At 44.1% G+C, this 62,159-nt stretch overlaps 1 protein-coding gene across 1 annotated transcript; it reads left to right on the forward strand.

The window, feature by feature from the left end:
• The first annotated feature begins 10,840 nt into the window (after positions 1-10,840).
• On the forward strand, positions 10,841-58,974 carry HOMER2 (homer scaffold protein 2). Its single transcript, XM_042824723.1, has 9 exons — positions 10,841-10,916; positions 29,968-30,124; positions 45,013-45,144; positions 50,642-50,734; positions 52,079-52,218; positions 53,382-53,538; positions 54,837-54,947; positions 57,325-57,405; positions 58,689-58,974. Exons 1-9 carry the CDS (start codon positions 10,912-10,914, stop codon positions 58,875-58,877), a joined length of 1,065 nt encoding a protein of 354 aa, XP_042680657.1. The 5' UTR covers positions 10,841-10,911; the 3' UTR covers positions 58,878-58,974.
• The last annotated feature ends 3,185 nt before the right edge of the window (positions 58,975-62,159 follow it).

Here is a 62,159-nt window from a genome sequence, read left to right on the forward strand (position 1 = left end):
GATTATTTAGTCTTAATAACTCATATTGTTCCATCACAAAACTTCGTGTTTGATGTTTTCCATAAACTCCCAGCTTCTGACCCTGCGTGTTTTCATTATACTCAGCTGTCATTTAAGAAATGTATTTCTAGCCCTTGTTATTACGGTGACTTTTTGGGGAAAATAAATAAATCTTCTGTACAGAATAATCAGCCCATGCTAAGAAGGAAATAGGAAAGCATTATTAAAGTTGTATTTGTTTAAAGTCTTACATTTTATACATTTTGTCATTCCTTTATGCTTGGGTTCATTGCTGTATCTCAGTACAACAGTGACAGCTGTGGCATTTTAATGAAAAGTCAGCATGTACCTTGGTAGCAGAAAAGAAAGGAGAACTGGGGTACATCTCTGCGTCTTTAAACAGAAGGAATCCTTTTAATTCAATGTTAATATCTACCAGGATATATCCACAAAGAAGCTAACGTCCCTTGTAATCAAGGCCTGTCTGATCAAAGTGATATTTGCCCATGAACAAACAAGATGATAAAATTCCATACGTTGTTATGGATCCTGCTGTTTTGTTTGCTTTTGTTCTTAAACAACAGAATATATATATATGTGCATATATATATATATATATAATTGTTTTTTTTCCCTTCTGTTTATTTATTTTCCCAGTTACAGTGTAACTGAAAGCCTGGGCTGTTTTTACAATAAAACACCTCTTCCCTAGATAATTTATTCTGGGAAATGGTGATGGCTGGCCCTGCTAGAGAGTGAGACTGTGTTGTGGCTGCAGGCAGGTACAAAGGGCACTTGTGGTGGCCTCGTTATTGATTACACACGAAAGTAAAGCTGTGTTGCTGTGTATATAAGAGGCCATAAGGCCACCAGGGACATCTGAGTAACTAATGACCGTGAAGTATTAGCTGGATCGTTCACTGCACTGATGGGAAAGCAGAGGTACTCCTCAGCCAGTCTGTGGAAATACTTGGAACTGGACTCTTTCTCTGGAACCTCCTGTGCTTGGAAGATCAATTCTCATCATGGGGAGGTGTTGCTTCAGCTGGAAAGGATTATTGCCTAGATGAATCTCACTTAATAACAAGAGTGAGATACAGCAGTTGCTGCTGAGTGCCTCTGAAGCCCATGCAGTAATTCCATCAGATCTCTGCCTTTGCTATTGCACTGTGTAATGTCACTGAGCTTCAGTGTGCCTTCCACGTGCCTCCATATGCTATTGTAAAGTGAAGTCCATAAAGGAACAGACTGCACCATTTGTACCAACTACACGGAACTTAATGCAAGAGATGTTTCTTCCCCATTACAATGACCTTTAAATGTTAACTGCCTAAAAAAATAACAGGGTCCTTTTTTTAAAGGAGGATAAAATGCAATTCCTGGTGTTTGATTGTGTTACAGAACACCCATTTTGGTGCTGTGGGGGCAAATTCGTTTGCACTAAACTTACAACAGAGTAACTCTTGATTAGAAGGAATTTGTTTCTAATTTAAGGCAGTATGAAAGAAGGCCTTTAATTTTCCTAAGAGCTATTTCTGTTGTATCAGCCTTTTAAAACTTGCAGCCACATTAAATTTTATTTCTAGCATATTGTTCTTAAAATGAGCGCAGAGGCGGTGTTATCAGACTGTCATTTACCCATATGTATATACAAATTAAAAATCACTACATTCTGGCTGCCTCCTTTTATCTTCACCTTTTAAACTGCCCAAGCCAGCCGTGCCCTTTGGGATCTGTAAGAATGAATCGTTTTTATTATTTTTGCTCTCTTAGACAGTAATTACAGAGTAGCATGCTGTCTGTTTTTTAATATTATGGTGCTGTTTTAATCCATGGTGCAACACCATTAACTTCAGCAGAGTTACACTAGAAGTGAATTTGTCCCCAGGAGGCTTTTTGAAATGCTCAGTTCTTTCCTTATGATTACCCAGAGGAACAGAGGAGAAGGCAAGACAGAGGGCCCTTTGATAGGAGGAATGTGGTTCAAAGCAAAGTCTTGTTCCTGCCGTTCGTGGTGCTCCATCTGTTCCTCATTTGGGCTGGAGGTGGGTCAGGCCCTGCAGAGGCACACGTGCTGCGGATGAGGGGCAAGCAGGGGCTTTGCACAGCACATCTGGTGCACAGGTTATGTTCCTTCCACGGCTGAAAAACAGTGGGAGGAATGTTCAGATACTTCACGCATACTTCTGCGGAGCTGTTTGAAAGTCAGAAAATGGAGTAGCCAAATGTTAAGATATCAAACTCATCTTAATCGTCAAGCTGTCTAAGCTCCAACCCAGCCACTTTTTAGATGTCAACCAATCCTGTGAATGGGGATGTATGAATCAGTGCTGCCATGGATTTGCCTATTGTAAAGATACTTGCAGAATATAAAAGACGTACTTGCAGAAGTTTCTAGATGTAGTTTTATTCATACTCAATTTTCTGATATTTTTTGGTATTTAATTTTAGTTTGGACTCATTTCTAGCATTCCTCTCCAGGCTAATAAATTCAAATCTGCTGCATTGTAGAAACATCAGAAACATCAGTGTGCAAGTCTGACACAAATTTGTAGCACCTCGCTGAGTCTGAGGGGGAATGCAGAGAATTCCTTCGTTGCTCTCAGGAGCAAGAAGGGCTGGGACTGGGAGTAAGATGTGACAGCAGAGCTGGCAGAGTAGGGGCCCACCACATAGACCCCGACAGCCCAGAGGAACGGGCAGGTTGGAGGACCTGATGCTGTGCAGGGAGCAGAGCCCAGGCTGGGCCCAGGGCAGGGCTGTGGGGAGACCCAGGGGCTGCCCAGTATGGGTAGGGCCCGATGGTGTGCTCAGTACCCCAACATGCACATCTGGGAACAATTTGTGTTTAAAGCAGGGACTCGGATCCCTGCAAAACCTAGGGTTTGGCAGAAGGAAACAGTTATGCCTCTTTAGGAAACATCTAACGTTTCTCCTGGGTTGGATGCTCTGTGTAGTTTGCCTATTGCATGGCAATCACTTGCCTCAGATACAAAGCCACGAATTCAGCCTACAAAGGGGATAACCAAGTCCCTCACTGTCCCCCCAAGGTTACCATGAAACTGTTAGTTAATGCAGACTGTCTCTCTTCTTTCTCATCTTCTCCTTATATATAAGAAGACTTCTTGCATGTTCTCTGCAGTTCCTCTTAGAATTAGGGGCCATTAGAGAAAGCCAAGGCTACTTCAAGTTTGGAGTGTCTTCTCAGTCTGAAGTAATCCAAAAAACCTTCTGGAGCAGTGTTTCTCTGAGATACCGATTTGCAGTGACACCATGTTGGAGCAATGCACAATTGTACACAAATGGACTGAGCTGAAGAGAAAGAAGCCTGCAGGGTCTGCAGGGTGGGCTCCTTGCTGGCATGGGCTCCCTACTGCATCCCTCATCCCACCTGTCACCTGGAAACTTGCTGGGCAGAGACCATCACTTTGTTTTGTTTCATTGTATGTCTGTGCAGTGCTGGGGCTGAGCCCTGATGGAGGGTCCAGTCAGCACCACTACCAGCAGCAGTAACTCCTTTCAGTTTCTAAATTAGAGCTGGTGATCATTCTTTCCAGCAGACAAGGGTTCCTAATCTTTCAGAAGCCTTTGCCATGTCTACCACCCCCAGTTCTCCTCTGCCCCCCAAAGACCTCAGATGGCGAGGCACATTGTCTTCACTTCACCCAGCGTAGCAATAATTCCTTCTCCATCTTTGACCCTGAATTCCTGTGGCAGTTTTCTTTCCTGGAGCCTTTCCACAGTACGGCTCTTTTCTTCTCCTTCCAATTTCAGGTCTCTCTCTTCACTTTTCCCATGTGTTGTTGCCATTTCTTTCCCATCCCTCTGCTACAGGGTGGTGACAACCCAGCTAGTGCTCAGCTGAACACTGCTTTCTAGTGTTTGCTGGGATCTAATGCACAAGGCTGTGCTTACTACTGATCAGTGTAAACATAAAAACTATAAAGATGATATCTTGGGAAATGCAAAATTATGATAGAGCTCCTAATAGAGGCTCATTTAAAAGAAATGCCCAGAAGAGCTCACACTTATGTGAAACCACATGGTAATTTCTGGTGATGCTTGGAATGTGACTGTTTCACGATGCGCTATGGCTGCTCAATTTAAGAATAACACACTGTTATTTTCTTGGTCTTAAGTGGTGCTGTGGGGATATCACAAACTTCCTGAGTAAAAACTTTAATTAAAAAGCAAGCGTTAATCTCCAAGCAGTAGCATCTGCAGCAAATTGCCAGATAAGACTTTGCCAACCTGAAAATCTAAGCAAGATTCTAATTAAATCAGAGGGAAAAAAAAAGATGAACTAGATATACGTTTTATTTAAGGATGGCAGTTACATAAGATACCCGAGATCTCATGGTTGCTATCTGATGGGAAACGCTTCTGCTAGATCTCAGGGGCTATTTGCTGGATGAGAAACCCGTGTCTCACCGGTTCTGAGTACTCTCATGCTGCACTCAGCAGGGCAGGGACATCACTGCTGCCCTCTGCTCAGCTCTGAAGCCACGTCAGTCCTGTTGAAAGCCACAGCTGATCCAGCAGTGAAGCAGTACGACAGCATGGTGTGAGGAGATGCCATTATCACAAGCAGGGCCATCTTTCCAGTGAGACATAAAAACACAGTCCTGACTATGTATGGTTATTAAAGGTCCCAGCACACCTTTTTAAAAGCAGGGCTCTTAATCCCGGTGTGCTGGCCAAAATCTATTTTTGGGGATTCCACTCTGGTTATCAGCATTTCTCGTATTGTTCCAGTTGGATCTGCTCTTGGCCTTTGCATCCTGTTCCAAACTGGGCTTCTCTGTTTTGGAACAGCTGATATTTTCCAGAGACAGCCGCACTGCAGTGGTGTGTGAAGTGCTCTCTTCATATCCCTCACTTGCCTCATAGCAATGGAATGAGGATTAATCAATTATGTCCAATTCGTGACACCCATGAAGTCAAAAAGCATTTTTCCTTTGGCATCATGTGGACCAGGTTTACCTCTGCATGCCTGTTTTGATTTTGAGATTCCTGCATGTAAAAACAAATAGAAATGCAAAGCGTTGCCTTGTTGAAGGTGTCTGCAGTGAGAATTGCCTTAGCTAGTGACTGCAAGCATTGTAAAGGCTGTTTCCTCAAGAGCGTAGTTACTTGTTGCAGCAGGCGTTGTTGTGCAGGAGGAAATTCCAGTTTGTTGAGTATGGCTTTGAGCACACGGTGCTGCTTGGCCAGCATTTGTGGCTTTGCATGTCCCATACATTCAAAATACGCTTTGTTACGCTTTCAGAGCTGGCTCTGCTCTATTCCCAGTTCAGTTAATGTTATGGAATCCTATCAGAGAAACCACGTTCTGAAAACCACGAAGAATTCAACTTCAAATATGGGAAGAAAGCTGACACCAAATAAAAATGGCTGCTGCTTATTCTCTCTGACCAAATGTTAATTCTTCTGGGCAAGAAACAGCGCACTTAAATTACAGCTAGCCTTCTAGAGACTGCAGAGAACTTTCTGCTTCGATCTCCCACTGCATACCACTCAAGATGTCACATTTCAAATTGTAAATCAGCTTACAGTGTGGGCAAATGATATCACTGAAAAACGTTGGTGCAGGATCACCTAACCTCTTCCATGCAAACGGAATAATAGGAAAGAGCGGTCATGGGCTATTCTGGGAGAAGTGTACTCACAGATGGACACACAGAGAATATTCAGTCAGCCACTGAGGAGCAGAGCAACAGTAATAAATATTATTAAAGGCAGGTGTGGATGAAATTAGCCTAGCCCTGTAGGGGAACTATCAAATTAAACCTAGAAAAATGTTAGTCCATACACAACATCAATCTTGTGCTCTTCTGCAAATGAACAGTAAATGAAAAATAGTGGATGTGTGTCATCCAGACCTCACAGTATTGACTAGATTTCATTTTCTCATGTATGCAGAAACAGTTTTGATGTGTGTGTATTAACACTTCTCCACTGGCTATGGATGAATTTAGAACACCACATCTGAAGTGCCCAGCTCCAAGCTTTTCTGGAGCTGTTCTGATCTGCCTTCCACCAGCCCTGTGGAGTGAGGCTGAATTCCATAACTGTGTGCCTGCTGTCATCTCCTTGGCTCCAGAACCCAAACATACAGCCCAGGTTACCACCTAATGGACTATTTTAAATGGCATTTCCTCATCAAAATGTACCTGGTGTCTTTGTTTGCGGGAGCTGTGTGCCCAAATATCTCATGTCTTTCATCTCTCTGAACCAGGTTTGGCTTCCCTGAAGTCAAGATGGTTTCCCCAGCTGGAAGAGGGGAATCTTATGTGGAAGTACTGTGTGTGTCCTAATGAGCTTCTGGGAGAGGTGGGGGTTCACACCAATAGTCCTCAACCATCAGTTTTTGTAAATAAGATTGAAAGCCCACGTGGCTTCATTCCACATGGCCTTTGTGCTGCTCAGCCCTTTGGGTAACTCATACAGGAGAGAGATCTGGCTATTCCTGCCCACCAGGAAATGTATCAGCCTTTATCAAGGCATGGGGCTTTTGTGGAAATGGATCAGATACGCAGTGTACCCGTGGAAAAGTCTAGCTTTCTTGGTAAGACAAGCAAGGAGATAGCTAAGGGGCAAAACCATTTAATGAATGAGTTCTAAAGAAATACAAAGAGTGAGGTATTTCAGACCAAACTAAGTATGAACTCCTGCAAGCAGCTAAGGCTTCTCCAATGGTTCTGGAGAATTAAAATGCTCTGAAAGGTCTGGTCCAGCCCCAGCCTCTCTTCCTCTGTCCTTTCTGACACAGAACAGGAGACAGGAACAGCGGTTTTCTGAGACAGAGAAGACGGTGGATCCTTTTGGGTGAAGGGCAGAGGGAAGGACAGGCAGTGGGAAACCACATGGATCAGTGCATCCCCCGGCCTCTTGTCCCCCTTCTCGCCCCAATCACCAGCCACAACTCTGTGCTCCGCAGAGCCCAGCGCAGCCAAGGAGGTGGAACGGGCTAATTAAAAAGGCAGCTTTAGAATGCCAGCCCCTGGTTGCTTGGAAATGGAATCTAACCATGGTATTATTTTTGAGCTTAGATTTTTTAATCTAAAATTCCATGTGATGGAAGAGATGGGTATTTAAACAGATGTCTGCAATTTCTTTAAAAAACAGAGATTGAGTTACAGATGGTGAAAAAGGGCCTGAGAATTAAAAACTCCTGAGCTACAAGGAAATTTACATGTGAGCAAAATGACTTGCTGAGATGAATGGTCCTGCAAGTCTGCACGTTTGAAAAATAAGCTTATTTCACCAAAAATATGAATATATTTTCCTTTCTGCATTGTCTGCTTCTCTACTGGCAGCCTTAGCCATCACCATCATCAATCAGCCAAGCTGATCGGGAAGGTCCTGTTTCTAACAGGCAATACATGCAGGTTTTTCCTTCTCTTATCTCTCACACAGACTTTTGGCCTTCCATGACCAAAACTCTGGATCTGAATTAATTTAAGAGGAAAATGAATTTACTCCATCTGTATATTTGGTTCCTGATTTCTCTCACTTCCATTTTATAAATTACAAATGAGTGGACTTTCATTACGTTGGTCTGAAAGGAAACCAAAGTCCTCATCTCTGCTTCCAAATGAAATTGGTTTTTTTTTTCCTTCTCTTCTGGTTTTGAAAAGAAAATAACCGAAATAAACATCAAGGGAAAAAAACAAATAACTTCTAACGCAACTTTTGAAGTGCAAAGAGCTGCATGTTGGGAGGAAAAACTGAACACATTTGGGAAGTGCTGGGGAGCAATTCAGGATCCAACATATCAGCTGGGAGCGTTGCGTGTTACTGCGAGGGGCTGATATTTGCGTGTTCTACAGGACAACCTTTTGAATGTTAGATAGAAACCACTTGTACTCTCTCTATTACTAAGCTTAGGTACAAGCTTCCTGGCACCAACTTCTTATAGATGTAAGAATCAATTGCAAAGAATAATAAGAGAATGTTCAGCCTATTCTTTTATAGATGATTGACAAAATGGTTTTAAAAGCGGCCTCTTGTCACTTTTAAAGACACAGAAGAGAGTCCTCACTGACTGCTCTGGGATCATTTAGGTTCGTTTTGGAGAGTGGAGAGGAAAGCAGATTTTGCCTTAGGAATCAGATGGGTGTCAGCTGTGGGGCTTTTCTGCCCTGCCGTGGGACTGGTTGAAGGTTTCACATTCATTGCAACTGAAAGGACAAGAGCATTGGGTTGGGTTCTTTTTAAACCAGATAGATTATTTGTCCAAATTGTTTATTAGATATTCGATAAAGTGGAGTTTAACAACAAAAATCATAAATCTGAGCATTTTCAGCAGTCTGTCTTAAAATGCTTTCCCTTCACAGTTGCTTGTCTTTGAAATTTTATATCCAGTGATATTATAATTACATTAATTTTCCAGCTGTCAGGGGATTTTCAAAGCTGATTCTCTACTTGAAATGTAAAAATCAAGAATTCCTGGCAGCTTTTTTTGGTTAAACTTCTGGATAACGTTTCAAGCTGGTTATTTGTCAAAGGGGAAGAAGGAAAAAAAGAAAGGAAAACGGCATGGCTCTGTTATGGTAAAAAAAGAAATATAGATTTCATTGGTCTCGTTGGAAATTAAACGGGGGGGGGGGGGAAGAATCACAGTATTGAGTATTTTATTTAATACTGCCATGGGAAATAAGGAGAATGCCTTGGAGTATAATCGTTCAAAACGGCTGCTGCTCTGAAATACGGTGATATATGAAATAAAGGAGGGTGGCAAAAGATGACAGCAGTGAGAGTGAGACTGAAGGAGAGCACAGAAATGCTGAAAGAGAGGAAGAGAGTGGTGAGCTGTGTGCTCCACAGGCTGCATTGTATGCACATGGAGTGGCTTTCTGAAGGGGCTGTTCCTTCTGCATCCTGCAGACAGACATGGTGCCTTTAGGAGGCCCATGGGAAGAGGAGGAATGTCTCATCTGAAGGACTTACATCCACTTGCAGAATGGGGCTGCGCTTGGTGCTCAGCGTGAGCTGTGCAGGGGATCTGCGCCCTCTGTACTTCGGGTCTCCCCATACCACAGCCCTGTAATATTCACACACGTGAATACCAAAGGAGGGAATCACCACCATCCTCTGCTGGAGCTGGGTCAGAAGTGACAGATTCTGTCACAGACGGAAGCTGAAGAACTGATTCACTTTAAAAGCATATTTATAGTTCTCATTTGCAGAGATCTCAGAATACCTCAAGGAAATGGCAAACTATATTATACCAAACAGTGTGAATCAATGGGAATGATGCACAACTTAGGACTCCTTATAGCAGCAGAGGAGTTAAGATGGAGTCGTCCATAGGGCGTTGGCTTCATGCAGTGCTGATGGCAACAAGTGGTTTGCACAATCCTCAGCCTTTCCCCATCCCTGGGGCTTTGCTACTGACTTCAGCTAGGGACAGAACTTCAGCCTGTTTGGCACTGGCCAGGAGACCACAGTGTGCCACACTTCATAAAGGAGAATATCTCATCCTTATGGAGCAATGGAAGGAATTTCTGAAGAAATGTGGTTGTGTTTTTTGTTTGTTTTTGTGTTTTTGTTTGTTTATTTTTTTAGTATGTGGGATTGCAATTCCATTTTGGCTTTCCAGACATCAAGAAAAAGCTGTCTGTTAGGGTGATGGTCTGCGTTGGTGTCACTGCAGAAGGGGTTAAGCAAGCAGCCATAAAGCCTTTCCAACAACTTCAAAACTTTCCATGAAGGAACGGATGAATTGACAAGAGATAATAAGAAAAGACAAAAATAATCATCTTGCTGGCAAGGTATTAATTATAGCTTTGTGTGGGAGAAGCTAAAATCCTCTCTGTGGACTGGGTGCCTTCTCCCAGGGAACAACCGTGCCCGCTCTGCCAGCAGCAGGGCCACGGCTTTGTATGGATCCTCGTCCTGGGACTGGGAGGGCAGCAGCACTGCCACGGCAGCGCAACGCGGCTCTTCCACCTCAGGGCGATTTTGCCTTCAGCAGTAAGGAAACATCCCTCTTTATTTTCACGGAACCTAGAGGGAAGTAACGCGTGGCCACCGTGTGTGGCACTGCTTTGCAGGGCTGCTGCGAGGGCTCAAAGCTGCCGCTCGTCCCTCTGCTGCAGGCTGTGCCCGGGGCTGGCGGGTACAGTGCTGGCGGGGCCGGGGGGTTTCGGCCTGCCAGGGGCTGAAGCTGCCCGATGGTTCCAGAGCTCCCTGGGACCCATGGCAGAATGCCGGGATTTGGTCGTTTCCCTGGGAAAACAGAAGCGCGAAAAGACGCGGGCAGAGCCGGCTCCCTTCTGAGCCAGGAAATCTCCGGCTTGCGTTTCACGGGACACCCTTGGGGTCGGGGCCGGAGGGCTCTCCGGGCTCTCGGATCGCAGCCGGATCCGGTCGGCTCACGGCCCCACGCCGTTCTCAGTCTCGCGGTGACGGAGCAGCGGTCCCGGTGCGCGGGGCCGCTCGGCAGCCACCCACACAACTTCCCCCGAAGTTTTGGCCCCGGCAGCTCCGAGGCGCGCGGCAGGAGCCGGAGATACGGGCCGCCCCATCCCTCCGGGCTTTCCACCTCTGCCGGACACCCCCACCCGGCAGCTCGGTTCCTGCCCGAGCCGGGGGCGGGGAGCGGAGGGACCCCGGGGGCGCGCCCGCCGCTCCGCCCCGCTCCGCCCCACCGCCCCCGCGCTGCCGCCTGGCGGGGCGGCGGGTGCCGCGGGAGGCTGCTCGGTGCCGCCGCCGCCCGGGAGGGAGGTTATGTAAGGGGGAAGGGAGGCGGCAGCGGGAGGAGGAGCAGGACGCCTCGCCGTGCCGCCGGGCAGCCGCAGCCGGGAGCCGAGCGGCCGCATGTGCGAAGTGGGAACCCGGCCGCCGCTGGCCGCCGAACGCGGGGAGCCGCCCGGGGGGGCCGCCGCCTCCGAGAGGTGCCGAGACATGGGGTGAGTCCGCCGAGCCCCGGCCCGGCCCCGCCGCAGGTGCCGGAGTGCCCTGCGGTCGCTCCCGGTGCCGCCGTTTTGTAGCGCAATTAATTATTTACCCGCGGCGGGAGCTCCCAGCCGAGCCGCGCCGGCGGAGCGAGCTGGAGCAAAACCCCCGGCGTGAGGGGCCGGCGGTGCGGACCCACCGGGACGGCGGGCAGCGCCGGGAATTCCCGGCGGGGAGCGGGCGGGGGTCCGTTGGGCAGCGCTCAGCCCCGGGCTGCGCTGTGCCGCCGGCAGCTGCCCGTGCCCTGCTCCGGTTGCGGGAGACGTGGCCGAAACTTGCCCGAACTGTGTCGGGCGTTCGGGAATCCGTGCAGATGTCCTCCGTCCTTTTATTTCTAATCTCTGCTCGCGTGTGGTGATCTCTCGCAGAATTCATCTTGAGTTTCCCCCAAAGCATTCGTACCTTTCTCCTATCCTCTAACTTTAACGCGAGGACAAAAGCCGAGTGCTGGCGTTCGAGCGGTGTGTGAGCTGAACATCGGAGCGGAGGTGAACGTGGTTCCTTAGGTTTCAGCCTAATGCTTGGAGAGCCTCAGGATCAAAACCGTTTCGGGGGATTCCAAGCTTCCATGCGCAGTTTGCTTTAGTTTGGTGCCATTAGGCTCTCGTACACCTTTTTCTCCCCCCCCACCCCGTGGCTGGGTGCTGCTCCCCAGGCTCTGGGCATCCTTGTGCTGCTTCCAGTTGTGCAAGCTCCCCCTCTGGATTGGTGTATTGCCATCAGAGTGCTATAATTTGAGACAATATGGATAAATAATGAATTAAAATGCCATGCGTATGCCTGAATTTGATACTCGGCAGCACTGAATACAAACCCAGAGGCAGAGGGGAGAAATAAGATCCAAGTGGATGTCTCCTGATGTTTCATTGCAGGATGACAAGGGGCTCATCTGCTTCTTCAGCGTGTAAAGTTCCACTAGAATTAAATAAAATACCCTTGGGGTCCTAGAAAGCAGCATCACAACATGCTTGCTGCTGGAGCAGTGCAGCCCTGCTGAATTCAGGCTGGGCTGCAACACCTGGCTGAGGGAAGCCCACCAGTGCCCCTGCACCTGTGTTTCTCTAAGGGCAGGTGTCTGCTGTGCTGTTTTTATCTGCTCTCTGTGCTGCTGGGTGAGCTCAGCTGGGAAGTGCAGCCAGGGGATGAAGGCAGCGCTCCCAGCCCTGCTTGGTGCTGTGCTGCCCCAAGAAGGGCCCTGCGGTGCCCAGGGTGCAGGTTGGGCTGCGCTCTCCAGTCCAGTTTGGTACCTGATTCAATGTGTGTGGCTTCAGTTGGTTCCTGTTGGTCTGATAGGGAGCTCATGCTCCTGACACCATTCCCAGGGCTGCAGCATGGGCTGCGCGCACCAGTACGCTCTGTACTGAGTGGTTTTTGCATGGATGTGTTGGAGGTGTCTCACGTCATTACCTTGCTATTCACCTTTCTGGCACAGAGAACTTCAAGTCTTGGTAGGAGAGCTTGGTACACCTGGCCAGGAGCCATCTCCATCTCTGCCTGTGTGTGTCGCAGCCTTGTCTTCTGTGGAATGGGCTCCTCTGTGCTCATCCAGCCCCATACTGTGCTGTGTGGGGCAGTGCAAAGTTCAGCCTGATTTGGAAGAGCAGATTTTTGTCCCAGCGATTCCACAGGATTTGCTTCCTGGGCTCAATTTGGTGTCACACGTGGGGCAGATTCCCATGGGAATTGTGGCAACAACTTGACTCCCAGCACTGAAAATATGTTATTATTATTTATTTTCTATTTCTGTTTTCTTCCTTTGGGGGTGACTGTTGCTAATGATTCATTTAAGTGCTTCCTATGGATTTGGCAGTGATGGATGGTGCTATGAAACCCGATAGAGCCACTCGAGCTCAGCAAAGCTATTTAAATTGCTTATTAGCTGTGAGCTGAGCTATTTAAACTGTTGTTTTAGTTCAGCTTAGTAGGCAGCAAGGTAGTGTCAAGTTTTACAAAAGTCATTCACGTGCTCAAAACCAATGAAGGCTGGAAGCCAACAGATGTTGAAACAAAAAGTGTATGAGCAAAACCAGGCACAACAGTGCCTGTTGTGTCCATGCAAACCATATCTCTGGGCCAAACTGTTGTTTGAGGTCGCACTATGCACTTGTTTACTTTGTAGGGAAAAACCTTCATGTAAGTCACAGCTTTCTTGTACCCAACTTGTCTGACAGCTGTCGCCAGCTCAATAATGCAAGGAACTAAGCTTAAAAATAATGCACTGTACCAAATTTCCAGTTGTAGAGGCTTTTGTCTGCAAATCTCTTGAATTGTGTGTTGGTGGTGCAAGCCAAGTGCAACTGAAGCCCAGAAGATGGGCAGCTACTCTGGGGCTCCAGTGTCCATGGGCTCTGCCCACTGATCTAACAGCCATGGTCTGATGTAGTTACCCTCAATCCGAGCAGTATAAGTTAACTTTCCAGTTATGAAGCTGCTTCACTTACAAGGTGATTTATGGAGGTATGGGCACGCTGCATCCTTTGTGCTTATGCTCTTTTACTGTTTTCATTTCTTTAGTATCTTTGCATTTCCTTATCTGTCAGTTACAAAATGCTTCTTGTTATGAGGCACGTTACAAGTTTGGATTAGATGTGGAAATCACTGCTGCTGAAGCTGGTATTTATATTATCTGTTGGATTAAAATTCAACGAATTTAAATATCCTCTGGCAATAAATTCGTTTCAAATCTGTTTTTATAAAACCGTATCAAGTGAAAATCAGGCCTCTGAGTGTCAGAGATGACTGCAGAAAGCTGCCTACCAATATGAGAGCAATGTGAGTGTGGCTGTGTGTGTGCGCTTTATAGGTTAATGATGAATTAGCAGATGTTTCTGCTGGCTGGTGTGAGGTGCTCCTCCGTGCTGCTGCCATGGGCACCCAGTGGGTGTCCCTGCCTTCTCTGCAGGGAGATGGAGAAGATGAGGTCCCAAGCCTGGGTCAGGCACTTCATGGAGAAATCTCATTGCACAGAGCCTGGGTCCTGAGCAGATCTGTGCCCTTCCTGCGGTGTTTATTATGAGAAGGGGCACTTGGGGGCCAGTGTTTCTGAGAGCAGTGCTTTTATTATGCAGCGACATCTAAGAGCACTTTCCCTTCTGCTGGTAGCTGTGTCCATCAGATGGATGGCTGCAACGATTTGGGAGGTAAAAGACTAAAGGGAGAAGGGAAGAAAAAGGTGAAGGATACAAAAAAGACATGATGAAAATAGTGTTATGGGAGGATATTAATTTTGGATGCTGTGCAAGCTGGCCTTTCCCAGTACCCACAGTACTTCAGATACCATGGTGATAAGATGCTGAAGAAGCTCTGTGATGGGTAGTAGCATCCTGGTGCAGGGGATGTTCCCTGGGGCCTCCATCCAGTGCCTGCTGGGATCAGCAGAGCCTCATGCCACCAGCTGCTGTGGGGCTGGTGTCCTTCAGCTGGAGCTGGGAGGAGGAGTTCTACTGCTCAGCTTCCAACTGGTGGTCGTGTTGGAGCTCAAGAGGCTGAGATCTGACAGACGCCACAGCTCTTCTTGTGATTCTTGAGGCAGCTGGCTGAGTGATGCTTGGTTTTTCATTGCCTTGCTTCCTTACGTAGCTATTCCTATTTCTGCAGAGTGGGGACGAATAGCTGCTGTTCCACTTTGCAGAATTCAGTGTCTGTGTGCAGACAGAGGTGTCTGCACACAATCCAGTAGAAAAGTCAGGTCCAGAGAGCTTCAAGTTCTGCATCAGCATCTTGAATTCACTGAAATGGATGGGAGAACTCAGTTGACCTCAACAGAATGTATAAAACCTGTTCTTTGTAGCTCCTTTCACATGTCTAATACAACTTTAATCAGGGTAGAGAGGCACAGAGCTCAGGGAGGTGGGGGCAGAGACGTGTGGCTGCCGTAAGGACGTGTGTGTGCTCGGCACTGCTGTGTCGTGGGGTGAGCCAGCAAACTAGGCTGTCCCAATGTTGGGGCATTCCCTCACACCTGCTGCTGGCTGGGAGCTCTTGTCCCTTCTTACACAGCGATGTGAGAGGTTTGTAACGCTGCAGATAAATGTGTGCAACCAAATTAGTGCAAAAATTCCCAGTGTGAATAAACCCACAGGAAAATAAGAGAATGGAAGAAATTGTGGAGCAGGCTAAGAGAAGAGGAACAGGAAGACAGGGTGAGTGAATGAATGACATGAGAGAGAGACTTGGGGGTTCAGGAGCCTGTTCAGGAGACTGTAAAGTCTGCTAGAGAGAATGTCAGCAGAATACACCAGCACAAATCCACAACTGGCAGGAGTGCCCTGGCACACTCAAAGCCCAAGTTACTCATGCAGGAGGTGCTGAAGACAGCAAGCAAAAAGAAAACTTCAATGCTGAGAAAGTGATCGCAGCCAAGTTTCTTTCAGCTGCTAGCCTAATTAATCACTTAATTTGATTGCCACTTGAGGACAGGCTCATAAATAAAATATCCTCCCGAAGTTGGGATGTCCCTCTTCTATCTGAAAAGAGGAGGGTAGTAGGTCTCCTGGTAACAAAAGCATCATTTGAAATGTTAAGAAGAGTTATTTGATGTTCAGCTCCTTTAACCGAAAGTAGTTTTAACTGGTTTGGGATGTGACGAAGTGTCTGAAACTGTATGAGTGGGTTTCCTGTATGGCTGGAAGGGACAGAGAGGAGCAGTCAGCTTGCTGGGAACCCGAAGTTTCCCAGCAAGGACCAATGCAGAAACAGCTGGTTTCGCAGCTTGATTTTCTGCATTGCTCTTTATTCACTCATTTGGTTGCATTAATGCAGTGCCTACAATAAATAGCCTCACCCATGAAAATATATTTAAGGAAGCATAAGCATTTTGAGTCAGCCATTTGTTTTCCTGTTGACTTTTTGATAGGGCAGTTGCTGAGTGGGGAGGCCTGCAGGGTGTCCCACGGTCAGCTCCGTTCCTGCTTTCACCTTGAACGCCGTCCATCACCTCCGTGCACCTTGTGTGCTGCAAGTACAGTGTGTGGCTTATTGATGTTGTGCTCTGGTGGTGGCTCTTTAGGATGTAAATGTGCTTAGGGGAACATATTTCAGCAAAGTTTCTCCCAATAATTCAGCTCTGCACTGTAAATAGCTGACAATCCTGTTATTAAATCTCAGAATGTGGCAAGGCAAGGGCACTGCCTTCAAACAAAGGCAGGAAGCATTTAAGCTTGAGCTATAAAGGAGCACTTTTAATGGCAAGAGCAATTAGGCAGGGAATAGGCCATTAACATCAAGGAAGGTTACTGCTGCACCGCAACCACACATCACTCCGCACGGGTTGCGGACGGTGAGGAGGGCTTTGTAATAGCTGCTCCTGCAAAATGTACGAGATGAGATGGGATGTTGCAGTTGATCTTTGATTATATTTTTGATGACACATCCTAGCTGCTCTCTGCCTGTTGTAGGAGAGGAATCTGCCCAGCACTGCTGGCTCAGATGTTCAGAGCTTACCTCCTGCGTGGCATGAGGAGTTGGCTGCTCGCTCCCCGTCGATGCAGTGACCATTAAAGGCGATGGGGCCCTCTTGCATTGCTTGGAAATGCTTCATAATGATAGTTTTGCCACTGGGGTCACGATTCAAATGAAGAAAATATTTTAAATAATTGATGCTGTAGGCATTTTCGGATTTGTTTTAAAAAATCAGTGTTGCTGGATGACATCACTAAGCGGGACAGCCTGCTTAATGACTCATATGGGAGCAGTAGGCTCTGCTGTGTAGGTGTTGTAGAATTTGTGGGCTTCATGTTGAAGGCTGGCAAGGCTGGGAGCGTTAGCTGCAAAACAACTGTGGCTTTATTATGGGGAAGAGGGAGCAGATTTGACACAGGGGAAGGAGGGCCTGGCAGTGGAGGTGTGAGCAGAACTGGCTGCTGGTTGTTGTGCAGAGCTGGTTCCCTTCTGTGGCAGCTCATCCTCCCCCCCACATGCCAGCCTGATCTTATTTATCCAACGGGGTTTATTAAAATGTGAGATTGTAGGGATTGCTGAAGTGACAAACTGCCTTATTTCCGTCTGGAATTCTCACTGCAGCCTACAGGATTTAGAAACTTCAAATTTTCTGTAGGAGTTGCATTCCTCTGCCTACACGTGGGGGCACAGAATGAGCCCTCTGGAGCTGCAAGGTACTGCTCCCCACTGGCATTTGCTTTGTAACAATAAGAGAAACCCTGCCACTGCGTTCTTACCAGCCCAGTTTAGTACATTGATGCAGCAAGGCAGCAGAGACCTCTCTGGAATACATTCAGGACTACATAGCCAGCTTGTACAATATATATTTTTTTCCTGGAGCTAGTCCTAGCTGTGCTGAAGATCCTTCCTTCTGTAGACTGTGAAGTGGTGTGTTCAAGTGCCCTGTGTAATTACTTCTTGTTTGCCTCTGCTTAATCCTTTGCAGTAGATTCTCAATACAAAGGGAACACTGTGTTTTGAGGAAAAAAATATGAAGCTTCAATCTTGAAAAACCTGGGAAGGAAACATGAATTTTATCATGTGGAGGTCTGAGCATCTTATTTTCAGTATTTATCACTGCTTGTTCTTGCTTTGGAGGAAGAACGGTAGTGGAGCCAGTGCTGGGAGCAGTAAGCAAGGCTCTCCCTTGTGCAGACACAGTGCTTCAACAGAGATGCTCGCTGTCTCTACTTCATATTAATTGCATTGCAGGGACTGACTCAGGTTCTGTGCTTTGGTGAGTTGTCCTACAATTTGCAGCAGCAACACTCGCTTGTTGCCTTTGTTTCATTCCCAGTGTTATTGGGCTTTTGTGTTCAGGCTTCCCACTATGAATCTGTTGCGCACATCTAAAATGTCTTCCTGCAGTAGCTTAAGTGGGAGCATGTGATCTGTTTTGTGATATTGGAAACTGTCAATGAGAGCATTTCAGTAAAGGGGAGAGATGCTCTGAGTGGAGCACATCTCAGTGGCCAGAGCCTGGGGCCACACAGTGTCCGCTGCACTGCTTGCAGGACACGTAGGGTGTAACAGCAGTTTACTGGCTGTGTCAGTGATGCCCAGGGATGCGGCAGAAGCCCAGTTCTGGGAGGCAGCTCAGACACCAGTGCAAAGCTGTCTCCAGTGACCTATTATTTGTGACACCTCCAGGATTTACATCTTCCTACCCTGGTATTCCCCTGCTGGCATCATCCTATGTCTAACCAGGCTATACCTGCACGCGTCCAGGAGAGAGGTAAGCCTCCAACTCTTCCACCTCCGTGTACCCCAAGATGCTGGCAGCCAGAAAGCCAAATGCTGCCACACCTGCCAGGAAGCTTCTGTGTAGGTGGATCAGCCCCAGGTGCTGCAGGTAAAGCAGCAACTGCCCTGGGGTGTATGGGAAGAGATAATGCCTCTTTGGACACTGTGTGTGTATGCGTGTAATCCAGTGATTGTCACAGTAATCTCCACTCCTCCAGCTGGAAGAGGGAGAAGCTTGTTCTTTCATGAGACAATAAAGGAGATTTAGCTGCCTCAAATTCACACAAAGGTGAATGAGAGCTCTCTTCCTGATGATTTTATCTTGTGTGGATGACAGCTGTCTGTCACTTATATGTACTCCACTACAGGAGAGAGCCTGGTTTTTTTTGTTGCTTGCTTACAGAAGTTGTCTTACGAGCTTTTATTTCAGGGATCATATAAATAAATAATAAAACATCCCAAATGCATAGCAACACTCTGATTTTTTTTGTGGTCTTTTTCAAGACAAACGGAAACTGGCTTGGCTGAGAACTTTGCTACACCCAGATCCAAGGCAATTCAGTCAAAAGCTTCCACCTCTTTCGTTGTCACAGGGGAGCACTACAGCTGTGGAGCCAGGGTCTCGCTGCTACTTTCCTAAAGTGGCCTGGGGATGAGGAGGCCAACCTCCTGCACAGCTCCATAGGTCTGCATGGACCTGTGCTTCCTCTATGAGCTCTCTCCATGCTTCTTTCACCTCCTTCTGTGCTTCAGAGCAGGAGAATGGGCTTTCTGCATAATGTTAAACTCTGCTCTGTCTTTGGAGAGGTCCAAAGGACAAATAATGTCTTCAAAGTTTCCTCACAGCCCCCTTGGTGTTGCTCTTCTCAAAGTAATTTCCAAGGCACAGATAGTTCTGAGCATCATGACCTCCAGAACTGCATACAGTGGGAGATGCTTTAGCTCTGGAGGACTTAATTTGCAGTACTCAGCCCAGCGCTCCCACCAGTTTCACCTGGCTTGGCCTGCAGAGAGCAGGCTGGGTTTGCAGAGCACTGCTGCCTCCAGCTTGCGGTGCCTGGGGCAAGGGCCTTCCTGTGCTCACGGTCACCTCTTTTCCCTCTGCAGAGTCTGCTCTGAGTTGTGTGCTTTCAAAGCAGTAACCCTGTGTGCCCGTTGTTTAGATTCCTTTACAGGAATGTCTCTCCATTGACTTAGAAATTAGTGTTCCAAATTCTGTGTGGGAGGAATTGCCAAAATCCTTATATTTTAAGCTTTAAATGAAGTCTTGGAGTTTGGAGAGGAATCAAAATATCTAATCCCTGTTTGATCTTTCCTTTTCTGCCTTATGAATTGGCATCGTTGTCTTCAGGAGATGCAGCAAGCTCTGGGAGGTCTTTCCCATGAAATGTGGAAATGTAACATTGCACTGATTTATAGTGTGCTTTCACATAACTGTTACATCCATACAAGTGACACAGGGCTGTACTGAAAAGAGTTTATGCTCGTCAGCTCCATTATTGGATGTCCCTCTGAATTATTGGCCAGAGGAGAGGCCAGGCACGTGGCTGCGGGTGGTTTGGACATTTCAGTGTTGCCTGTCATTCCTTACAACAGTGGCTGGTTTTTGTAAGGCTAGTAGGTCTGTCCACACCTAGCACTTCAGATCTCAGCTTCTTGTCCTGTCTTTTGTCTTCTCAGTCTTCTGCCACCTGTCCTTGCTCCTGGAGCTGGCTCCTGTGTTTCACTGGTGACTATGTAGTGATACAGCCGGTCAGTCTGCTTGTCTATGGAGAAATGGGCCATTGAAATGTTTTGTTGTTTTTTTTTCCCCCTGCTATTTAAGAGTAGCAAATCTTAAAAGATCTCTGAATGCTGGTTTCTGTAGCAGACCCTGTTGAGTCCAATCAGTTTAACTTCTAGGGTGCTAAAGTGTAAACCTGCAAAAAGCATACTAAGAACTTCTCACCAATTGGCACCTTGTCTGCAGCAGCTGGGTGAGCAGTTGATCCATCCTGCACGTTAACACCAGGCACTAATTTTAGACCATGGGATCTAAAGCTCAGTTCCCAGCTCTTGACTTGCTATAATTTACTCATGGCAGTGGGGGAAAATGGTGCCTCCTTTGCTGGTCTAAAAAGTGTATGCATCCACTAGCAAAGTGTCTACTGCCATGAGAGTGCGCTTGAATCAAATTGCTACATAACACAAGACATGATTTTTAATCCTTTCTTAAAACCGATGTTTAGAGTTATATTCTGTAAACGAAGCAAAAAGTCATTGAGTTGTGTAACATGGCTTATGCTAGCATGAAAAGCCTAGCTAGAATATACTGAACTGATTTTGGTTGTGTTTGTTTGGTGTAAAGAAGCAGTAACCTAGGGCAGGGAGGATCAGCTCTCCTGCATGTGCTCTTTGGTGATTTTGAAGGGTGAATTCAATGCTGCTCCATAGATCACACTAAAAGTTTGAAGTTCTACAGCAGAGTATTAATGAAGGACGTGGCCACAAGAAGGCTGTGTCACTGGGGATGTGTGTTGGCCTGATGTATCACCCACCAGTGCTTTGTCTGCATTTGGTAAATGGATGAGCTCCAGGCATTGCACTGAAGTAGCGCTGCCCAACGTAGTCGTGTTGATCCAGAGCTGAGTGGGATGAGACCATGGTTGTAGTCCAGCTGGTGGGGGCTTAAAGCACAGCTCCAACAGAAAGGGATTTGATACATCAGGAACAGTATATATGTACCTGAGCACAGCCAGCTCACAGAGTGGCTGGAATATCAAACCGCTGATAGCAGCAGCTAAACAAGGGCAATCAGAACAGCTACGGTGATGTGAGCTCTCCTCTGGCTATGACAGCAGTGCTGTGCCCAGCTGGGGACTCATCCGCTCCCATCGATAACTGTGTGATGTCTGTCGGCATCGAGCCTGAGCCCAGTGGGAATTCTGGGAGAGAGCCTGGCCCTTCTGAGCTGGTTCTATCCCAGTCTGTGGAAAAAAAGTATTTTAGATTATCTCATTGCTTTAAACGTTTCTGGTAAGTGTTAATATACTTTTGGTGCGGTGGAAATAATTGACATATGGCTGTAAGATTTGCCATCTGTCCAGAGAGGATGAAATGCAATTAGTCCATGTAGTCCATTTATCAATCCATAAGTGGCAGTATTCACAGTCCTGGCAACTTCAGTTGCTGACAGAATCAGCCCACCTGTCTGGCTATGCTGTAGTCAATAAATAAATGAGATGGGGGAAAGCGCCATTCAGCTGCGTCCTTCACCCTTGACAGACGTTATTTAAGAAAGCAAAGTCTGCACTGATGTGAAGGAGAAATGTTATGCCTTAATTTTGGGGGATACTTTAGTTCTGGAGCCCTGACAGTGGCTGTTCAGAACTTGGGTGAATTCTGCAATGCACATCTAAAAAACCCGGGAGCTCCTCATCTGGTTTTAAGTCTTACCCAGCCATATCTTGGATAGGAAGTTCATAGCAAGAATGTGTGCTACCTTTTGTATATCTTGTGTATTTCCAGCCAGCCCATGCTATTTTCTGAGTCTGCTGATACAAGAATGCCATTTTTCACGTTATTTGCATTATAACTCCTAGTTATGTAACCTGCATCACATGAAAAATGCTGATGCTCGAAGTGAAATCCTCACAGAGCCCACACCTCACATAACCCTCACAGCCTGGGCAGCAGTGCTGCAGTTGGGGACGTTGAGGCCTTGGGAGTGGAGGGCTTTGCCAACAGGTGGCTGTCGGCTTCAGGAATTGCTGGGGGAATCTTATCTCTGTACTGCCCACAGATACGAGCAGTTTGCTTTACTGCGGAGTTGAAGACTGTAAGGGTTTAGTTTTGTGGGAGTTTTGCTGATGTGCTTTTCCCTTTTCTTTGTGGGAGGAGGAGTACTGGTGTTTTGTGTGTTTCTGTATACACTGTGTTTCTTTGCATATAACCTGCAAATTGTTTCTCAGGTTGAGTTGTGCCTCCTCTCTGAGGCTTAGGAGATTTTCAGAGAATCCTCACTTCTGTGCTGGGCTTTTTTATTCCAATGAGTAAGTGCATTCCTGAGATCTGTTCTGTAAATCTGATGGCAGCAGATGGTGTTATATTGGCAGAGATTAAAATTATCAGTGAATAACATTAGCCTCTAAGTGTTTGAAATTTCCTTTGTATTTTTAAATTGAAGTAGATAAAACATGCCATTAAGTGCTCTCGATGGCTGCTGGTATGTAGGTCACTCCAAAAGTAATGCCTCCTATTTATTTCCACGGAAACTGCAACAGATACAAAGAGCACAATAACACTGGTAGAACAAATTCTCGGTTAACACTGTTTTTCAGCTTAGTCACCACCATTAGCTATGTGTTTTCATCAGCAATGAACCAGAGCCTGCGTGCCATGCTCGTAACAATCTGCACCAGTGGAGGTGACCTGCTGTCACTGTCGTCACTGCTGAAACACACCAACACCACCTCACTGTGCTTACATCCTCTGGTTGGTCCCCATAAACGTTTAGCAAGTGTCAGTGGATGTCAATGGGTGCATTTTTATTCTGCATTTTTATTATTTAGTGGCACTCTTTTGCTCCATCCACACTTCCATGCCAGACACGTTCTGTCAGACTGTCCCTCTGCTGCCATCTGTCCCACAGCAACAACTTGGAATGGGATATTGGTCGGAAGGTTCTACCTCTGCTACCAGCCCACCAAATCTCTGCCTCTGAGCATCATAGAATAGGAGCCATTACTTTCAGAGCAGCCTTTGTAAATGCAGTAGCTCTAAGAGCTGTTCTCCCATTCCTCAGAAGTGCTGCTATGTGCCAGCAGCAGACAAAGTATTACAGCTGTTGAAGCAATGCAATTAAAATTCCCAGGGAATGGCAATCTGCTCCACGTGGTCCAGACTCAGGGAGCGCAGAACAGAGCTCGCTGTGGCAGCACTTGTTCATGTCCAGGCCTTTGGGGGCTGTGAGCGTGGCAGACATGCTTGTGCTCAGAGCTGTCCTTTAAAATGCAGTCTGTGTGTTCCTGTCTGCATTTGGTGTTTTCTGTCCTTTGGATGGCTTAATCGAGGAGGAGGCTGGAGCCAGGGATCTGTTTAAACATGACACTGCTGTGACCAGGCCGCTGCTGTCAGCACAGGCAGGCTGAAACGTGTGCTGAAAACCTGGTGTGAGCCCGGCTTTGCATCTCGCTAATCCTTTATGGAGTGAATTGCTTATTCTTTTAATTTCTTTTAATTTTTATGTGCCTCAGCTGCATTAAAAGCATGCATCCTTGTGTTAAGCCATCCACTGACACTTGCTGTGTCCTCTAACAGAGCACCCAGGCCTGGGCAGTGCTGAGCCCCATGGTGCTGTGCCAGCAGCTCCGTGTGCTGCGCAGGACACAGCTGACCCCATGCCTGGCTGTGGGCAGGATGAGCCCGATCGCTTTCTCCTGGCATTACGCTTGGTGGAGTTCCTGATTCGCTCCTTTAGGCGGTCGATCAGAAGGAGTTATCTGGCTTGTTCTTTAAACTGAACTGATAAGCTTCCCCTCCAACCCCCCTCCACCCCCCCCTTAGTGTAAATGGAATAAAAGCCTCAAGGGAGAGCGTTTGAATAGAATATGAAAAGGATATTGATAATTGTGTGTGTGGATTAGTGCAGAAAAGTGCTCTGCTCCAGGGATCTGCTTAGTGCCGTGGTGTGTAAGGTGATAGAGATTTTAATCATGTTGTTTTGCAATAGTAATGCTTTAATTAAGCTACTGATTAAAATAAACTTTTTTGATTTGTTTGTGTGCAGATGACCTCGTCTGCCATTTAAATGGTTACGACAAGTAAAAGGAAAATGTCCTGAGCTTTAATCCTGATTATGAAGATGCTGCCCTGCTGGTGGCAGTGGGTCTGCATGGTCGGATGCACTCAAGGTCTTTTGTTCCTGTATTGCGTTTGTAGATACCGTGTATTTTGATCATATATCCTCTGACATTTAATCTTTCATTTTTAAATGAACACCGAACAGTGCGCGCAACCTGAAAATATCCCCAGCCTTCTACAACACAGAAGACATTGCAAAGGATTGATAACAATAAAAGAAATGGAAGGATTTTCCTGCCGGTTTGCAAACACAAAGTTAGTTCCCATCTAGCTCCAAGCACTGTGTTGATGATAGCTTCTCCTTCCTGATCTCACCGTGTTAATGTGAGAGGGGCACCAACCCACGCAGATGTAAGGAGGATGGAACAACGTGTGGCAAGGCTGGGGTGTGCAGAGTCTTGTTTTCAGGTGCTACTCAAGGAAGCTACTGCAGGGCATGTCTCCAGCCAGGCTGTGCTGTGCTGGCTTTGTTCTTATCCATCCCATATGGGATGCATTCCAGTGCATGTTCACAGGTCTATGAGTTATGAGGAGTGCATGTCTCCTGCTTGGGTGGGAGAAGTTGGCAGCAGGGCAGGCTGGCAGCCCCTCAGACATGGGGCTACCTGCTCCAGGATTTATGCTTCCAATTTCAGATCCCAGTCTATCACTGCAATATTACAGGTGAGCGCTGTGCTCTGGAGGAGGCTATTCTGGAAGCATTGGCACTGCTGGGGCTGAGGTGAGCCCTATGGATGTAATTTTAACCTATCCACAGGAATTTATAGGCTGGGGGGGGGGGGGGGGGGGGGGTGTTTATGTGCTGATGCTGCCTCATTCCTCAATGAGGGTAGGAGAGTTTGTTTCTAACCTGGCAAAGGGGATAAACAGAGTACTATTATTTCCTTTCCCCTCCCCCAGTTTTGTTGGTTTTGAATTTATCCCTGTGTACATTGGAGGCTGTGTAAACCTTTCCAGAAATGCAGATTTATGGATTCTCTTTCAGTGCCTTCTCAGGAAGAATCTCTGAAATAAGAAGAGTAACGACCAGTTTCACATACATACCTATACTTGGGATTTTTTGTGTGATTTTTAGTTTTAATTTTATTTTTAGAACAATCTTACCTATAGTGGAATAGTTCAGGGTCCTTTCAGCTTCTGCCTCTTGTGTGTGTTTATTCACTGAGTGTCTCAGAAGACAAATAACTGATAGCCCATAAGTAAAGCGTGAGCTTTTTCACTGTCCACCTTAAGCCTTTTCATTAATGTATTGCCTTCATAAAGGCTTATTGCTATTGTGAGCTCTTCCAGACGCTGCAGTGATTTTTGCACTGAGAGCTTTTGTCCTGAAGACTTATTCTTTTGGACTTACTCAGCTGCTAATCAAAAATGAGATTAATTAATATCTGTGCTTTTGACAGAAAATTTCTCTTTAGCTAGCTGGTCTTTTTTCTTTTTCTTTTTTTTTTTTTTTTTGGTCTAAGTAACTGGAACTATTATGTTTCCTACAAATGTAAGAAGCACTTTTGCTGATTACATTGTCTGTTGAAATAATAATGACTTTAAAAGATGGAAGCTAAAAAGATGTCTTTCTTTTTCATGAATGTAATACATTTCTGCAGGTGAGCTGATACTGAAAGTAGTACAAAGTGAGCAATGAAGAATCATGCCAGTGGCCATTTGAACAAGTTGCATGACCTCCCCCTCAGTTAGCACTGCTGCAGCAGGGATGTAACAGCAGAGCAAAGCCTGGGTGCAGCTGTGCCCTGTTCATCCCACCTGTCTCTCTGGGCCTGGTCACCCATCTGCTGCACACAGCAGATATCTTCTCTTCCCTTTTTCTGCCTGCCCTGTTTTGCTCAGAGTTGCTTCTCTGTCCTTGCAAGTAATTTTCGCTGTGGCAGTAGCTGTGTGAGAAGGCCTGCTCCCATTTCAGGACCAACAGGAGCTGACCAGGTGCAAGACCACCTCCAAGACTCTGCAAGACCACCTCCTGTTGCAGAGTGCCAGGCAGATGTGGTTTGTGCAGGAGTTGAAACCTCTGTCAGCATCCCTCAGGTCTGCTGCGATTGCTAATTTTTACAATAATCGCTTCTGTTGAGCAGTGAATATTCATCTGTTGAGTTAGGCTTTTCCAGTCATGTGATGAAAAATTTCCCAGAGTGGGAGATCTGCTATCAAACTGCCCTGTGATGTTAGCAGTAGTGAAGCTGCAGATGGGAAATGAGGCAAATTAATTTTATTTCCAGGCTTGCTACTGGCTCCGTTTATCCCAGGATGCCATCTCTTTCTTTATGGCTGCTTCCTCAGATGTAAAATGGAGCCATTACCACCTGCCTGCTCTGTGATACCGATTTTGCAGTCTTGCAAGTCAGAGCAGGCTCTGTGCTTCTGATGGCTATGAGTGCTGGCAGCCAGTGCCCGGCCTTCCGTGTTGCATCTGATGAAATTTGACTGACCTGAATTAATTAGCACATGCCAATTTGGGAGGGTAGAGAGCTGCCTGCTTTTGTAATGCTGGTTTGCTGCCATCACATCTGCAAAACATCCACACTTAGCTTTTGCCTCTGCTCTGCTCCATGCTGTGCTACCTGGTGGTGACAATGCATGCTTGAAAATCCCAGCTGCTTTGCATGGGCAGCTCTGGTTAGATTTGGACAACTGAGTCTTGCAGAGGTGTGAAAACAGCCCCACCTTCTCAGTGAAGAATCTGACCCTCGTGTGACGCTGCTCAGTGCCTTTCCCTGATGAGGAGATGTAGGCCACCATGAGGCCTCTTCTCTGAGCTGAACAAACCAAGTGCCATCAGCAGCTCCTCATGCACCTTGCCCTCTAGATTCATTCTCATCCATACTACCCATTTTTAAGAAGCTGGAGCACCAGCATTTCCTGGCGGCTTTGCTGTCCTCGTCCCACAGGGCCCGGATGGGGACCATGGAGAAAAGAACTCTTTATTTTAGCAATGTTGCCCATTTTTGCATTGTCATTAATTTACCACGTGTGGCACTCCAAATTATACTCTGTGTAAATATATACATATATAAGAGATTAGTTCATTTTATTACACTGTCATAAAGGCAATAATAGTGATGCTTGATCCAAATTACCGTTGGCACAATGCTTATTGTGCTGGATTTAGCAAATATGTGTTTTTGCATTGTGTTGCAGTGATGCAGAGTATGTATGTCACGATATAGGATCTTATGTGCATGCTGACTGTTCCTTCTGAAAAGATCCTCATCTAATGTTTGTTAGAGCACATCACTGCAGATCTGTTGCAGCTGTCAGGCAGTGTAAATCTCAGCATGTGCAGAAGGTGGCCTGTAGCAGGAAGCATCACATTCCAAAAACTGCTCTGCTGCATGGACTGGAGGCACATGCATCCCGCACCAGATGCGTTTTAAAGACACACACTCGTAGAATTTGTGTGATTATTTATCAGCTGTAAAGGAGCACTGCACCTTGCACTGCTATGGATGCAGCTACTGAGCTCTAGAGCCTTCATTCTTTTGCTTTTATAATGCCTATGAAGAGATTAGCAGCATATTTCTTAGATAATGGGGAACTATTGCTTTTTACATGAGATTTGTTTCACATGGCACAGAGACAGATGTTAAAAGTCAACTAAAATAGATAAAAACATGGTTTGAAAATTGTAATCATGTTTATAGAACGTGCTGGCCACCTTTAATAGTACAGTTTATCAAAGTGCATTCTCTATTTTAATCTGCATTATTAAACAAAGAATCATTGGCTATAATTTAGACCTCCATTTGCTAGATTTCAGGCTGCTTTACTCTAAATGGTGGATGTTAATGTCAAGTTGATTTTTTAAAGTTTTTTTTTTCCTTTAAAAAGAAATGTATTTAATCAGTCATTAACAATTTTGTTTAAAATTCATGAGAGTTTTAAACATTCCTAAGTTCTCTTTGTCTCTTGATTTATGTCTCTCATCTCAGCTGCCTGGCAGAGCTGCTCTCCTTGCCTGCATGTTCCCATTGCCACCAAGTTACAGGGGCTCGTGCACCAAACAAGAGCCAAGTTAGCCTTGTAGCTTCTGGATATCTCCACATTTACTTTGTATGGTTGCTGCTGCAGTGAGGCCGGGCAGCATTTTAGCAGTGTTTTCTGGTACTGTTAAGGTGCCTTAACAGAAATGTGTTATAAAGTTGCTTGTGGGTCGGGTTTTTATGAAGGAAAAGTCCGAAACTCCTTAAAGTTCAGGCTGTGATATATAGGTCATATTACTAGCAGTAAAAACAATAGAATCTGCTAAAAATATACAGCTAAGTAGAAGGCAAAATTCTAAATTACCCTCTACTCAGGGGACGTGTATATTTTTAGAGTAAAGGAATAAATCACTTGGGGGAAACCTCCCTTCCCTGCATTCCTTATTGCAAACAGACCCATGGCCTCCAAGGACGTAATACTGCTAATCCATATAACGTGTGATGGAAGTCTTAAAAAAGTATTACAGAGCTCTGCCCTGCTTTCCTCCCAGGCAGGGAGGCAGTGATGGTAGCGTTGGAAATGGGAGGCAGATTCCCATTGCGGCTGGTGAAGAAGAGGTGCTGTATGTGCTGTTCCTCCATAGTTGTAACATAGCAGTCCCTTTGTAATGTAAATTGATTTTGCTGAAGTATTTCACGCAGTTCAGCGTGCTGTCTATTCAGGAACATGCATGGCAGCCCCTGGAAAACGTCAAACCTTACATATGTCTTGCAAGGAAAAAAAATCATGTCATTTTCTCCCTTCTGAGGGCCTTGTAGGGCTTTGCAAGATCACACAGTGTTTGAGCTACTCCCCTCAATTTTAATTCAAGTGTAATGATTGAGAATGTGTGTGATGGTTTGTACTGTTCCTACATGCGGGACCTGAAGTTTTTGTGTTTTAAAAAGAGGTGGATTTAAAAGCAGCTGAAAAAAATTGAATAAAAACATAGTTCCAAAATGACAGGACTGAGAATAATTTAAGAGATTTATTTGTATGGGTGGGAAAGAGTAAGGTGTGAAGAGATGTCTCTGGCCTTTCACATATCTGCCTTCATTTGCTTTGTGTGTGGATGAGATAAATGTTTGGGGGAGTTAACAGTGGTGGACTCTGTTGTAATACAATTGCTTTTGAATACTGTCAGAATTCTGTCAAGTTCAACTATCAAAGATAAAACATTTTGTATGTACTGAGAACGTGCTGAACTTAATTAAGTGCACTCAATATATACCATTATAAGCTGTAGCTTTTAAGAACAAAAAGCATGAATATATATAGTTATTTAATATATGTATTTATATAAACAGCATATCTTGATTTGCAGTTCACTTCTAAACTTGGTTTAAAAGTATGACTTGAAAATAATTGACTTTTGCCACCTGTAAGTGATGTTAATTGTGCTCTAGAAGCCTTGATGTGTATTGTGCCTTGTCCTTTCAGCCCTGCATCCGCTCTGCTGTTGCTTGTGGTTTGGGTTGCCTGTGTGTAGGGCAGAAAACACCAGGTACGAGGTGTTCCTCATGGTGCATAGGGCTGGGATGAGGGAGGCCACAGCTCACCCGATGCAGTCGTGTGCTGGCAGGCAGCATGGGGCCTGGGACCCATTTCATTTCCCCCTTACTGCTCATGCTGATTAACTGCCCACGGAGTAGTGCAGTTTTAATGATAGGGACTTTAATATTCCAGTAATTATGCTGTGCCTTTGCTTTGCTAGCATTGTTAGCACCTCTGCAGAGCAGTCCTGGCCCCAAGCAGGCTCACAGCAGTGAGCAGGAGAGCCAGCTGTGTGGGGTTTGTTGGTGCTTTTGGCAGAATGTGTGGATGTGGGAAGAGTGAGCACACATGAGCATCCCTTCCTGGAGATTGGTATTTTGAGGAAAATTTGGGTTACAAAGTCATCATAACACAAGGAAGAAAAGTTAGCTTTGTGCTGCCTGGTCAAGTCTGGGCTTCTGGGACATTTCATCTTCTGCAGACTCATGCATCCATTTCTCCTGTCCCTCCCTATTCTAGAGAACAGCCCATCTTCACCACCAGAGCCCATGTCTTCCAAATTGACCCCAGCACGAAGAAGAACTGGGTCCCCGCAAGCAAGCAGGCTGTAACTGTTTCCTACTTCTATGACAGCACGAGAAACAGCTATCGGATTATCAGTGTGGATGGAGCCAAGGTAGGAGGTTGATGGTATCCCAGTGTGTTTTCTGTGTGGAGAGCATCATGGCTGTCAGCCCTGGCTGGCAGTAGATGTAGATGAGCTGCGTTGAACACGTAAATTGATAAATACTTGCTTTTTCTGTATATAATCTATTGTGGACACTTGTAGTGACAATTGAAAAGACAGTGACTTAAAAGTTATTTTTCCCAAATGAACAGACCCAGACAGGATTTTATCTCCAATTAGTTTGACTTCATGGTCTTAATGTGCCAAGGGCTTAAACTGCCAACGCGTAGTCTGTAGCACAGTGCTTAAACCCACCTCCTGTGCTAGGTAGATAACACTGAGGTCTCTTTGGTGAAAAAACATTCTTTTTAAGGAGAGCAAGGAGATAGATACATGCAGACTAGGGCTTTTGATTTAAATGCCAAGTACATATTCCATTTTGCATGGTTGAAATGTTTACAGGTTAGCACTTAATTTTCTACAGCTTGTCTACTGGAGTTCATCAGCGTTGAGTGACAAATTAGGCATGAAGATGTTTTCCCCACTCATGGTTTTTTTTTTTTCCTGACTTTGTTTTACTTCCCTGAACAGTGTTCTGATGTATTTCCTGCAAAAATCTTCATCACTTGAATTGACAACTGCTCTAATACCTTTAATGCCTTCTTTTTTCAATTTGTCTCCCCCAGTTTAACTTGTGAGGTGACTGCTTTTCCCTAGCAGTCTACAGATGTGTTAGTTAAAACGTTCCAATCTTGCACAAAAATCATTAGTTATTTTTTGCAGGAGTGCAAAATGTAGAATAAGAAGACAAATTTACAGCCTGTTTACCCATGTTCCTGCTTACATGAGGGTGTTGAAATATTACTGTTCTGGGAGAGAGCTACCTCAGAAATCATCCCTTAATAATCCGTTTATATTTGTCACTCTTATTTATTTAAAATGTTTGTTTTTCCAAACACCCTCTGTGCTGTATTTGGTTATATAGTGGCTTATAAATCAGCCAAAGCACCTGTTTAAATTGATGGTGATGTTCGCTGACATCGGTAGAGCACTAATGCATGGCCATCGTTATGCTGTTCATGCTGGTATGCTCACCTCCAGGCTGCAGCAGCTGGGCTGGTGCCACATCCTGTGGCCTGTGTGGTTTGTGGGTGTGCACACATGCGTTATGAGCGATTAATGAGAAGCCAGTAATTACTGTGTGTGGAGGGGGAAGCCATGTGCCTTCAGCTGGAGCATCCTGCCCAGGGCTGCAGACTGGATGGGTTTCAGAACCCCTTCATCTGTCCAAAAGGCATTATCCAAAAGGAAACAGCCCCTTGTTTGAGCGTGCCCTAGAATTAAAATTTTCCCCTAGGGCTTCCCCAGCAAGGATCAATTGCTCATCACATGAATTATTCCTCTTGTATTGAACCCGTGCTGATTAAGGAGCAGGTTGAGAAGAAATGCTGCCTGCACACTCGCCTCTGGAGAGTCCCATTTCCCAGCCTGTCCATTTGAGAGTGCTGATGTGGAAAAAGAAGGGTGTTTGTACCCAGTTAACGATAAAAGTTCCTCTTCTCCCTCACACAACTGCTGCTTATTGTAGTGACCTACTTTCCTCTCCCAAAGTGAAGCCCAGTACGTCTGTGAGGAAGAGTAAAGGCAGCACTGGTTGTCTCTGTCCTGCTTACATGTCACTTATTAGAATAGTCTTCGTGTGTTGGCAAGTATCAGGCAGATTAGCATTGCTGCAGGCAAAATTATCCCTCTTTTAATGACAGAAAGCTGAAGCTCAAGGGAAATAAGTGATTGGGCCTACAGGGAAGGTGTGGATGAAGGATGCAATTCCAACAGCTCACCGTCCTTGGATGCAAAGCGCCTGTTCTAGCAGTTTTAGATGCACATGTGATGCACGCTGACTTGCAGAGAAATGTCATTTAAATCCAGAATGCAGAACAACACAGGGCTGCTAAAGCCTGCTGGCCTTGCTGCCATGCAGAATGCAAGGCAGGTTGCACAGCCAGCTCAGTGCAGGCTGAGCACCCCTCAGAGGCTGGGGCAGCTTGCTGCCAGCCTGGCAGGCTGTGCCCGGTGCAAACCGCTTTAATTTCACTCCATTTCCAAGCCTGGAAGACAACAGGTTTTATAATTCCTACATCTTCTACAAAAAAGAGGTGCTGTGGACAGTAGAAAACAATTTATAGCAAATGATTTCATAGATACCATAAACACTTGCACTCCATGATGTTAACTGAGATACCGTTGCCAAACAAAGGAATAGATTAGCCTATCTTTTAATTGCATTATAATTGACTTCTATGTTGTCTAGAAAACAATTTCATCATGATGTTTTAAGAAGTTTCTCGCCAGAGGCTGTTTGCAGCATAATGAATGCTGAAGGAAATGGTACAGTAAAATGCAAGAGCACACACCGATCTGGAGTTAATGAGGCAGCCAAGAGACTTTGCTGTGTGAGAGTCCGCAGCTTTGTGGGCAAAAGCCAAACCTGTTGAAAAATGACAAAATACAGCAATGATGCAGGGAGAACGTGAACTCAGAAGTGTCTGATTGCTGTGTAGTGCGTGGGGGAAGCTGCATGCAAGACCCCTCATTAAAAATGACCTACATTATGCTGCAATTTAGAGGCAGAAAGGAGGTTGGAAAGCATGCAAATTGCTCAGACTGGTATCTTCCAGCATCTGCTGGAATGATGGTTGGTAGTGCCCATATTGGTGTTTTTTTTCTGCTTGTTTTGAATTGGAAATATGTATTATCCAGGCAATATAGATGAGGGAGAGGATATGGAACTTGTTTCCATATAGAATTTGAGAAAGATGTAATCCTTGTTGGATCTCAGAAGCAAACTTCTGTCCTCATTTTCAAACGTTCTGATGTTACATGCCTACAAAACCTGTGATTGTGACAGTGTTCTTTTCATCTTTAGAGAAATAAGTTGTTAACAAAGAACATAAAGCTGTCTTAAAGATTAACAACCAGCAATAAACTCTGTAGGGGGCATTTTGAGACTGCTGGAGCCAACTAAACTGTTGCAGTGAGAGCCACATCAGGTGGCAGTCTGAAATTGTTTGTGGGATCTTTACTCAGGTGATTAGGAAAAAAATAAAATAAAATTGGAGTTGAAGACTAATGGATTGCAAGAGTAGGTTTGGTAAATGTTTGATATGGAAAGAGGGGCTTTGTGTTTCAGAGAAAATAGATGTTGACTGACGCTCATTCCCATTTGCTGGATGATTTAAAAGAGTTTACTACTAACAATTGCCTTGAAGATGGAAGACAGTGAGTTGGGCATAATTTTGCTAAAGTGTTGAAGAGAGAACAAGAAAAATTACTGAGCTAGAAAAGCAAAGTAAGTAGATCTGTTTCTGAAGTAAATTGCAATTATTAAGAATGAGAGTGGGCCAAATTTTGCCAATCAATATACACTTACTGTTCTCCGAAGTGAATCTAGTTTGTAATACAGTATGATGAAGCTGTTTAGTTGTTAAGTGTTTTGTGTTCTGGTTGTTACAGTACCCTCACACAAAGGTCTCTTTGGGTGCATTGTACCAGGAAGGTCTGGTGTGATTCGGAGGGCAGAATCAGAGCCCCAGCAGCATTTGGCAGCAGACATTTGGGGCAGTAGGAATGGATGATGTGTAAAACTGCTAATATTTGGTATGTTTCTGGCTTTCTCAGTTCCTGTACCAGTCCTAATTGCTACCCTCCTCTTCATGATGACGCTTTTTGTGTTCCCACGAATGGAGGCAGGGCGTCTTCTGCACATTTATTGGCAATTCTGAGTTCTACCAGTTCTGTACTCGGAGATTCAAAGCAAATTATTTTCTTTGCCCGTGGAAATGAAATTATTTTAAGTCATAGTTGTTAAAAATACTCTAGGGTACTTTGCCAAAAGGTGACTCTTAGATTAGAGGAGCTTCCCTTCACAGGAAAAGAAATTGCGGGGTATGGTAGCAGAGATGAAATTCCTTCATCTGGCAAGTTTCTTTGTGTGTTTTTTCTTTCATTGATGTAATTTCAGCCATTAAACCAATGTCAACTCTTGCTCAGGAAAAGCCTACCAAGTAATTCAAGTAATTTAAATATTACAAACTTGGAACTGAATTGAAAAAAGGCTTCCAGCAATGTGTGCATTGCAACAGCTCTGCACTGCTTTGGCGGCTTTTAACTGTGTCTCCAAGACCTCATGGATGTGACTTGTGATGGAGAGGGATCAGAACAGCCACCACTCCTCTTGTCATATTCAGAGCAGATGTGCTTCTCCGTGGCAGGGTGAGTGTGGCCCCACCACCCTTCTCCGCTGTAAGCAGATAATGGTTGTCATAATTTCATAGTGAAATGATAGGAGGATGTTTTACTGCCTTGGGTAAAAAAAAAATAATGGGAGGAAAAAGAACAAGGAAAGTGACCTTAGAAATTGAAGTGTTGTCTTTTCTTCCTTTCAGTGGGTGTAGAGAAATCCTTAATAAAAAGCAGTGATTTTTCAAAGGTGTGGGTGAGCAAATATGTGTTTTGTCAAGGAGACAGAGGTTCCTTTATTTCCCGTTTGGCCTGCCCTACTTTTAGTGCTGTGACCGCCTTTGAGCTGTGCTGTGTGCTGCCCAGGGCCGGGCGGGCTGCCCGGTGCCTGATGCTCCTTGCCTTGTGTGTTGCTCTGCTGGCAGCAGCACTGCTGTTCCCAGAGAGATCCTGCTGGTAACATCTGGTTAATTTAGCAGAAAATACTTACTCCAGCTTCACAAGGCTTTTTCACCGCAGAGTAACTGAGATGGAGATTTCTTTTTTTTTTTTTCTTTTTCCCCAGGACTTTTCCTGTTGTGTTCTTTATGCCCTTCATCCCATTTCTTCCAGAGTTCTTCTCTTGTTGTCCCAGGACTGCCCACCATAAAATAGAGAGGCATGAGCTCAGTCAGAAAAGGCCCTGTCAACAAAAAGGTGGTATGTGACACTCATGGCTGTGTAATGAGCACCAAAAGCATCCCAGCTCCAAAAGAAAGGCAGTAGGGAGATGGACAGGCCTTGGGCTCTCGGAGGCTGAGTGAGGCTATGTTTTTGATCCAGAAACCTTCCTATGCCAATAGATCTCCACTACTGAACTAGCTTTCTGCTGTAAAGCAGAGAAATTAGCCTATGTGATGGCTTTCATCTTCTCTTTACCCTTATCATGGTATGTTAAGTATTTTACAAACTATTGGAACCATCTTCAACATGATTATTAGCACTGGAGATTATACTAGAGCCATAACAGAGTAATTCCAACAAATGGAACTAATTAACCCCCACATCAAAAGAACATCTTTTGAAATATGAAAACACAGCATAAAATATAATTTTAATGCACAATCCTGTTTTCCAGTGTGCATATTTTGTTTATATGTATAACAAACATCTCACTGTTTTTATGCTAGCGTGATGACTAGTAAGTAAAAACATAAGTTGTGGCTTTAAATATGGAAAATATAATGTAGACAAGTACTTTGCCACTAAGACAGACCAACGACCTACCTGTGTGTATATGTTAAACTTCTGCAAATCCATATTAGAACCTTTAGAATGATCTGATGCCATTTTATCTACTGCTTGGTAAGGCAGCTGCAGTGGGGCTTCTCCCACTTCAGACTTCCGAATAGAAGTTGGAGGTGGGTGCTCATCTACCAGGCAGGTTCTAGCACCAACAGTGCTGCATAAAGTGCTTTGGAATTCATACTAGAAGAGTCTCTGACTGCTTCTTGCTGCCCCTTTTGGGCTTGTTGTTGCTGTAAGTATGGAGCTTTCTTTGAGAGGCAGCTGCTGTGTTTGTAGTGATGCGCTCCTTGGTTATGTGTGAAGAGCAGATTACGAGCAGGGGAACATCTGTTCTGCCCTGGGTCATAACTTGCCAGGCTCACCCAAGCTGTGGCTTCTCATTCAGTGAAACTAATTAATACTTTTTCCATCCTGGTTTTAACTTCTGTTTCCCAATTCCAGTTAAGGATGTAGCGGAGCTGTGGTGAACAGGGCTTCTAGATTTGTTGTGTCACTCTGAAGGGGGCTACCGGGGAGACTCTTTATTCAAGAGACTCTTTCCACCATACAGGAGGTGCATTCATGCAGCCTGTGGAACAGCACAGAGAAGTGTGACTTCTGGGGTGATACCAGGAAAATGCCTCTGAGGATGTCAGGCAATAAGCTGGCAGCTAAAGCTGGGCAGATGCAGATAGAAAATAAAATACACGTTTTAAAGATAAATAGTTGCATGTAGCCAATGCACTGAGGTGTGCAATGGATCCTTCTGCTGCAGAATCCAGTGCTTCATATTCTTCTCAAAGAAATTTTGAAATAACAGTGAATGAAATTAAGGGAAAATGACAGTCCCCAACGATGTTTAAATATTCATGTTATCTGCATTTGTGGTGTACTTGCGGTTTTGTTTCTCTCTAGACATTAAAATAACTTGAGAGTATTTTCTTTGAAGTTTGGTGGTGAGGAAGAGCAGCATAAAGGAGATGCAGAACTGCCAGCCAAGCGTGGGACTGCCTGCATGCATCATGCTTTATTTGCTCAAGGTGATATCAGATTCAGAAATTCAGGCAGAGGGGAGGTGCGGGGTCCCATAATTGGGAAGATGATATGGTAGTCTGGAGTGATGTCTGCAGAAGTTTCCAGCCCTTGCTGATGCTGGTTGAGGTGATAGGGTAGATAACATGGGGTGCACTTGTGCAAGCGGGGCCCTGAGCATTCAGAGGGAAATACTGAGAAAGTGCAGCAGTTTTTTCTGAATTGCTGATAGCAGTGGAGATGAGCTGGGAACGGAGGGAAACATTAAAAATGTTTGTGCAAACAAGACCCAGAGCTGCAAGTGAAAGAGAGCTTGTCAAATGCTGGGAAATAGAGCAAAGTAAATACTATGGATGTGGTGGGAAATGTGGTGGGTCCCTTGAGGCTGAATCAGCCAGAAGTCCTGAGCATCTGTGGAGGATGGGATTTGGGTAAAGCTTTACAGCTCACATCACTGAAGTGTTTCTGTATCAATCTCTTTCCAAGTTATTACACTTGAAATGTGAAAAATCCTTCGCTCTGGATTGTTTCTGGAAGGAAGTCTTCCATAAGCCAGTTAGTGAGCTCAGGAGAGCAGAAGACAATGCCAACAACTGAATCTTTGACCAAAGAATGGGAAGCACACCTGCTTCCCATTTCATCCTTCCTGGCAGGTAGAGTGCATGGAGCCACCACACACCTGAACCAGTGCTGCAGAAACCTATTCATACATGCAATTTATGGGGAAAAAAAAAAACTTGCTAGAGGATTTCTGGTTGCAAATGGCGATATATGGAACCTTCCTTCTTGGATAGGTTTTCCCTTTTTTATAACCTCTCCATAAAGTTTCTTGGTAAAGCTCTGTTTCAGGTCGTGGTCTTTGATCTTAAGAGAGCTTTTGAAGAATCTTTAAAAAATCTGAGGGGGAAATGATCCATAATTGTAATTAGGTGACAAGGTAAAATCAAGGTTTTTAGTATCATCACAGGCACAACATGGAAGATTTTGCAGATGCTTTCCCTTATCTTTTTGGTTTCATTAATTAAGCAAAGCAAAACTCTTGAAGTAGGCATATTTTTACATTCCAAAAGCTTTCGCTCTTGCTCACCAAAGCTCAGGGGTAATGGTGTTGCTCAGCTTCAAGGGGCATGGTGTTGCTCAGCTTGGGTACAGGCTGTGCAATATGCTTTTTCTTCCAAGAAATTTGCAATGGGGTTGAGGAACATAGTACCCAGGGATGAGCTGAACACCTGTTTTTTCTACTCGAGTTTTCCCCAGCTTCATCCCAGAAGGACTTTGCTTGATTTGTTGCAGAAGTGCTGCACATCTATCAGGAATCGCAGTGAACACAGCTCTGCTTAGCAGTTGGTTGACTGATTCAGATTTTTTAGTCCCTCTTGTTGTTGTTGTTTAAGTTCAGCTACCAAAAGTAACGAATCATTTCTATAAGCTGTGCTTTATGGAGCTCCAAGGAATGCTTTTCCCATGAAACAGCTGCAACCATTGTTTGTTCCCTTCTTCTTGCTGTAGTGCCAGAGGTATCTAATACCTGAAAATCCCAATTAGAGTTAGTGTATCAAATGTTCTAATCAAGTAAAGCCAGATGGAATTTATAAATAAACTATGCTGCACTGTGTGCTCTTAAAATTCAAACATGGAACATAAGTCAGTGCAGTATTTTCCTGGTTTTATTGCAAACATACAAAACCCAACACATTTCTTCCTCCTTGACTCTGCATTGCGGAGTTGCATTCGCTGGTACTGTAGTTGTTATAGGGAAAACCAGGAGTAGTATGAAAGTCTATTAACTACTAAATAGTAGATAACTTACAAAGCTGATTCTCTTTGGATTCTTTAACCTCCACCTACCTTCATTTTCTAACAGCAAAATAAGCCATCAGGAATCTCTGAGGATGCAGGAGGGTTGTTGTGTCATCCCACAGCTACTTCATATCTTCATTTAGGTTAGAATATTGCTACTGAGTGTTGTAGGACCTGATTGCACCTGTTACGCTGTCTTCTAACAGTGACCTCGTCTGGGTGCTTCAGAAGATGTCATGCAGGTTCTGCCGTCTGCCAAGAGTAACGCACTTGTCTTTCTTGGTTGTTCCTCATTCCAAAAGGCAGTTCTTTCCAGATTTCAGAGAGGCAGTGGTAAGCTGTCTTACCAACAACTGCTCACTGGGGTCTGTAGGTTGCCATTCAGAACAGAGGAGTCTTTAAGGATGGCTACAGTCTTGTATCTTACCCATGTCATATTGCTCACGTCCTGCAGCCCTGCTCCAGGCTGCTGGCTTCTGCCTCTCAGACATCATTCAACCTTTAAAAGCGGTGTTGGTCATCTTTTTTGTTTGGCTCATTCAGTTTCTGCATCTTTAACTATAACTACCTTCTGGTGGTGTTTTTGTGATTTGTATGTGGTGGAACAGCTTGGGGTCCTGGGATAAGTCCTGTCTGAGCTCTGCACAGGGCCTTCAGGCTGAAGAGAGGAAATGAAGCTGCACCATAGCCTCAAGGGTGCAGGCAGAGGAGTGCTTAAATGCTTCATGTAGGGATTCGATTATGCTTAGATGAAATCCCCCAATGCACAAATGTGAGACAATTATGTATTTTTTGCTTTACCTAATTGTAAATAATGCAGCATTCACCCAATTTGTAGCCACCAGGAAGAAATAATATCTTTGCTGAATTCTTCTTCATCTCTGGAAAGCTAGAAATGTTACCTGGAAATAACACACAGGCTTACCTGGTTGTATGTTTTATGAAATGTTGCATGAAATTCCTAGGTGACAATTTGTTCCAGAGCAGAGAGGCTGGGAAGCAGTGCTGTAGCTTTGCTTCAAGGAGCAGCTGCTGGTGCCGAGCAGGGTGGTGGGTGGATGTGTGTGCTGTGCCGAAAAGGAAAAGAAATTCTCGTCAGATGTCAAAGCAAAAATAGGAGATTTTAGATTTAGACTGGGTGGAGGAGGTGGGAAACCAGCTCTGCAGAGATGTTAATTACTTCAGGAGGAAAAAGAGCACAATGGAGTAGGTGTAGCAGGAGGTTTACTTAATAGAATTCACATCACGGTGAACCCACTTTCGTTGCATTTAGGCAGGTTCACAATGAGGACTTTACAACAGAAATAGTTCAGTAGAGGAAAAACAGTTATTAGTCTTTTTATTAGGGGGAGGGCATTTTTTACGTATTTTCTCATACAGGAGGCCAAGAGCTACTTCTACCTATATGTCATGCATGGCTTTGGATTTGCTGTGTTACAGGGTTAAAAATGCACAGCTGTGGGGTTGCAGAGTGGATCTGTAGGGAAAAGAGAGATAAGTGCAACTGCAGGAAATGGCCAGCAGTGGCAGCATGTGAGGGTTGTGATCACTGTGAGTCCCCTTCTGCACTTGCTTTCTTAGCACTGTGTGTTGTGGATGTTTCTGAAATCTATGTCTGGGTGGCACAGCTAAAGTCCTGCTTGCCTGGCTGACCTGGCAGCTGTCCCGTCCATTGCTGCACCCCCTCTCTCTTGCACACAAGTGATGGAGCAGAGCAGGAAGAAAAGCAGAACGAGACATTCAGTGTTCTTTTCAGTATGTTTCTGGTGCTCCTAGTCTGCTCAGGTGAAGTCCCAGGTCTGCCCCAGATGTATGTCCCACACATCTCTGTGTAGGAGGTACAGCAGATAAGGCAAAGTTCAAACATGTGTAGTTGCTGCTTATAGTTTTCCTTTTTTTTTCTTTCTTTCTGAAAGACCCTTCTACAAAGTCTTAGTAGAAATGGTGAGGAGAACGATTTCTACTGGCCCTGGTTTGTTAGACAGCTGTAATTAGTTCTCCTTCATTACAAGTTTATTTTTTTGATCAAGGCCTGTTCTTTTTGTCATCCCAGTTTCTTGTTGCGAGTGTGTCTTCATCCCATTTGGAAAGTGGGCTCAGGAGGTGACTCCCTTTGTACCTTTTGCTAGCCCTGTCATGGCTAATGGCATGGGTGTGAGGGTGTGTGCTGTCTTTGTAAGCTGGAGCAGAGATGATCTGATGTTTTGGGGTCACAGGTGAGTGGTTTGTTTCTGCAATTCAGCGTGAATATGGTACTTTAGGCTCTGGGTTACAGGAGCTTTTCTGTTTTCTTCAGAAGGAGGTGAAGAGCTCTAAGCCCCACACTGAGGTTAGCACCTTCCTCATCATGTCATTTCATGTAATATACAGTTTCTGCTTCCTTAAACCAGTGATTTATTGGTGAAAAGACATTGCGTTTCTGTCTAGCCACCAGCAAAGAATGGGAGCTAGTGAAGATAAGTGCAAATCATGGCAGTGTAGGTGGATAAATTCCACGAGGAAGTTGCTGAACATGTGAGGGAGAATTTCTCTGCAAACCCATCCCTCTCCCTTGGTCTTCACGTCCGGGTTCACGAGTGCTTCTGATTCACATTGGCTTGATGAGCTGGAAGAACCTGCTGAGCCTGTGATAGCTGCAGCCCGAGGACTGGCAGCTCCCTGCCCTCATCAATTCTGTTTTTAGATTGAGATACGTCTTCACTGAAGATTAGCAGCCTGGTGGGTTGAGGAAATTAAATTTCACAAGGGCTGCAAACTGGAAAGCACATATTGAGAGGTGTGAAAATGAAATGGGGAGGTTTTAATGTAGTGACTTCTTAATGAGAAGATACTATGCCCTTGAGCCTTAGGGCTTTTCTGGAGGTGAAGTTGCTTCAGAACAGCAGGTGATGTGAATTTAAAGAGGAATGATTCTGGAATTTCCCAATCTGCTGAACTGGGACTTTGGTCCCAGAATAAAGGGTGAGATTATTTCTGTCCCATTTCTGATTTGATTTAATGCAGTTCTAGAACTTCAAATTGGCTAGTCTAGCAATCCCACAGCTCTTACTTCGGTCTGTTCCCAGGTAGAGAGGTGTTTGCCAGAGCTGGCTCTGTGGGTGTGTGTCCCAGCCAAGGAAATGTCCTGGTGCTGCTCAGGGCAGCATGTTGGTTTCTCTCTGCCAGATGCTCACAGCCATTGGCTCTCTCCTTCTGGGGATGAGCCTGCTCCCATCTATGCTGCTGCTTCTGGAAACGTAGCACAATGCCAAGGATGTCCCAAGCTGCTGGTAGCCCCTGGCTGCTCCAGCACTGTTCTGCATGGGCTCCTGTGCACGTGTTTGCCTCACCTTGACTTGAGAAAATGCCTTTCAGGAAACACATCAGTGTGATTTGGTGATAATGGGGAGTTTGGGAAGGACCCTTGAAATGCACTAAGCATCCCCCATGATAGAAGGTAGCTGTGTGTACATACACCACGCATATATCATGAGCAATTTGAGCTGCCAATGCAGGTTTTTTTTCTACCCAGGTTATCTTGTGACCTCTCTGCTTGTTTTATTTGGCAACTTCTCTCTGTGGGAAGGCAGTGGGGTGGGTATGTTTCAGCCTACGAGAGCTCTGCCCTTCACAAGCTTATTTACTTACTTTTATCTGATGAATGTGCCCAGTGTGTGTGTTCCTAAACGTCTCGAATCATTTCTGGTTGACAGAGTACTACCTTGAACTGTAAAAATTATTCATTGTCATCTTTAAATAAAAATTTAGATCTGTCAGGATTGTTTTTCTCCCAAGGGAAGTGAAATTAGCTTGAGATTTTGTTTGGCTTGTGTGGACGTAGCAGGAATGTTTGCCATCTGATGTGCTGGCATCTAGATGAGAGAAAAGGCAAATTTTTTTTAACCACATGTAGACAACTCCACCAGCATGATGAATGAGTTTATTATTCTGTAAGGTGCTTATTACATTATGCTCCTCTTTGCCTTTGTCTGCGGGGAGAACTCGTTAACCACTTCAGGGACTGATGGCAGCTCATTAGAGCTGTTTGTCTATGAAGCCATTAACCTGGATGACAGTCCCTGTGTTTATTTGGGGTTTTGATGCTGTCAGAATTCCATCATATGTGTTATAGGAATGAGGGCCTATGCAAAGCTGCTTCATAAGAGTCTGTTTGAATGCTGAGTGGACTCTTCTTACAGGACTGCGGTCCTATGGGAAGCCTTCCCACAGCGCTGTGGGTTTGGCTGGGATTGAGTTGATTTTCTTTGTAGAGGCCTGTATGGCACCGTGTTTTGGATTCTTCATAAAATCAGTGTTGATCACGGGTACCTCACAGCGCTGTGTTGTGTTCTCCTTCTCCTGACTGTTTCCATGCAGCTCTGAGTTGCTCTCTCAGCTTTTTCTCAGGTTTTCACTTGTCTCTGGTGTCTGGGGCATCAGACTGACAGAGGAGGGCTTTAAAAAAAAAAAAAAAAAAAAAAAGCTAGAGCTGGCTTGCAAGCAGATTCACTAATTGCAGCTTTTTATAAATTTAGCAGATGAACTGACAGTTTCTTGAAGGTGTGTGATCACCACAACCTTCCCTTGGGTTCTGGCTACAGAAAAAATTAACCTCTAAGGTGCTAAGCTAATATACTTCATCTCATTGCTCAATAAGTTGCTTTGTGTTCTAGTTTGCAGTCTTCATTATTCCTCTTATCACTTCTTTGATGTTGGACTGTTGTCTAAAAGTTCCCTTCAGCGTGTTTTTTGTGTTTGTATTTTCTAGATGTTTATTTTAGGAGTTTTTATTACTCTCATTGTCAGCTTCCTGTGAAGGAGGTTCTCGCCTTTCAATGAGAGGGGTCATTTTATTAGCTTTTCAGCCAAAGATGTCTGATTTGATAGGCACAGTAGGGCTGAAATAATACTTTTTTATCCCTTGAAATTTATGGTTGTTTCAGAGCTTCTAAAATAACTCAGTAAGACAAATATGTGTAAGTAGTTCACCTGTCTGACGTAGGATATACGTTAAGCACTTCCTTTAATGTTTATGGAAAACATCCTGATTTCTCATTTGGCCGTAGATTTCACCCCCTTTCTTATGACTCATTCTATCCAGTCCTCCTATTGTCACCCTCCCTTTGAATTGTCAAATCCATGCATAAGATCTTTGGAGTTTTGGTTTTCTTTTAATTTAAATTACTGGAATTGAACTTAGGTTTTTATATCGGCCACCTTTCTGCTGCATGACTCAGCTGGAGCACAGCACATCTGGGCAGCTTTCCTTATGCCTCTGTGAGACAGCCATACAAAACCATGTCTCATCTTCAAAAGTTCATTTCTACGCAGCTTATGTCAGCCAACGCTGCTGAAGAAGAATCACCTCTTCCCCCATCTCATCCTGGTTCTTCCTATTAAAAAAGTAAAACAGAATTTACTAGCGTCAGCCACCTGGCCCTGCCCTGCTTTCATCCTTTTGGTGAGAAGCTTCCAGCAGCAATGATTTCATATTGCTTTTGAGCTTGGTCTGGATCGACTGGTTGTGTGCTGACGTTGGTCCTTTGCACACAGCAGGGAATTGTACACTTGTTGGGAAGTGATGGCACAGTATGGGGAGCCACCAAAGGTGTGCAATTTCTAAGAAGGAAAATAGAAGCATCCGCACAGAGGGTAGAAGTTAGGGAGGGGATGGAGGCAAGGAATTTTCTTTCTCTGGTGAATTTAATTTACGCTTTTTTGCTAAATGTAAATGATAGCTTAGGAAAAATCTGCTTGGAATACCTAGCAAATGATGTTGCCAGGATACTTCCTGATCATGTTAATTAAGCTGTCCCACGGATTTGGCTTAATTACTGCATAATTTGCATATTGGAAATGATGGTACGCGTTACTAAAGAAAGCTCCTGTTCTGCTAGCAGGAAGACAGTTGCTCATGAATTCATTTTCAAGGGAAGGAGTCTCTAGGCTCATATAATGATGTATCTTGAAAATAAAGTTGAGATTTTTGATAATGAACTGGCATGTATATCTCATTCCTTTTGGTATGGTTACACTTTATGCTTTTCCTACCAAGTTCTGCATGCCTGCAGCCTTCCTCTTGTTAGCCATTTCTTTGAGCACAGGAACCACTGCTGCTCTCGAGGCTGCTGAATCAGGTATCAGTCAGTGTGAAAGTGGTGGAATATTTGTCCTGAAGACATTTATGTTTGAAGCTGGATGTGCATTGTTTGTGATGTCATTTACCACCCTCCCTGGTTAAGCTTACTGTTAAACTATAATTCATGTGCTTCCATGCTGAAAAAGTGAGATCAACTCCCCATTTCTACTAGGGACATTTTATAGCCCCCCCCCCCCCCATCCCTGCTTTGAGTTCTGTGGTGTTAAACTGCAGGACTATGATGGTACTTTGGAAATAAAAGATGACAAAACATCGCAATTCCTGCATCAAGTAAGACAACGTGAAATATGTGTTTTGGGAAAAACTGGGAGTACTGCAGCTTCTCTGTTCAAACTGCTAATTGCTTTGACTTATATGGTTGCTAGGATATAAATTTCTGATGTGGCTGCTCGTAATTCTTTTTTGATCTGTTTCTAAACAGGTGATCATAAACAGCACAATCACCCCCAACATGACCTTCACCAAAACCTCGCAGAAATTCGGCCAGTGGGCAGACAGCAGAGCCAACACCGTGTTTGGGTTGGGCTTTCCCTCTGAGCAGCAGCTGTCCAAGGTAACGGGGCTCCCCAGCAGTCTTGTTTGCTGAGAGTGAAGAATTGCGTGTACCCATCCAGCCTCTTCCAGTCTGCAGATCCTTTTCATCCACGTGCATTGGTCAATTCCTATAACTTGCTGGTATCCCTGTATACAGAAGCAGGCTGCATCTGTGGTCTAAACTATGAACTAAATTGGATCGCTGATGATGGCTCTAGTGTGGGGATTTTGATGTTTTGCCCAGGATGGTTAAAAACATTTGCAATTCCAGATGCTCACAGAGCTGTGAAGCCAAATGGGACCAAGGCTGCACCTCCTGGAGCTGCCCTGACCCTGGTATCAGCGCAGCACAGCCCTGGGTAGGGGCCGGCTACAGCAGCACATGACTGCCTCTGCTAATGAGTAGCAAGCAGTTTAAAATAAATTCCCTATTGTTAGATCAGTGGTCTTGCCAAGTGCTCATCAAGAGGCTGAGGTGTTTGTTCCTGCAACAGAAAAGCATGATTTATCTAGCACGTAGTAGCCTCTTGAAGCATGGCTACTTGGCATCAAGCTTAGCAGTTAATTAAACACTGTGTCCTAGGACATGGTACACAGCCTCTCATGCTGCTGTCCTCTTGCATGCATTATTTAAATGCAGTCCTGAGAACTGAAGTTTCCTGTAGTGTCTAAAATAGCTAAGGCAAGTCATTGCAATTGGAGGGAGACATTTCAATCACTTGGATTTTTACAAGGTTTTAGTTTTCTAAAACTATTTAACTGAGTTTTTGCAGTTTCCAGATATGTGTTTTTTGCAAGTGTTTCTTAAATACAAAACATATTTTACCTTGCATATTAAGTTACTTTTGGATTTGGGATGTCTGTTAAGGTGCCATGGCGATAATGGGATGCTGTCCTGGGGTGCTAAGGCCACTCAATCAATCACATGCAAAACTGCTTTTTAAAAGTGTGACGTTGGTGATAGTGAGGTTTTGTGATGTTCAGATGCAGATGAGTGCTTGTTTCACCTCAAAGAGGTATTTATAGCAGCTAAATAAGTAGTAGGAGGGTTAATCAAGGGGAATCATTTGTTTTGAGTAGCAGGTGTAAGCCATGATACAATGCAACATTTGGGCATCTTTACAATCAGCACATTTGGTGTTCCTTAACAGCCTAATCGGAGAGATTTTACTATATTCTCTGGAATTGACCAAAGACATGCCTGGAATAAGTTTAATGCTGGTATCATTAAGTGACTCTTTAGTCTGTCTTTAATCTGTGAAATGCCCATTGTCCATGCTACAGCCTTCTCCTTGTAAGAGAAGCTTCCAAAACCAGCAGGAAGGCTGTTTCTGGTCAGAATGTTGAAAAGGGATGGTTTAAGGGGCACTTCTGAAAATGGCTTAAAATGTTGTGTTTGAAAATCTGACAGTTGTCTGTCTTGAAAATGTTAGAAGAGGTGTTTATTTCTGCCATGCAAAGCAATGGGACCAAGATATCCCTTATGATCGTGCTCTTCCATTTAATCGTTAAGCCATTAGTATGAAAGATCAAAGATGGTGAAGAGATGACAGAAGTATAAGTGTATTGGGAATAGCAAAATTGTTTCATTTTATGCTGATGTCATTACACTCTTATAAAAGATAAAAATAACAGTGTGCCGGGCTTCCCCAAAATACCTGAAGCTTTTAGCCAGGAGTTGGGAGGGTGTGCTAAAACTCCTGTGAACCAGAGTTCAGTAGCCCTGGCTTAAAATAAATAAGTAAATGAAAATGAAGGATGTCTGCTGAAAACAATGGATAATAATGAGTTATGAGAAGTGGTTAGCACACCTATCAACTCCTGCATTTTTTAAGCATGTTGTCTGGCCTAATAAAAGATATTGCCTCTTTCTAATGGTTTTCTTCTCTTGAGATGCTTAAGCATTAATCCATACCTATAGGGACAAGCAGTTCAAATTAAACATGAGCCATTAACGAAAACTGCATCAGTGACCTAGTAACCTAATTAACCACAGACACTGGGACTCTCCCAATCAATGTGGATGGTAATGTCCTGCTTAGGGTCCTTTGCCTCAGAAATGTCTCAGATGTTGTTACACCAAAATTGAAACAGGAATCAAACCAGAATTAATGGTCTGTCTGTTTGTGATGGAGAGGCAGGGCTGATGCTGTAAAACTGGTGATGTGTTTTGCACACCAAGCTGTAAAGTAACGTTTCTGCTATCACTCAGGATGCTGTGGTACAGACATGATAATCTTAGGAGCAGTAGCTAGCCAAGGGCATAGGGACAGAGATTTATATAGGTGAGAAGTCCAGCAAGCCCAGACTCTGCACATTAAAAACCAACTGCAGCCAGTGCCTGGGAAGCGCCAGACCTTCGCTTTCCATTTATGCACATGGGTGTTAGTTGTGCTGTATGATCCCTGGCCACTTTCATGAGCAAAAGCTCTCATCCCTGATAATCTGCTTGACACTGAGGAAAAGCCACAGTGGCAATGCCACACATGCAGTGTGGGTCAGGCACCCAGTGGTCCCAGGTGGGAGCATTGCATAGACCATTCCACAAACCCAGAGAGTGAGGAGGTCTATGTGGGATTGCTGTGGCTGGGAGCAGCTGCTCCACGTCTGATAGGAGGAGACGTGAAATATAGTGCCAGATAAGGAGCTTAAAATTCACATGCACAAAATAATGCTTCTTAATGTGTAAAATGTTAAGAAGCTCTATTTCTACATATTTACATATTTCTCCAGGTGACACGCATGCTGCAGATTTTTAACAGCCTCTAAATAATCTGTGCAATGCACAACTGCATCTTTGAGTCCCCACTAAACCTCTTTGATCAGGACTCCCAGCGATGCAATGCCCATGGGCTGCCGAGTTTCCCAGGGGTGGGAGCAGCCAATGCATCCTGCAGCTCGGGCCCACAGCCTGCCGGGGCACTGGGGTGCATCAGCAGCCATGGCAGCCTGTTGGAGAGGTCTGCAGTTGGTGTTTCTCCTGCTTGTTATTCTTTTGTGAACTGTGGGGAAGTTTGTCTGCTCAGTGACATCAGGAAGGAGAGGGAAGGTGAAGGGAGGAAAGATGGTAAGAAGTTGGTTTTGGAGAATTAGACATAGCCACTTGAGACTGCATTTACTGCGTTTTCACTTAGTACAAGCTAAGAATTTCCCTGTTTTGGAATGCTCTCTATTGTTGCAGTGGTTTGATAGCTCAAAATCACTTTAGATCTTGGTGGTGATATGCAATTTTTTTTTCAGTATCTCAATTATTTGTCAGTTTTTTATGTTTGAGACAGAGTTGGTCAGCTGCTGGAGAGAGGCAGCAGTCAGCATTGGTAACATAGGATCAGTCAGGGCCATCGCTGTTGTGTTTCTGCATTCAGCAGAATAATCAAGTGAAAGGCTTTAATTTCATAGCAAGTGAAGGGGATCCTCTTTAGCTTTCAAAAATAAACTGTGAGCAAAATCTAGCAGCTGTTAATTAGCTAAGAATAAAAAACGAGCAGCACCAGAACTCTATGGATTGCAACCAAATGTATGGGATAAACAAATAGCAGGGAAGTCTTTCACTTCAGTTTCTGTTGCAGCCCTCTTCACAATGTAATCGTGCTTACAAGTAAGGATAATACTTCCACTCTTAAAGCCGTGGGTCTGCCTGAGATTGGTGAAAATCTCACCTACTGGTACTTGTTTTTGAAAGCGTTAGGTGTGTGTGTTGGTAAACTGGAGGCTGAAATCCACTGTGTGAAGAGGTCTTCATCAGTTTTGTATTGAAGGATGCTTTTGTTTAGTCACATATGATTTCCATTATGGCACTGTGTAAAAACATCCTTTTCTTCTTGGCTCAGATGATTTTTCACAGCAGTCTCCTGTGTGCTTTATGAAGATAGCTGTGAAGATAAAATTTGATAGATCACTTCTAATTCTTTTTTCATATTTCATAAAGTCCATGAAGAACCTTCATAAATTTTTCATACTTGCCCATAAGGATTTATTGGAAAAGCGAGACTCAGAACAGCCCTTTACTGTTTGCAAGAAATCCAAGTGCAGAACTTATGTTGACACAGTATTTTAGAAATAATCCTTTTGCTGCAGCTGTTTTGTCACAGTGGGAGACATTGCAGAGATATTCTACGTAAAGTTGGAGTCAAATAATGGAAGGACAAAATGTAGAGTAGGTGATGCTAATGGTCTTCATAGAGCTACAGAGGTAATCAGGTCATTTTGTGTGTAAGGACTGCACATGCCATCAAGTAAAAGAGCAATACTTTACATATGCAATTCCAGCTGTTGTATAGAACATAGCAGGATTCAAGAGCTCCATATTCATTATTCATAAGCATTGTTACAGTCTGTAAGTGGCTTGCAAACTTTCAGTTGGCTTTGAAGAAGTGTTCCTTCATGGGATTAAAGAGTGGTGTGTGTTTGTTGGAAGTGAGCCTTCCCATTCCTTGACTATAAAATTGATTTTTGTAAGGCTTTTATTTACAGTTTTGTCATAGGTATTCTAAATTTTCCAAGGATGTAATGGCAGTATTTTTAGCCACGGTGCAGTAAAATAGATCTGTTTATATGTACTTTTAATGTCTTTCCTTCCCATTGTTTCAAGTTTTCCAAATCACAGGTTACTTCAGCAGAGAGACAAAGTTACCTGCTCACATACTGCCAGCATCTTAGTTACTTTTTTTTAAATGCGCTTTTCTTCCATCTTTGCAATCATCCTTTTAAAACTTTGCATGCTGTTTAAAGCCCCGCACCACTGATTGGCTGCAATAATACTTGTATTTCTAAGCTGCCAGACTGGCTTAGGAGCAGATGTCCTCCAGCAACTTGTAGGAATGAGACTGTTGCTTTTCATCTTTATCTTTCCATTCCACTGACTTCCCCACTTTGATATTTATAGAAACCACTCAAACCTTTTCCTGAAGTCTTCTACCTTTATTTTTGCCAGTATTTAGGAAATCAGACCAAAAAAGCTACATTTTCATAGGTCCCTGTAGCACATCCAGATCATCTTTTTCTCTTCTGTCTTGATAATTCCTTGCTCATGTGCTGCAGATGTCTGACGAGCTCATTTGCATTCTTTAATTTAATTGACTTGCTCTGAGGAGTAGAAGACTGATAATTTTTTTTTATCCAAATATGATTGTATGACTCCATAATCTTACATACTTTGGGCTTAGTATATAAGATCATAGAATCATATATACTTTTGACTTTAATAAACTGTCAGTGTTGAATGAAGAATGTCGAGGGAGAAGAAATAAACAAAACCACTTCCTACCAAGGGGCACCAGCAGCTCTGTGGGATTCTGCTGTCAGCTGCAGAGAATCCTTCTTTTAGGAACAGCATTGCCATGCCTTTGGAAGCACCTTCCTGCCAAAGAATTGAAATGTTTTTTCTTGCCAAAAATGATAAATTATCAAATTTAGTTGGTCACTTCTGGAGATCTATGAGACATACAAAGATAATAAACCAAATAATTTTATATATAGTTAATAATTTTAATAAGCATCTTTTGTGCTATTTCCAGTTTGCAGAGAAATTCCAAGAAGTGAAAGAGGCTGCCAAGCTAGCAAGAGACAGATCTCAAGAGAAAATTGAGACCTCAAGTAATCATTCACAGGTTTGTAATTTAACATTAATACCTATATGCATACAGGATAAATAATTTAAAGCTAGATTTTCTAATGAACTACCAGCCTCTGGCAGCAGGCTGGGGGAAGTATATCAAATGAAGATTGCCCAAGGTAATTATCAGCTGCTGGGCATTAACACTGTCAGAGGAACATTTTTCATCCATCCATGCTCTTTGCCTTCATTTACCTGCAAGTTTTTTCAGCAGTTCTGAGCTGTTACAAATTTTTTAATAGCTGGGAGAGCTATACATCCTTTGATTTGTACTGTTACACATAGGTTGGGTCACTAGCAAGTATATCAGCATAATTGTGTAGCAGACAATAAGTAAGACTTATTAAGATACTCCTTTTTGTTATCTGTCTAATCTACTTCTGTAGGAGTTCGTTTTGCCAATGCAACGGCTTGCTTCACAGCCACTGTGTCTTTCATTGCCTGGATACGATTCATTGAAAGCTGCATTGCAGAAACAGGCATCGCTGTAGTGAGGGGCTGGATGGAAGAGCACATGTTGCAATTTGTATAATGTGCTTCTTAGGCAGCACACTTCCATGCAGCCTAGTACCTCTGTGCCCAGTGAGCGCTGGGCAGTAGTGTATGAGCAAAGAATGAGTGCTGGCTTGGTGGCAGTTCTTGGCCTGTGCTGGTATTTGGAGGAAGGTTATATTCATATTGTTCAGGAAATAGAGCTGGATGACTAGAGGAAAGGTGCTGAAGCCTCAGGCCTGCAGCTGACCCCCTGGGAGAGGTCCAGATACAGCTCAGAGAGGCTGACTTTGGATATTTGTGGTTTTTGAAGACTTTGGTCATGGCTTTTATGATTCTCTGCTTGTTCTGTATTTGTGGTCAGCAACAAGCAGTGTGTACAGGTCATCTCTTTGGAGCAGCAGAATTTTGTATATTTTTGGGTTGGTCTTTCTGTGCTTTCAGGAGCACTGTATTGTTTCAATACCTTAAAAATCACAAGCAATCAAAGGCCCTTCAGAAGCCTCATCTGTTAAAGCAATTAAAAATTATTTGTGAACACTTCAAATTTTCATTTTGTCCATCTTTATCATTCTTGCATTCTTTTATGAAGAAAGCAGCTTTTCACAGAGTGTGAGTATTCAGCTCATGACGTTATGTGTCCTGTGCATTTGTATCTCCTTGCACTTATATGGGTGCAAGCAGAACAGGACCCCTTTCTGGCTGACAAGAAGGAAAGCCCTCTATGTTCTTCTTGTGTGCCACAGCATGCAAGTTGTGTTACTTTTGGGAGGCACAATCAAGCTGCTTGGCAGGAGGTGTGGGATGTAGAAAGAAACCCTGCATTAATCTGTGTGTTGTGCCACAGGAATCTGGGCGTGAAACACCATCTTCCACCCGAGCATCTAGTGTGAATGGGACAGATGATGAGAAGGCATCCCACGGTGGTTCTGCTGAGGCACAGCTCAAATCTGAGAATGATAAACTAAAAATTGCTCTAGCCCAAAGGTGAGGTTCGTTTAATATCTTAATTGCATGGAGATGGTGTGCTGTAATTATCTGATGGCTAATGGTATTAGCAGAAATTATTCAGATGTAATAACATAATCTAAAATGGTGCAGCAGAAGGAAGGAATGAGCAGATTTTAGCAGGCACCTCCTGGTATCTGATTGGAAGATATTTACCTTTTCCTGATCTGGTTCATGATGAGATCATCTGGCCACACCACCTTCATTTGCAGAATTTTAGATCTACAGAAATAATACCTAGGTCACTGAGAAGCAATTGCTACTGGTAACATATGAAGTTAATCTGTTCCTCCCCTTTGTTTTTGCTGCATTTACTTCAATGCAAATAGGTAGAGGCACTTAAAATTCTTAAAGGGAATGCACTGCAGCATAAACGGTTGAAATGAAAACTATAATTTCACTGGATTTTGTAGAAGTCTTTGGGAGATGTTTCTTAAGCTGCAAATAGTGCCCCTCGAAGCCACGTTTTTTGCTACTTGCTTCGACAAACTATTTGAAATGCTGAGAAGAGTAATTTGCAGCCACAGTGAAAGTACTGAACTTGGAATATGCAAAGCTGTGGCATTAGAATTGTGCAATTCTTTTCTAGAATCCTGCTTGCTTTGTCTGCCTCTTGTGTGTGAATATGTTTGTGAATGGACAGAAAATAGATCAGGATCAAACTGCTCATAAAAAGCTCTTTAAAATAAAGGCAGCAGTGACAGGAGCAGCATTACACAGTGAGCAACTTTAAGGTTGCATATTTTACACTTGAAGTACATTATCATCATTTCAGTAGCATAACCTGTTCTGAATCATACTGGTTGCTCATTCCTCCTGCTGAAGACACCTCCACGGGCACAGAAGCTGCTGTGGAAGAGATTTCAGAGCCTCCATTCGCTCTGTTGTTTAGTTCAAAGCTCTGGAAAGTGAGTAGCTTCATTCTTCAGCATTATGTAAGGCATATTGAAGGCTGAGCATGAAACAAACCATGTGTGGGTAGTATCCACTCCTCTACATTGTCCATCCTGAATGGTCCTAGCAGTGTTGACAAGCTGTAGTGATGCACAGGTACAGGACAGCAGGGTACATCGTTCAGACAGAGAGTAACAAGATGTGGGGTTAAATGGTCAGCCCATCTAACGGTGTCTGGTCCTTCCCAGTTCCTCCAATGTAAAGAAGTGGGAGACAGAGCTGCAGACACTGAGGGAGAGCAACGCCCGCCTGACCACAGCGCTGCAGGAGTCGGCTGCCAGCATAGAGCACTGGAAGAAGCAGTTCTCAGCCTGCAAGGAGGAGAATGACCAGCTCAGAAGCAAGGTAGCCCTGCGCCAGCAGCAGCCAGGGATGCCAGGGCACCTTGTGAGCTTTGACGCAGGTGGCCAAAAACAGTGAACAATGGGAGAGGCAACCAGCAAGTTCAAATTGGCAGTTTTTAAGACACAGATACAATTATGGGTTCTGGATAGAAGGTGTCTGTAGTGAGAGCATTAATTGAAATGGTCCCCAAGGAGCTTTGAGGGTTATCTGTGCTCTTTTCTTACATTGCTGCTGCTTTGTTTGTGTGTGTGTGTGCTAGGGGACGGATGTTGTAATTGATAGAGAAGTCTGGAGGCTGAGGCAGCAGCAGGGGAGTTCACAGAGCTGGGATCATAGGAGGATGTGGACTGCTGCATAGTATGGAGCACTGACCTCTTGGCTTGGACAGCGTGGTGTCGGAGGGGCTGCTGGCCAGGATGATAAACAAAAGAGTGATAAAAGTAGGAGTACAGCTGTTGCATGCCTTTCAAAGCTCACTTCAACACTGCCAGAGGGTGGCTGAGCAGGAATGGTTATAGCGTGGTCACCCGCACAAGGCCCAGCTGGAACCATGCAGCAATAAAGCCAGGCCTGGAGGTGGGCAGCGAGGCTGGGAGCTGCTGCTACGGCACCAAACTGGCTCCTAACCATTTCTCAGTGGCTGCAGCCTAGAACTGAAGCAGTTATTTAAACACCCCTTGCTATAGCTGCAGTGTCACTGCCCTGCAGGCCTGCTGGAGCAGCCATGCAATCAGTACCATGTGCTGTCATTTTCCACACAGTGAGGTTTTCCCAAACCTCTCCCCAACCTGTGGGGAAGGCTTGCGGGAAGGGCGGCTCCTGAGGTGAGGAGATGGCTGCCCCTTCCTTCCTGCGGCAGCCCCAGTGACAAGCAGCCCCAGAGGAGGCCATGCTGAGAGCGTGGGATGGATTTCTTCTCCTTGCCACACTGACACACCCTATCCATTACAACCTTACAGTAGTTTCACAGAAATGACATGCAGATTGTTTCCTCAGCCCCGCTTGTTGTAGCAGCTCAGTGTTTTGTGCATCCTTGAGTAATTAAGTGAGGTACTGTGTGAAAGAAGCTAAGTGCAACCCCAGTGCTCCCTTGTGGATGTGTTTGTGGATTCTTTTGAAGGCGAGAAGCAACAATTTTGTAGTACTTGAGTGCTGTGATGAGAAGCAGATCCATGACATGTTAAATTTGACTTTGCTTCCCTCTGCTCAGTGGAGCAATGCCTGCTCACACTGGCTGTGGTCTGCCCCAGATTTTCTGAAACATGACTATTACATCTGTTTTCTGGCATCTCTTAAAGATTGAAGAACTGGAGGAGCAGTGCAATGAAATAAATAAGGAGAAGGAAAGAAACGCACAGCTGAGCAGACGTCTCCAGGAGCTGGAAACAGAGCTTCAAGACAAAGAGCTGGTAAGTGCCATAAATACAGACAGGGCATACATTCATACATTCCGGAGCTGGAGTTGCTTCTCACTTTGGGCATAGATTTATGGTCTGGCTTATCTACAGCCAGGGAAAGCCTGTTGTCTCAGGGTATTGCCTGTTTCTAGATTTTCTGGGTAGGACTCTTTGGCAATAGTTTGATAGATTTTCTCAGATCTCAGTTTCACCATATTATGTGCTGTGACAGCACACTTTATTCTGGTGGTTTGTGTATGCAGTGCTTTACTCCCACAAGAAGAGCTGGAGAGGTGGAACAAGTTGCCCCAGGCCAGACAGATGTCTGCTGAAAACAGTTTTTGTTGTCAGTGCCCGCATCCTGTGTTCCTCAGACATCAGGAGCAGCAGGATTTTTCATTAAAAAGACATTTACAAAGCAACTGGGCATTTGCGTAGCAGGCCCTGTTTTCTTTTTTTTCCCCCAGATGGCTCATATGCTTCAACTTACCCATTTTACAGCCTCCCTCTGATCTCAGGACTAAGGCCAAAAGTGAGAAACTTGAATTCATTTGGAGTAGGCCATTTTGTCATTTTTTTATATACAGGGTGGTCATTTTTCTAAGGAGAATGATGTTGATGGCTTGGGGCCCCTGAACAGCGGGAAAAATAATGGTATCCTTGTCTCTTCCTTCATTACAGTGACCAAATGCTCTGTGCTGTTTGAGAAAGAAAGAGCTGTCAGCAGGTGCAGTAAAGTTTGCCATGTGCCATTACAACATCTCAGCTGGCACTCTTAAAAGCAGTGCTCTTAAGGGGCTTTAAGATGGCACAAGGAAATAGTTTAGGGAGATGGATTTTGATGCGCTGTTATAAATATAATATGGTTCTCAGCACTGTATTTCCAAGGAAAATGCCATGCTTTCTTCCCAGCCTTCCTGTGGTAATAGCACATATAAGAACCCTTATTTACTAGCATTTTGCTCAGATTTCACATTTTTGTGATGCCAAATGAACCAGAAACTCAATTGTCTTGTGAATATCACCTGTCATCCAATTTGTTAATTTGTTTTCAAACTGCGTGCTTGCAGTAGTAGGTCCTTGATTAGGTCTAAGCCACCCAGAAGTAACCAGCATGAAGCCCAATTGTGGACATTGCCCTCCAAGAAGAACTGCTGATACTCTCTTCATGTAGAAAATGGAGAGAAATTTAAAGACATGGGAGTCAGGATAGAATTATCTATTGAAATATTTATATAGGCATATATTGGACATCAGATGCCATATACTATATAGTATGTATTTATGCACATACATACTGTATTGTAGTATATATAATAAGTAAACAGCATAATAGTGTATAAGTAGTATAATGTTTTTATGTTTTTACATACAAGTTCTCAAGCATTGTGTATGTATGTACATATACATATGCAGGAGAGCTCATATCTCAAAATAAAATTACTCTTCCTTTCCCCCATGTCAATAGCTGGAATATTGCCTGGATATAGTTATTCATGTATCAGTTAAACAAATTATTCAGTGCAGTTCAGAAAAGTCTGCACTATTAAATGGTGTGCTGCCTTACATGAATGTAAACCGATGCTGAGAAACAGAATATACTCATATTTGTTCTTGAGATCATGACCTGTGTGGGCAGCATTTCTGCACTCTCTTCAAGGCACAGCTTCTCTTGGACCTGCAGATGTGCTTTTCAGAGATGCTGTCAATCGTTCTGCAAGATGCACTGGCTTTCTTAGTGCCTTTCCCTACTGACCTCAATGGTGGTGTTTATTTGTGGAATTAATGCATTAAGCACTCTTTATTTCCACCAGACATGGTCTCCTACTGAGTCACGTTATTCTGTTCATGAACTCCTTTCAGTTACTCCTCTCAGTTTTGACAGCAGTGGTAGAACAGAACACAAACCTGGGGAGGTGTTGCCCAGGGCTGTGCAGTAGGAAGGAGCCCATCGCAACTGTGCTCTGTAATGATGCCTCTCTTCATGCAGCTCATAATTCCACTGGCCCTTTTTGCTGCCATCTATCATTGTAAATTCATGTCTAATTTGCTCTTTGCTACCATCTATAAATTGCTCATAGCATTACAGCACTTCAGATTCTCTCTTACTGAATATATCTTTTGAGTAGATATGTCATTTAGGTTAAGATTTCATTAATATAATTAATGACATCCATGCTAGAGATTGGATTACAGTATCTGTTATAGAAGTACAAAGTCAAAAACGCAGTGAAAAATGTATTCTAGCATATTCTTGAATGCAGACATGCTATTTTGGGTATTTAAATCCAAATACAACGCAGAATATAATAAAATATGCAAAATTATTCTCAAATTTTCATTGTTTTAAATTGAAGCTTGCAATGACTTTTCTTTTGTGTTTTCAAAGGAACTGGAAGAGCTTCGAAAGCAGGGTGAAATTATACCACAGCTCATGTCAGAATGTGAATCTGTATCTCAACAATTACAGGTACAGTTTAGCAATGAAATTAATTATAAAGCAATTGATGAATTTATTTTATTTTATAACCCATGCAGTTCTATGTCTAATTCAGGGTTTAAAGGCAAAAAACCCCAGTTTGCAAAACCAAAAAATACTTGCTAGTTGCAAAATGCACCATGCCTTTTGTAGCACTGACTGATTCATAGGTCTGTTTCTTCCCTTGCACAAGTTAGCATACCCTGGTTCACTTTGCATCCATCTCCTGCTGGTTCCAGACTATTTCACATCCTATATTCCCACTGTGGGGCTGCCCCAGCACAGTCTGTGCTGTGCTCAGAGCACCCCAAGACCTGTGGCTGATCACTGCAGAGGCTTTTTGGGAAGTAACAGATGGGCAGAGCTGTGTGCCACTGGGGACAAAACTCATGGAGGCTGTGCTGGTGCTTTGTGGTTCCGTGGGACTTGGGGTGCATGGCTGTGCTGCTGGAGGTGCTTGCACCCTGTGGGACTCATGGGGCTGTGCCTTGGGTGCATAAGTGCACTAATTAATACATAGAAGGACAAATGTAAGCAGTCTCATCAATGAAATCAGTCCAGCCAATGGCACCAACACTCTAATAGTATGATCAGTGTCAAATCAGACAGAAGTATACCGAGGGGAGACAGGTGCTGAGCGTGGTTTGATTCAGTGATGCCCATGGCTTTTAGTGAGGGTAAGCATGTGCTTGTGTTAATGAAATGGAGACCAAGCAGAAGAGCTTGTGCAGGAGCAGAGCACAGGATGGGAGGTGTTAGCTGGCTGCCCCACAGCATGCCTGAGGGCTCCCCAGGGCCAGGGGCAAACTTTAAAAAAAAAAAAAAAAAAAAAAAAAAAAAACCACCTATAAATCCTGAAGTACTGCATAAGGCAATAACATTCCTTGGGCAGTATTTTCTAAAGCTTGTCTTTCAAGATTAAACCACCATGGATAATTCTGTATGTAATTGCTGGCACGAAATCTAATTCTGCAACTGTGGCAGTGACAGAAATGGATGTGTGGTGTGTGATTTAAATCCAGCTGAATTTTAAGATATCAACCAAATGACAAAATCTGATGCAAAGTGTCTTTTCCAGTTAATCTGTGTCCTTTTCTGCGTGGGCTTTTCTTAATCTGTCCAACACGTGTTGGTTTCTTCAGAGGTGCCTGTGTTAATCAGTTTGCTGAAGTTGGAGCAACTTTTCCAATCTGATGCCATTTGTTGCTTTGCTCTCGTAAGTGCTGCTCATCTTTCTTCTCTATGATTTGTCTTGTTATCTTTTTGTCTTCAAGGATGCTGAGAATAAGAACAAAGATCTTGAAGAGAAAGTCAGAACACTAAGGACAGAAGTTGAAGAGAGCAAACATAGGCAGACCAACCTTAAAACTGAATTAAAGAATTTTTTAGATGTACTAGATGGGAAGATAGATGAATTACACGATTTCCGACAAGGACTGTCTAAACTTGGAGTTGACAACTAGATGGCAATAGATTTTTGTAATCTAGGGTCTGGACGTTTGATGTTTTGTTGACCCCAATCCATGTGTTTTACAAAATATAACTAGAATGTTCCACGTGTTTGCATTGTTTTTGTACATAGAGGCTGAAAATTTGCTGTGGGTTATTTTGGGTTTTTGTTTATTTGTTTTCCAAACCAATCGTGCTGCTTGCTGAATTCTTTTGAGGTTAGAAACTTTCTATGCTGCTGCTCCGGCTTTGTGGGGTTGGGAACAGGTAGAGGGTTCTGTCTCAGGAATCTGGAACTAGATCTACCTTAAAATGAATATGCAGTTAGTTGTTGCAGGGAAATTTATATCTTTCTTAAGGGCTGTTGCAACCATAGAAACAGAAAACAAGTCTTTTTTTTTCCCAAACTATCAGCACCCCTAGCAACGTATCCTTTTGTTCCTTGGCCAAGCAGAGAGATTAGATGGAGCTCCTGCAGTGTGTAAATCAGCCTGGTAAAATGTGCCTGTGATGAGCTGCAGTCAAGTGAATCACTTGATGTGCTTGCCAGTATCTTTAGGGACCACATCGATCAGGCCTGATTCAGAGAGTAAAATCTAGAGGACTTCATATAACCTTCAATTCAGGCTGCATGTGCTTGCTTGGGTCCAAGGCAGCGCCAAGACAACAGTGTAGAAATGAATTTCAGCTCTTACACTTCAAGTCACTCATTACCTATAGGTGAGGACAGCTCCTCTTGCTTGGCATGGCATCTCTCTTTGAACCATCATCTCAGTTTTGAACCCTTACTGTTCAGTCACTGTGTGTGCCTCTGAAAAGTGCACACTGAGTCTTGGGACCAGATATTAATTTTAGGAGGGGACATACTGCTGCTTTGTACGCAGTTCACGTGTATCTCTGTGCACCTCTATCACAGCAGGGGCACAGGGGGCGTGATCAGAAAAGCATCAGGAGGTCATAGGAAGCAGCTTCCTGCCTAGAAGATTTGCAGGTAATGACTGCATGAAGCCAAAACCCCTTTCTTTCCTATGATTCCTGTGTTCCTCCCTCAGGGGACAGGCGGGTGGGAGTTAGTCACCAAGTTAGACTGACAAAAAAAGAAAAGCCCCAACCCAATCTCTAAGGCAGAAAATGTAGTCTTTGTTTATTCAGCAGCTCTAAATACGTTTTGAGAAATGGAGACTCACACCGGATGGCAGCGAGGACATCGCTGTGTCACCGACTGATGTGAGAAGGACTAGAGAGGAGCCCACACTTTGCTTTTATCCCTAGGAATGCCGTCAGCTTCTTTAATTTCTTTCTCTGTATCCTGGTTTGAGATTCTGTTTACACTGCATCTGAATTCATTCAGGAAAGAACTTGTGATTATGGATATTATATTTGCTTCTATTGGGTGGAAGTTTGGTGGAGCACCAGGTGAGTGCATTCCAGAAGTGACTGATTCAGTAGCCACACTATAATGTTTGCATATTATTTCTTAGGCACTTTTTCTTTCTTGGCGTGTTTCTATTACAAAAGTGACCTTTAGAAGATGTGGGTAATAGATGAAACACGCGTTGAATTATTTTTGCACATGGCTCTATAATCCACATGCTGGAGATGGGTTTTGTCTGCCATTGTCCTAGGAGTTTTCATTTCATCCATTGTGTTACCATTATTGCCTATTGTTCAGACTGGACGTTTTGCACTCTTTTAATCCTTTTAAATGACACGTGAAGCTGGGACCTTTTATAGTTACTATGACCATTTAAGTCTTAAAAAAAAAATAAATGCTGTAGGCTGTTGAAATTTAAAAATAAAAATAAAAATCAGGTACATAGCATGTAGGCGTGTGAAAATTAAACTTTGCCAGCCTAGAATATTCAACAGTTGCATAATGTGGGGTTAGGACAGACTTCTCAAAATTGAGAATGACGTCAGAAACTGTTTGTGGTGGTGAGCAAGCAATCTCCATTTTTAGTCTTTCTATTTGATAGCAAGTCCATGATCATGAAACAGGCAGCTTGTCCTGCTTATCCTCTTCCCCCCATACTGCTGCAGAGCTCCATGTGTGGGGGAGCAATACAGGCAGTCAGGGCTCCTGGTTGCAGTGCTCATCATTCTGCACTAAGGACCCTGCTCCATCTCCTGCTTCCTTTTGTCTGTTAGGTGATCTTAGGGCTTCTTGCTCTGGTTTTAATATAAAATACGGTCAAAGGAGTACAAAAGACTGCAAATAAATGATACTATTGAGATTAATCCAGGCTTTTTCCAGCTTTAGTCAGATCTGTCTCAGATCCCAAAGCTTGATTTTATTCATTATTACAGCTCAGAGCCATGTAGACCCGTATGGCTGGTGATGAGGAATGTCAGCTCTATATCCATTGTACATGAGGCTGTATCTCGCCTTGAGCACCCATGGTCTCACTCTCCACACACAGGTTTCTCCCTCAGAGTGGTGCATGGCAGGATGCTACCTCAGCTGTGTGGCTGCATGTTTGCAAAGGCCTTCTGCCTGGCTCCAAGTGCCACTGCTGCCCCTCAGCCATGCTCTGCCCCGGTGGCACCTGGAAAGCTGGGGCTCTGGAACAGAAATCTGCCCTGACATTCTTTAGTGAGAGCGTCTGTCTGTCTTCCATGCTCTCCAGAGAGATACTCTTCTGACACAGTGTTAGAGCTGCTGGTAGTGTTGGTTTTTCTCTTGGTGCAGTGGCCAAAGTAAGCTGAACAGATCCAGTAGAAGTGGTCAGAGGCAGAAAAATGACTTGAGATAATTGTTGTCAAGGGGAATGGAATGTTTCTCTGGCATGTTAGTTAGCATATTGGAAGATGACCTTAGCCTAATCGTTAGAATGAGTTCAAAATGAGAAACTTAAAACCTTGTTTCACAAACCAAAATAACACAGTTTAACCTTTTCCTTTTTTTCCTATTTGGCTGAAGTCTTATTTGCTGATTTTTGACTCAAATTCACAAGTAGTGGCATTTTCCCAGAAAGTGTATTTTCAACAAAATTAGCATTTGCCTGTGTTCCTTTGTCCATGTCTAATAGGCATTTCCTTTATGAAGTGAGCTAAGTGCAAGAGGAACTTACTTTTGTAAGGAATTCAGTGCCACCTCTCACTTTCTATACCCGGCATTCAAAATACTCTTCTTTAAAAATGGCTTTACACTCGGTGTGCCTGGGCCATGCTACTCAGGCAATGCCTTTTTTATATTAATTTATATATCTATATTTTTTTTTTACAGACAAACATCTGATTTTACCTTTATGTGAGGGATGTAGGCTTTTTTTTTTTTTTTTTTTTTTTTTTTTTTA

The sequence above is a fragment of the Centrocercus urophasianus genome, unplaced genomic scaffold, assembly GCF_019232065.1.
Source record: "Centrocercus urophasianus isolate 14NV4802_14NV808 unplaced genomic scaffold, USGS_Curo_1.0 seq_23, whole genome shotgun sequence".
In the NCBI taxonomy this organism is placed as follows: Eukaryota; Metazoa; Chordata; class Aves; order Galliformes; family Phasianidae; genus Centrocercus; species Centrocercus urophasianus.

Bases quoted from the DNA above. Each gene is read 5' to 3' on its own strand.
- HOMER2 (XM_042824723.1), top strand. The intron at 52,219-53,381 runs GTGAGGTTCGTT...GGTCCTTCCCAG, and splicing joins AAAATTGCTCTAGCCCAAAG to TTCCTCCAATGTAAAGAAGT. The intron at 53,539-54,836 runs GTAGCCCTGCGC...CATCTCTTAAAG, and splicing joins ATGACCAGCTCAGAAGCAAG to ATTGAAGAACTGGAGGAGCA.